We start from the raw sequence: 65,732 nt of genomic DNA on the forward strand, positions 1-65,732 counted from the left end.
TGTGTGGGGAAGGCGTTTCAGTGTGTGGGGATGTGTTTAACTGTGTGGGGAAGGGGTTTCAGTGTGTAGGGAAGGGGTTTCAGAGCGTGGGGAAGGGTTTCACTGTGTGCGGAAGGGGTTTCAGTCTGTGGGGAAGGGGTTTCAGTGTGTGGGGAAGGTTTTTCCGTGTGTGTTGAAGGGGTTTCAATGTGTGGGGAAGTTGTAGCAGTGTGTGGGGAAGGGGTTTCAGTGTGTGGGGAAGATGTTTCAGTGTGTGCGGAAGGGGTTTCAGTGTGTGCGGAAGGGGTTTCAGTGTGTGGGGAAGGGGTTTCAGTGTGTGGAGAATGGGTTTCAGAGTGTGGGGATGTGTTTCAGTGTGTGGGGAAGGGGTTTCATTGTGTGGGGTTTGGTTTCAGTGTGTGCGGAAGGGGATGCAGTGTGTAGGGAAGGGGTTTCAGTCTGTGGGGAAGGGGTTTCAGTGTGTGGGGAAGGTTTTTCCGTGTGTGTTGAAGGGGTTTCAATGTGTGGGGAAGGTGTAGCAGTGTGTGGGGAAGGGGTTTCAGTGTGTGGGGAAGATGTTTCAGTGTGTGCGGAAGGGGTTTCAGTGTGTGGGGAATGTGTTTGAATGTGTGCGGATGCGGTTTCAGTGTGTGGGGAAGGGGTTTCAGTGTGTGAGGATGTGTTTCAGTGTGTGGGGAAGGGGTTTCAGTGTGTGGGGAAGGGGTTTCACTGAATGCGGAAGGGGTTTCAGTGTGTGGAGAATGTGTTTCAGTGTGTGGGGATGTGTTTCAGTGTGTGGGGAATGGGTTTCAGTGTGTGGGGAAGGTGTTTCAGTATGTGCGGAAGGGGTTTCAGTGTGTGGGGAAGGGGCTTCTGTGTGTGGGGATGTGTTTCAGAGTGTGGGGAAGGGGTTTCAGTGTGTGGGGAAGGGTTTCACGGTATGCGGAAGGCGTTTCAGTTTGTGGCGAAGGTGTTTCAGTGTGTGGGGATGTGTTTCAGTGTGTGCGGAAGGGGTTTCAGTGTGTGGGGATGAGTTTCAGTGTGTGGGGAAGGGGATTCAGTGCGTGGGGATGTGTTTCAGTGTGTGGGGAAGAGGTTTCAGTGTGTGAGGAAGGGGTTTCAGTTTGTGGGAAAGGGGTTTCAGAGGGTGGGGAAGGGGTTTCAGTGTGTGGGGAAGGTGTTTCAGTGTGTGGGGAAGGTGCTTCAGTGTGTGTGGAAGGGGTTTCAGTGTGTGAGGAAGGGGTTTCAGTGTGAGTTGAAGGGGTTTCAGAGTGTTGGGAAGGTGTTTCAGTGTTTGCGGAAGGGGTTTCAGTGTGTGCGGAAGGTGTTTCAGTTTGTGGGAAAGGGGTTTCAGTGTTTGGGGAAGTTGTTTCATTGTGTGCGGAAGGGGTTTCAGTGTGTGGAGAAGTGGAGTCAGTGTGTGGGGAAGGTGTTTCATTGTCTGGGGAAGGTGTTTCATTGTGTGCGGAAGGGGATTCAATGTGTAGGGAAGGGGTTGCAGTTTGTGGGGAAGAGGTTTCAGTGTGTGGGGAATTGTTTAACGGTGTGCGGATGGGTTTTCAGTGTATGGGGAAGGGTTTCAGTGTGTGGGGAAGGTTTTCAGTTTGTGGGGAAGGGTTTCAGTGTGTGTGGAAGGGGTTTCAGTATGTGGGGAAGGGTTTCAGTGTGTGCAGAAGGAGTTTCAGTGTGTGGGGAAGGCGTTTCAGTTTGTGGGGAAGGGGTTTCAGTCTGTGGGGTAGTGTTTCAGTGTGTGGGGAAGGGTTACAGTGTGTGGGGACGTGGTTTCAGTGTGTCGGGAAGGGGATTAAGTGTGTGGGGAAGTTTTTTCAGTGTGTGTGGAAGGGGTTTCAGTGTGTGGGGAAGGTGTTTCAGTGTGTGGGGATGTGTTTCAGTGTGTGGGGATGTATTTCAGTATGTGGGGAAGGGTTTCAGTGTGTGGGGAAGGTGTTTCAGTGTATGGGGATGGGTTTCAGTTTGTGGGGATGTGTTTCAGTGTGTGGGGAACGGTTTCAGTGTGTGGGGAAGGTGTTTCAGTGTGTGGGGATGGATTTCCTTGTGTGGGGATGGGTTTCAGTGTGGGCAGAAGGGGTTTCCGTGTGTGGGGAAGGTGTTTCAGTGTGTGGGGATGTGTTTTAGTGAGTGGGAAGGGGTTTCAGTGCATGGGGAAGGAGTTTCAGTGTTTGGGGAAGGTGTTTTAGTGTGTGGGGAAGGTCTTTCTGTGTGTGGGGAACGGTTTCAGTGTGTGGGGAAGGTGTTTCAGTGTGTGGGGATGGGTTTCATTGTGTGGGGATGGGTTTCACTGTGTGCGGAAGGGGTTTCAGTGTGTGCGGAAGGGGTTTCAGTGTGTGGGGAAGGTGTTTCAGTGTGTGGGGATGTGTTTCAGTGAGTGGGAAGGGGTTTCAGTGCATGGGGAAGGAGTTTCTGTGTGTGGGGAAGGTGTTTTAGTGTGTGGGGAATGTGTTTCAGAGTGTGGGGATGGGTTTCAGTGTGTGGGGAAGGTGTTTCAGTGAGTGGGGAAGGGGTTTCAGAGTGTGGCGAAGTGTTTCACCGTCTGCGGAAGGTGTTTCAGTTTGTGGGGAAGGTTTTTCAGCGTGTGGGGATGTGTTTCAGTGTGTAGGGAAGGGGTTTCAGTGTGTGGGCGTGTGTATCATTGTGTGGGGAAGGGGTTTCAGTGTGTGGGGTTGTGATTCAGTGTGTGGGGAAGGTGTTTCAGTGTGTGGGGATGTGATTCAGTGTGTGGGGAAGTGGTTTCAGTGTGTGGGGAAAGTGTTTCAGTGTGTGCGGAAGGGGTTTCAGTGTGTGAGGAACGGGTTTCAGTGTGTGTTGAAGGGGTTTCAGTGTGTTTGGAAGGTGTTTCAGTGTTTGTGGAAGGGGTTTCAGTGTGTGCGGAAGGTGATTCAGTGCGTGGGGAAGGGGTTTCAGTGTTTGGGGAAAGTGTTTCAGTGTGTGCGGAAGGGGTTTCAGTGTGTGAGGAACGGGTTTCAGTGTGTGTTGAAGGGGTTTCAGTGTGTTTGGAAGGTGTTTCAGTGTTTGTGGAAGGGGTTTCAGTGTGTGCGGAAGGTGATTCAGTGCGTGGGGAAGGGGTTTCAGTGTTTGGGGAAGGTGTTTCATTGTGTGCGGAAGGGGTTTCAGTGTTTGGGGAAGGGGATTCAGTGTGTGGGGAAGGTGTTTCATTGTGTGGGGAAGGTGTTTCATTGTGAGCGGAAGGGGATTCAGTGTGTAGGGAAGGGGTTTCAGTGTGTGGGGAAGGGGTTTCAGTGTGTGGGGAATTGTTTAGCTGTGTGCGGATGGCGTTTCAGTGTGTGGGGAAGGTGTTTCAGTGTGTGGGGAAGGTGTTTCAGTGTGTGGGGAAGGGGTATCAGTGTGTGGGGAAGGGTTTCAGTGTGTGGGAAAGGGGTTTTAGTGTGTGGGGAAGGTGTTTCAGTGTGTGGGGATGTGATTCAATGTGTGGGGATGTGTTTCAGTGTGTGGGGAAGGGTTTCAGTGGGTGGGGAATGTGTTTCAGTGTTTTGGGATGGGTTTCAGTGTGTGGGGATGGTTTTCAGTGTGTGGGGATGGGTTTCAGTGTGTGTGGAAGGAGTTTCAGTGTGTGGGGAAGGTGTTTCAGTGTGTGGTGATGGGTTTCACTGTGTGTGGAAGGGGTTTCAGTGTGTGGGGAAGGGGTTTCAGTGTGTGGGGACGGGTTTCATTGTGTGGGGATGGGTTTCAGTATGTGGGGAAGGGGTTTCAGTGTGTGGGGAAGGTTTTTCCGTGTGTGCGGAAGGGGTTTCAATGTGTGGGGAAGGTGTAGTATTGTGTGGGGAAGGGGTTTCCGTGTGTGGGGAAGGTGTTTCAGTGTGTGCGGAAGGGGTTTCAGTGTAGCGGAAGGGGTTTCAGTGGGTGGGGAAGGGGTTTCAGTGTGTGGGGAAGGTGTTTCAGCATGTGCGGAAGGTGTTTCAGTGTGTGGGGAAGGGGTTTCAGAGTGTGGGGAAGGGGTTTCACTGAATGCAGAAGGGGTTTCAGTGGGTGGGGAAGGGGTTTCAGTGTGTGGGGAAGGTGTTTCAGCATGTGCGGAAGGTGTTTCAGTGTGTAGGGAAGGGGTTTCAGTCTGTGGGGAAGGGGTTTCAGTGTGTGGGGAAGGTTTTTCCGTGTGTGTTGAAGGGGTTTCAATGTGTGGGGAAGGTGTAGCAGTGTGTGGGGAAGGGGTTTCAGTGTGTGGGGAAGATGTTTCAGTGTGTGCGGAAGGGGTTTCAGTGTGTGGGGAATGTGTTTGAATGTGTGCGGATGCGGTTTCAGTGTGTGGGGATGGGGTTTCAGTGTGTGAGGATGTGTTTCAGTGTGTGGGGAAGGGGTTTCAGTGTGTGGGGAAGGGGTTTCACTGAATGCGGAAGGGGTTTCAGTGTGTGGAGAATGTGTTTCAGTGTGTGGGGATGTGTTTCAGTGTGTGGGGAATGGGTTTCAGTGTGTGGGGAAGGTGTTTCAGTATGTGCGGAAGGGGTTTCAGTGTGTGGGGAAGGGGCTTCTGTGTGTGGGGATGTGTTTCAGAGTGTGGGGAAGGGGTTTCAGTGTGTGGGGAAGGGTTTCACGGTATGCGGAAGGCGTTTCAGTTTGTGGCGAAGGTGTTTCAGTGTGTGGGGATGTGTTTCAGTGTGTGCGGAAGGGGTTTCAGTGTGTGGGGATGAGTTTCAGTGTGTGGGGAAGGGGATTCAGTGCGTGGGGATGTGTTTCAGTGTGTGGGGAAGAGGTTTCAGTGTGTGAGGAAGGGGTTTCAGTTTGTGGGAAAGGGGTTTCAGAGGGTGGGGAAGGGGTTTCAGTGTGTGGGGAAGGTGTTTCAGTGTGTGGGGAAGGTGCTTCAGTGTGTGTGGAAGGGGTTTCAGTGTGTGAGGAAGGGGTTTCAGTGTGAGTTGAAGGGGTTTCAGAGTGTTGGGAAGGTGTTTCAGTGTTTGCGGAAGGGGTTTCAGTGTGTGCGGAAGGTGTTTCAGTTTGTGGGAAAGGGGTTTCAGTGTTTGGGGAAGTTGTTTCATTGTGTGCGGAAGGGGTTTCAGTGTGTGGAGAAGTGGAGTCAGTGTGTGGGGAAGGTGTTTCATTGTCTGGGGAAGGTGTTTCATTGTGTGCGGAAGGGGATTCAATGTGTAGGGAAGGGGTTGCAGTTTGTGGGGAAGAGGTTTCAGTGTGTGGGGAATTGTTTAACGGTGTGCGGATGGGTTTTCAGTGTATGGGGAAGGGTTTCAGTGTGTGGGGAAGGTTTTCAGTTTGTGGGGAAGGGTTTCAGTGTGTGTGGAAGGGGTTTCAGTATGTGGGGAAGGGTTTCAGAGTGTGCAGAAGGAGTTTCAGTGTGTGGGGAAGGCGTTTCAGTTTGTGGGGAAGGGGTTTCAGTCTGTGGGGTAGTGTTTCAGTGTGTGGGGAAGGGTTACAGTGTGTGGGGACGTGGTTTCAGTGTGTCGGGAAGGGGTTTCAGTGTGTGGGGAAGTTTTTTCAGTGTGTGTGGAAGGGGTTTCAGTGTGTGGGGAAGGTGTTTCAGTGTGTGGGGATGTGTTTCAGTGTGTGGGGATGTATTTCAGTATGTGGGGAAGGGTTTCAGTGTGTGGGGAAGGTGTTTCAGTGTATGGGGATGGGTTTCAGTTTGTGGGGATGTGTTTCAGTGTGTGGGGAACGGTTTCAGTGTGTGGGGAAGGTGTTTCAGTGTGTGGGGATGGATTTCCTTGTGTGGGGATGGGTTTCAGTGTGGGCAGAAGGGGTTTCCGTGTGTGGGGAAGGTGTTTCAGTGTGTGGGGATGTGTTTTAGTGAGTGGGAAGGGGTTTCAGTGCATGGGGAAGGAGTTTCAGTGTTTGGGGAAGGTGTTTTAGTGTGTGGGGAAGGTCTTTCTGTGTGTGGGGAACGGTTTCAGTGTGTGGGGAAGGTGTTTCAGTGTGTGGGGATGGGTTTCATTGTGTGGGGATGGGTTTCACTGTGTGCGGAAGGGGTTTCAGTGTGTGCGGAAGGGGTTTCAGTGTGTGGGGAAGGTGTTTCAGTGTGTGGGGATGTGTTTCAGTGAGTGGGAAGGGGTTTCAGTGCATGGGGAAGGAGTTTCTGTGTGTGGGGAAGGTGTTTTAGTGTGTGGGGAATGTGTTTCAGAGTGTGGGGATGGGTTTCAGTGTGTGGGGAAGGTGTTTCAGTGAGTGGGGAAGGGGTTTCAGAGTGTGGCGAAGTGTTTCACCGTCTGCGGAAGGTGTTTCAGTTTGTGGGGAAGGCTTTTCAGCGTGTGGGGATGTGTTTCAGTGTGTAGGGAAGGGGTTTCAGTGTGTGGGCGTGTGTATCATTGTGTGGGGAAGGGGTTTCAGTGTGTGGGGTTGTGATTCAGTGTGTGGGGAAGGTGTTTCAGTGTGTGGGGATGTGATTCAGTGTGTGGGGAAGTGGTTTCAGTGTGTGGGGAAAGTGTTTCAGTGTGTGCGGAAGGGGTTTCAGTGTGTGAGGAACGGGTTTCAGTGTGTGTTGAAGGGGTTTCAGTGTGTTTGGAAGGTGTTTCAGTGTTTGTGGAAGGGGTTTCAGTGTGTGCGGAAGGTGATTCAGTGCGTGGGGAAGGGGTTTCAGTGTTTGGGGAAAGTGTTTCAGTGTGTGCGGAAGGGGTTTCAGTGTGTGAGGAACGGGTTTCAGTGTGTGTTGAAGGGGTTTCAGTGTGTTTGGAAGGTGTTTCAGTGTTTGTGGAAGGGGTTTCAGTGTGTGCGGAAGGTGATTCAGTGCGTGGGGAAGGGGTTTCAGTGTTTGGGGAAGGTGTTTCATTGTGTGCGGAAGGGGTTTCAGTGTTTGGGGAAGGGGATTCAGTGTGTGGGGAAGGTGTTTCATTGTGTGGGGAAGGTGTTTCATTGTGAGCGGAAGGGGATTCAGTGTGTAGGGAAGGGGTTTCAGTGTGTGGGGAAGGGGTTTCAGTGTGTGGGGAATTGTTTAGCTGTGTGCGGATGGCGTTTCAGTGTGTGGGGAAGGTGTTTCAGTGTGTGGGGAAGGTGTTTCAGTGTGTGGGGAAGGGGTATCAGTGTGTGGGGAAGGGTTTCAGTGTGTGGGAAAGGGGTTTTAGTGTGTGGGGAAGGTGTTTCAGTGTGTGGGGATGTGATTCAATGTGTGGGGATGTGTTTCAGTGTGTGGGGAAGGGTTTCAGTGGGTGGGGAATGTGTTTCAGTGTTTTGGGATGGGTTTCAGTGTGTGGGGATGGTTTTCAGTGTGTGGGGATGGGTTTCAGTGTGTGTGGAAGGAGTTTCAGTGTGTGGGGAAGGTGTTTCAGTGTGTGGTGATGGGTTTCACTGTGTGTGGAAGGGGTTTCAGTGTGTGGGGAAGGGGTTTCAGTGTGTGGGGACGGGTTTCATTGTGTGGGGATGGGTTTCAGTATGTGGGGAAGGGGTTTCAGTGTGTGGGGAAGGTTTTTCCGTGTGTGCGGAAGGGGTTTCAATGTGTGGGGAAGGTGTAGTATTGTGTGGGGAAGGGGTTTCCGTGTGTGGGGAAGGTGTTTCAGTGTGTGCGGAAGGGGTTTCAGTGTAGCGGAAGGGGTTTCAGTGGGTGGGGAAGGGGTTTCAGTGTGTGGGGAAGGTGTTTCAGCATGTGCGGAAGGTGTTTCAGTGTGTGGGGAAGGGGTTTCAGAGTGTGGGGATGTGTTTCAGTGTGTGGGGAAGGGGTTTCAGTGTGTGTTGAAGGTGTTTCAGTGTGTGAGGAAGGGGTTTCAGTGTTTGGGGAAGTGTTTCAGTGTGGGGGAATGGGTTTCAGTGTGTGGGGCAGGGGATTCAGTGTGTGGGGAAGGCGTTTCAGTGTGTGGGGATGTGTTTCACTGTGTGGGGAAGGGGTTTCAGTGTGTGGGGAAGGGGTTTCAGAGCGTGGGGAAGGGTTTCACTGTGTGCGGAAGGGGTTTCAGTATGTGGGGAAGGGGTTTCAGTGTGTGGGGAAGGTTTTTCCGTGTGTGTGGAAGTGGTTTCAATGTGTGGGGAAGGTGTAGCAGTGTGTGGGGAAGGGGTTTCAGTGGGTGGGGAAGGTGTTTCAGTGTTTGGGGATGGGTTTCAGTGTGTGGGGATGGTTTTCAGTGTGTGGGGATGGGTTTCAGTGTGTGTGGTAGGAGTTTCATTGTGTGGGGAAGGTGTTTCAGTGTGTGGGGATGGGTTTCACTGTGTGTGGAAGGGGTTTCAGTGTGTGGTGAAGGGGTTTCAGTGTGTGGGGACGGTTTTCATTGTGTGGGGATGGGTTTCAGTATGTGGGGAAGGGGTTTCAGTGTGCGGGGAAGGTTCTTCCGTGTGTGCGGAAGGGGTTTCAATGTGTGGGGAGTGTGTAACATTGTGTGGGGAAGGGGTTTCAGTGTGTGGGGAAGGTGTTTCAGTGTGTGCGGAAGGGGTTTTAGTGTAGCGGAAGGGGTTTCAGTGTGTGGGGAAGGGGTTTCAGTGTGTGGGGAAGGTGTTTCAGCATGTGCGGAAGGTGTTTCAGTGTGTGGGGAAGGGGTTTCAGAGTGTGGGGATGTGTTTCAGTGTGTGGGGAAGGGGTTTCAGTGTGTGTTGAAGGTGTTTCAGTGTGTGAGGAAGGGGTTTCAGAGTGTGTGGAAGAGTTTCAGTGTGGGGGAAGGGGTTTCAGTGTGTGGGGCAGGGGATTCAGTGTGTGGGGAAGGCGTTTCAGTGTGTGGGGATGTGTTTAACTGTGTGGGGAAGGGGTTTCAGTGTGTGGGGAAGGGGTTTCAGAGCATGGGGAAGGGTTTCACTGTGTGCGGAAGGGGTTTCAGTCTGTGGGGAAGGGGTTTCAGTGTGTGGGGAAGGTTTTTCCGTGTGTGTGGAAGGGGTTTCAATGTGTGGGGATGGTGTAGCAGTGTGTGGGGAAGGGGTTTCAGTGTGTGGGGAAGGTGTTTCAGTGTGTGCGGAAGGAGTTTCAGTGTGTGCGGAAGGGGTTTCTGTGTGTGGGGAAGGGGTTTCAGTGTGTGGAGAAGGGGTTTCAGAGTGTGGGGATGTGTTTCAGTGTGTGGGGAAGGGGTTTCAGTGTGTGGGGTTTGGTTTCAGTGTGTGCGGAAGGGGATGCAGTGTGTAGGGAAGGGGTTTCAGTGTGTGGGGAATGGGTTTCAGTGTGTGGGGAATTGTTTAATGTGTGTGGATGGGGTTTCAGTGTGTGGGGAATGTGTTTGAGTGTGTGCGGAAGCGGTTTCAGTGTGTGGGGAAGGGGTTTCAGAGTGTGGGGATGTGTTTCAGTGTGTGGGGAAGGGGTTTCAGTGTGTGGGGAAGGGGTTTCACTGAATGCAGAAGGGGTTTCAGTGTGTGGAGAAGGTGTTTCAATGTGTGGGGATGTGTTTCAGTGTGTGGGGAATGGGTTTCAGTGTGTGGGGAAGGTGTTTCAGTATGTGCGGAAGGGGTTTCAGTGTGTGGGGAAGGGGCTTCTGTGTGTGGGGATGTGTTTCAGAGTGTGGGGAAGGGGTTTCAGTGTGTGGGGAAGGGTTTCACGGTATGCGGAAGGCGTTTCAGTTTGTGGCGAAGGTGTTTCAGTGTGTGGGGATGTGTTTCAGTGTGTGGGGAAGGGGTTTCAGTGTGTGGGGATGAGTTTCAGTGTGTGGGGAAGGGGATTCAGTGCGTGGGGATGTGTTTCAGTGTGTGGGGAAGGGGTTTCAGTGTGGGAGGAAGGGGTTTCAGTTTGTGGGGAAGGGGTTTCAGAGGGTGGGGAAGGGGTTTCAGTGTGTGGGGAAGGTGTTTCAGTGTGTGGGGAAGGTGCTTCAGTGTGTGCGGAAGGGGTTTCAGTGTGTGAGGAAGGGGTTTCATTGTGAGTTGAAGGGGTTTCAGAGTGTTGGGAAGGTGTTTCAGTGTTTGCGGAAGGGGTTTCAGTGTGTGCGGAAGGTGTTTCAGTTTGTGGGAAAGGGGTTTCAGTGTTTGGGGAAGTTGTTTCATTGTGTGCGGAAGGGGTTTCAGTGTGTGGAGAAGTGGAGTCAGTGTGTGGGGAAGGTGTTTCATTGTCTGGGGAAGGTGTTTCATTGTGTGCGGAAGGGGATTCAATGTGTAGGGAAGGGGTTTCAGTTTGTGGGGAAGAGGTTTCAGTGTGTGGGGAATTGTTTAACGGTGTGCGGATGGGTTTTCAGTGTATGGGGAAGGGTTTCAGTGTGTGGGGAAGGTTTTCAGTTTGTGGGGAAGGGTTTCAGTGTGTGTGGAAGGGGTTTCAGTATGTGGGGAAGGGTTTCAGTGTGTGCAGAAGGAGTTTCAGTGTGTGGGGAAGGCGTTTCAGTTTGTGGGGAAGGGGTTTCAGTCTGTGGGGTAGTGTTTCAGTGTGTGGGGAAGGGTTACAGTGTGTGGGGACGTGGTTTCAGTGTGTGGGGAAGGGGTTTCAGTGTGTGGGGAAGTTTTTTCAGTGTGTGTGGAAGGGGTTTCAGTGAGTGGGGAAGGTGTTTCAGTGTGTGGGGATGTGTTTCAGTGTGTGGGGATGTATTTCAGTATGTGGGGAAGGGTTTCAGTGTGTGGGGAAGGTGTTTCAGTGTATGGGGAAGGTGTTTCTGTGTGTGGGGAACGGTTTCAGTGTGTGGGGAAGGTGTTTCAGTGTGTGGGGATGGGTTTCATTGTGTGGGGATGGGTTTCAGTGTGTGCGGAAGGGGTTTCAGTGTGTGCGGAAGGGGTTTCAGTGTGTGGGGAAGGTGTTTCAGTGTGTGGGGATGTGTTTCAGTGAGTGGGAAGGGGTTTTAGTGCATGGGGAAGGAGTTTAAGTGTGTGGGGAAGGTGTTTTAGTGTGTGGGGAATGTGTTTCAGAGTGTGGGGATGGGTTTCAGTGTGTGGGGAAGGTGTTTCAGTGAGTGGGGAAGGGGTTTCAGAGTGTGGCGAAGTGTTTCACCGTCTGCGGAAGGGGTTTCAGTTTGTGGGGAAGGTTTTTCAGCGTGTGGGGATGTGTTTCAGTGTGTGGGGAAGGGGTTTCAGTGTGTGGGCGTGTGTATCATTGTGTGGGGAAGGGGTTTCAGTGTGTGGGGATGTGATTCAGTGTGTGGGGAAGGGGTTTCAGTGTGTGGGGATGTGATTCAGTGTGTGGGGAAGTGGTTTCAGTGTGTGGGGAAGGTGTTTCAGTGTGTGTGGAAGGGGTTTCAGTGTGTGAGGAACGGGTTTCAGTGTGTGTTGAAGGGGTTTCATTGTGTTGGGAAGGTGTTTCAGTGTTTGTGGAAGGGGTTTCAGTGTGTGCGGAAGGTGATTCAGTGCGTGGGGAAGGGGTTTCAGTGTTTGGGGAAGGTGTTTCATTGCGTGCGGAAGGGGTTTCAGTGTTTGGGGAAGGGGATTCAGTGTGTGGGGAAGGTGTTTCATTGTGTGGGGAAGGTGTTTCATTGTGAGCGGAAGGGGATTCAGTGTGTAGGGAAGGGGTTTCAGTGTGTGGGGAAGGGGTTTCAGTGTGTGGGGAATTGTTTAGCTGTGTGCGGATGGCGTTTCAGTGTGTGGGGAAGGTGTTTCAGTGTGTGGGGAAGGTGTTTCAGTGTGTGGGGAAGGGGTATCAGTGTGTGGGGAAGGGTTTCAGTGTGTGCGGAAGGGGTTTCAGTGTGTGGGGAAGGTGTTTCAGTGTGTGGGGATGTGATTCAATGTGTGGGGATGTGTTTCAGTGTGTGGGGAAGGGTTTCAGTGGGTGGGGAAGGTGTTTCAGTGTTTGGGGATGGGTTTCAGTGTGTGGGGATGGTTTTCAGTGTGTGGGGATGGGTTTCAGTGTGTGTGGAAGGAGTTTCAGTGTGTGGGGAAGGTGTTTCAGTGTGTGGTGATGGGTTTCACTGTGTGTGGAAGGGGTTTCAGTGTGTGGGGAAGGGGTTTCAGTGTGTGGGGACGGGTTTCATTGTGTGGGGATGGGTTTCAGTATGTGGGGAAGGGGTTTCAGTGTGTGGGGAAGGTTTTTCCGTGTGTGCGGAAGGGGTTTCAATGTGTGGGGAAGGTGTAGTATTGTGTGGGGAAGGGGTTTCCGTGTGTGGGGAAGGTGTTTCAGTGTGTGCGGAAGGGGTTTCAGTGAAGCGGAAGGGGTTTCAGTGTGTGGGGAAGGGGTTTCAGTGTGTGGGGAAGGTGTTTCAGCATGTGCGGAAGGTGTTTCAGTGTGTGTGTTGAAGGGGTTTCAGAGTGTGGGGATGTGTTTCAGTGTGGGGGAAGGGGTTTCAGTGTGTGGGGCAGGGGATTCAGTGTGTGAGGAAGGCGTTTCAGTGTGTGGGGATGTGTTTCACTGTGTGGGGAAGGGGTTTCAGTGTGTGGGGAAGGGGTTTCAGAGCGTGGGGAAGGGTTTCACTGTGTGCGGAAGGTGTTTCAGTATGTGGGGAAGGTTTTTCCGTGTGTGTGGAAGTGGTTTCAATGTGTGGGGAAGGTGTAGCAGTGTGTGGGGAAGGGGTTTCAGTGTGTGGGGAAGGTGTTTCAGTGTGTGCGGAAGGGGTTTCAGTGAGTGCGGAAGGGCTTTCAGTGTGTGGGGAAGGGATTTCAGTGTGTGGAGAAGGGGTTTCAGAGTGTGGGGATGTGTTTCAGTGTGTGGGGAAGGGGTTTCAGTGTGTGGGGTTTGGTTTCAGTGTGTGCGGAAGTGGTTTCAGTGTGTGGGGAAGGTGTTTCAGTGTGTGGGGAAGTGGTTTCAGTGTGTGGGGAAGGGGTTTCAGTGTGTGGGGAAGGTGTTTCAGTGTGTGGGGAAGGGGTATCAGTGAGTGGGGAAGGTGTTTCATTGTGTGGGGAAGGTGTTTCATTGTGTGCGGAAGGGGATGCAGTGTGTAGGGAAGGGGTTTCAGTGTGTGGGGAATGGGTTTCAGTGTGTGGGGAATTGTTTAATGTGTGTGGATGGGATTTCAGTGTGTGGGGAAGGTGTTTCAGTGTGTGCGGAATCGGTTTCAGTGTGTGGGGAAGGGGTTTCAGTGTGTGGGGATGTGTTTCAGTTTGTGGGGAAGGGGTTTCAGTGTGTGGGGAAGGTGTTTCACTGAATTCGGAAGGGGTTTCAGTGTGTGGAGAAGGTGTTTCAGAGTGTGGGGATGTGTTTCAGTGTGTGGGGAATGGGTTTCAGTGTCTGGGGATGTGTTTCAGTGTTTTTGGAATGGGTTTCAGTGTGTGGGGAAGGGTTTCACTGTGTGCAGAATAGGTTTCAGTGTGTGGGGAAGGGGTTTCAGTGTGTGGGGACGGTGTTTCAGTGTGTGTGGAAGGGGTTTCAGTGTGTGGGGAAGGGATTTCAGTGTGTGGGGAAGTTGTTGCAGTGTGTGCGGAAGGGGTTTCAGTGTGTGCGGATGGTGTTTCAGTGTGTGGGGAAGGGGTTTCAGTGTGTGGGGAAGGTGTTTCATTGTGTGTGGAAGGGGTTTCAGTTTGTGGGGAAGGGGATTCAGTGAGTGGGGAAGGTGTTTCATTGTGTGGGGAAGGTGTTTCATTGTCTGCGGAAGGGTATACAGTGTTTGGGGAAGGGGTTTCAGTGTGTGGGGAGGGGATTTCAGTGTGTGGGGAAGGGTTTAACTGTGTGCGGAAGGGGTTTCAGTGTGTGGGGAAGGTGTTTCAGTGTGTGGGGATGTGTTTCAGTGAGTGGGAAGGGGTTTCAGTGCATGGTGAAGGAGTTTCAGTGTGTGTGGAAGGTGTTTTAGTGTGTGGGGAAGGTGTTTCAGTGTGTTTGGAACGGTTTCAGTGTGTGGGGAAGGTGTTTCAGTGTGTGGGGTTGGGTTTCATTGTGTGGGGATGGGTTTCAGTGTGTGCGGAAAGGGTTTCAGTATGTGGGGTAGGTGTTTCAGTGTGTGGGGATGTGTTTCAGTGAGTGGGAAGGGGTTTCAGTGCATGGGGAAGGAGTTTCAGTGTGTGGGGAAGGTGTTTTAGTGTGTGGGGAAAGTCTTTCATAGTGTGGGGACGGGTTTCAGTGTGTGGGGAAGGTGTTGCAGTGTGTGGGGAAGGGGTGACAGAGTGCGGGGAAGTGTTTCACGGTATGCAGAAGGATTTTCAGTTTGTGGGGAAGGTTTTTCAGCGTGTGGGGATGTGTTTCAGTGTGTGGGGAAGGGGTTTCAGTGTTTGTGGAAGGGGTTTCAGTGTGTGTGGAAGGTGTTTCGGTGCGTGGGGAAGGGGTTTCAGTGTGTGGGGAATTGTTTAATTTGTGTGGATGGGGTTTCAGTGTGTGGGGAATGTGTTTGAGTGTGTGCGGAAGCGGTTTCAGTGTGTGTGGAAGGGGTTTCAGTGTGTGGGGATGTGTTTCAGTGTGTGGGGAAGGGGTTTCAGTGTGTGGGGAAGGGGTTTCACTGAATGCAGAAGGGGTTTCAGTGTGTGGAGAAGGTGTTTCAGTGTGTGGGGATGTGTTTCAGTGTGTGGGGAAGGGTTTCACGGTATGCGGAAGGCGTTTCAGTTTGTGGCGAAGGTGTTTCAGTGTGTGGGGATGTGTTTCAGTGTGTGGGGAAGGGGTTTCAGTGTGTGGGGATGAGTTTCAGTGTGTGGGGAAGGGGATTCAGTGCGTGGGGATGTGTTTCAGTGTGTGGGGAAGGGGTTTCAGTGTGTGAGGAAGGGGTTTCAGTTTGTGGGAAAGGGGTTTCAGAGGGTGGGGAAGGGGTTTCAGTGTGTGGGGAAGGTGTTTCAGTGTGTGGGGAAGGTGCTTCAGTGTGTGCGGAAGGGGTTTCAGTGTGTGAGGAAGGGGTTTCAGTGTGAGTTGAAGGGGTTTCAGAGTGTTGGGAAGGTGTTTCAGTGTTTGCGGAAGGGGTTTCAGTGTGTGCGGAAGGTGTTTCAGATTGTGGGAAAGGGGTTTCAGTGTTTGGGGAAGTTGTTTCATTGTGTGCGGAAGGGGTTTCAGTGTGTGGAGAAGTGGAGTCAGTGTGTGGAGAAGGTAGTTCATTGTCTGGGGAAGGTGTTTCATTGTGTGTGGAAGGGGATTCAATGTGTAGGGAAGGGGTTGCAGTTTGTGGGGAAGAGGTTTCAGTGTGTGGGGAATTGTTTAACGGTGTGCGGATGGGTTTTCAGTGTATGGGGAAGGGTTTCAGTGTGTGGGGAAGGTTTTCAGTTTGTGGGGAAGGGTTTCAGTGTGTGTGGAAGGGGTTTCAGTATGTGGGGAAGGGTTTCTGTGTGTGCAGAAGGGGTTTCAGTGTGTGGGGAAGGCGTTTCAGTTTGTGGGGAAGGGGTTTCAGTGTGTTGGGTAGTGTTTCAGTGTGTGGGGAAGGGTTACAGTGTGTGGGGACGTGGTTTCAGTGTGTCGGGAAGGGGTTTCAGTGTGTGGGGAAGTTTTTTCAGTGTGTGTGGAAGGGGTTTCAGTGTGTGGGGAAGGTGTTTCAGTGTGTGGGGATGTGTTTCAGTGTGTGGGGATGTATTTCAGTATGTGGGGAAGGGTTTCAGTGTGTGGGGAAGGTGTTTCAGTGTATGGGGATGGGTTTCAGTTTGTGGGGATGTGTTTCAGTGTGTGGGGAACGGTTTCAGTGTGTGGGGAAGGTGTTTCAGTGTGTGGGGATGGGTTTCCTTGTGTGGGGATGGGTTTCAGTGTGGGCAGAAGGGATTTCCGTGTGTGGGAAGGTGTTTCAGTGTGTGGGGATGTGTTTTAGTGAGTGGGAATGGGTTTCAGTGCATGGGGAAGGAGTTTCAGTATGTGGGGAAGGTGTTTTAGTGTGTGGGGAAGGTGTTTCTGTGTGTGGGGAACGGTTTCAGTGTGTGGGGAAGGTGTTTCAGTGTGTGGGGATGGGTTTCATTGTGTGGGGATGGGTTTCAGTGTGTGCGGAAGGGGTTTCAGTGTGTGCGGAAGGGGTTTCAGTGTGTGGGGAAGGTGCTTCAGTGTGTGGGGATGTGTTTCAGTGAGTGGGAAGGGGTTTCAGTGCATGGGGAAGGAGTTTCAGTGTGTGGGGAAGGTGTTTTAGTGTGTGGGGAATGTGTTTCAGAGTGTGGGGATGGGTTTCACTGTGTGGGGAAGGTGTTTCAGTGAGTGGGGAAGGGGTTTCAGAGTGTGGCGAAGTGTTTCACCGTCTGCGGAAGGGGTTTCAGTTTGTGGGGAAGGTTTTTCAGCGTGTGGGGATGTGTTTCAGTGTGTGGGGAAGGGGTTTCAGTGTGAGGGTGTGTGTATCATTGTGTGGGAAAGGGGTTTCAGTGTGTGGGGATGTGATGCAGTGTGTGGGGAAGTGGTTTCAGTGTGTGGGGAAGGTGTTTCAGTGTGTGCGGAAGGGGTTTCAGTGTGTGAGGAACGGGTTTCAGTGTGTGTTGAAGGGGTTTCAGTGTGTTGGGAAGGGGTTTCAGTGTGTTGGGAAGGTGTTTCAGTGTTTGTGGAAGGGGTTTCAGTGTGTGCGGAAGGTGAATCAGTGCGTGGGGAAGGGGTTTCAGTGTTTGGGGAAGGTGTTTCACTGTGTGCGGAAGGGGATTCAGTGTGTAGGGAAGGGGTTTCAGTGTGTGGGGAAGGGGTTTCAGTGTGTTGGGAAGGGGTTTCAGTGTGTTGGGAAGGTGTTTCAGTGTTTGTGGAAGGGGTTTCAGTGTGTGCGGAAGGTGAATCAGTGCGTGGGGAAGGGGTTTCAGTGTTTGGGGAAGGTGTTTCATTGTGTGCGGAAGGGGATTCAGTGTGTAGGGAAGGGGTTTCAGTGTAGCGGAAGGGGTTTCAGTGTGTGGGGAAGGGGTTTCAGTGTGTGGGGAAGGTGTTTCAGCATGTGCGGAAGGTGTTTCAGTGTGTGGGGAAGGGGATTCAGTGTGTGTTTAAGGTGTTTCAGTGTGTGAGGAAGGGGTTTCAGAATGTGGGGAAGAGTTTCCGTGTGGGGGAAGGGGTTTCAGTGTGTGGGGCAGGGGATTCAGTGTGTGGGGAATGCGTTTCAGTGTGTGGGGATGTGTTTCACTGTGTGGGGAAGGGGTTTCAGTGTCTGGGGAAGGGGTTTCAGAGCGTGGGGAAGGGTTTCACTGTGTGCGGAAGGGGTTTCAGTCTGTGGGGAAGGGGTTTCAGTGTGTGGGGAAGGTTTTTCCGTGTGTGTGGAAGTGGTTTCATTGCGTGGGGAAGGTGTAGCAGTGTGTGGGGAAGGGGTTTCAGTGTGTGGGGAAGGTGTTTCAGTGTGTGCGGAAGGGGTTTCAGTGTGTGCGGAAGGGGTTTAAGTGTGTGGGGAAGGGACTTCAGTGTGTGGAGAAGGGGTTTCAGAGTGTGGGGATGTGTTTCAGTGTGTGGGGAAGGGGTTTCAGTGTGTGGGGTTTGGTTTCAGTGTGTGCGGAAGTGGTTTCAGTGTGTGGGGAAGGTGTTTCAGTGTGTGGGGAAGTGGTTTCAGTGTGTGGGGAAGGGGTTTCAGTGTGTGGGGAAGGGGTTTCAGAGTGTGGGGAAGGGGTTTCAGAGTGTGGGGAAGGGTTTCAGTGTGTGGGGAAGGTGTTTCAGTGTGTGGGGAAGGGGTATCAGTGAGTGGGGAAGGTGTTTCATTGTGTGGGGAAGGTGTTTCATTGTGTGCGGAAGGGGATGCAGTGTGTAGGGAAGGGGTTTCAGTGTGTGGGGAATGGGTTTCAGTGTGTGGGGAATTGTTTAATGTGTGTGGATGGGGTTTCAGTGTGTGGGGAAGGTGTTTCAGTGTATGCGGAAGCGGTTTCAGTGTGTGGGGAAGGGGTTTCAGTGTGTGGGGATGTGTTTCAGTTTGTGGGGAAGGGGTTTCAGTGTGTGGGGAAGGGGTTTCACTGAATTCGGAAGGGGTTTCAGTGTGTGTAGAAGGTGTTTCAGAGTGTGGGGATGTGTTTCAGTGTGTGGGGAAGGGGTTTCAGTGTGTGGGGAAGGGGTTTCACTGAATGCAGAAGGGGTTTCAGTGTGTGGAGAAGGTGGTTCAGTGTGTGGGGATGTGTTTCAGTGTGTGGGGAATGGGTTTCAGTGTGTGGGGAAGGTGTTTCAGTATGTGCGGAAGGGGTTTCAGTGTGTGGGGAAGGGGCTTCTGTGTGTGGGGATGTTTTTCAGAGTGTGGGGAAGGGGTTTCAGTGTGTGGGGAAGGGTTTCACGGTATGCGGAAGGCGTTTCAGTTTGTGGCGAAGGTGTTTCAGTGTGTGGGGATGTGTTTCAGTGTGTGGGGAAGGGGTTTCAGTGTGTGGGGATGAGTTTCAGTGTGTGGGGAAGGGGATTCAGTGCGTGGGGATGTGTTTCAGTGTGTGGGGAAGGGGTTTCAGTGTGTGAGGAAGGGGTTTCAGTTTGTGGGAAAGGGGTTTCAGAGGGCGGGGAAGGGGTTTCAGTGTGTGGGGAAGGTGTTTCAGTGTATGGGGATGGGTTTCAGTTTGTGGGGATGTGTTTCAGTGTGTGGGGAACGGTTTCAGTGTGTGGGGAAGGTGTTTCAGTGTGTGGGGATGGGTTTCCTTGTGTGGGGATGGGTTTCAGTGTGGGCAGAAGGGATTTCCGTGTGTGGGGAAGGTGTTTCAGTGTGTGGGGATGTGTTTTAGTGAGTGGGAATGGGTTTCAGTGCATGGGGAAGGAGTTTCAGTATGTGGGGAAGGTGTTTTAGTGTGTGGGGAAGGTGTTTCTGTGTGTGGGGAACGGTTTCAGTGTGTGGGGAAGCTGTTTCAGTGTGTGGGGATGGGTTTCATTGTGTGGGGATGGGTTTCAGTGTGTGCGGAAGGGGTTTCAGTGTGTGCGGAAGGGGTTTCAGTGTGTGGGGAAGGTGCTTCAGTGTGTGGGGATGTGTTTCAGTGAGTGGGAAGGGGTTTCAGTGCATGGGGAAGGAGTTTCAGTGTGTGGGGAAGGTGTTTTAGTGTGTGGGGAATGTGTTTCAGAGTGTGGGGATGGGTTTCACTGTGTGGGGAAGGTGTTTCAGTGAGTGGGGAAGGGGTTTCAGAGTGTGGCGAAGTGTTTCACCGTCTGCGGAAGGGGTTTCAGTTTGTGGGGAAGGTTTTTCAGCGTGTGGGGATGTGTTTCAGTGTGTGGGGAAGGGGTTTCAGTGTGTGGGTGTGTGTATCATTGTGTGGGAAAGGGGTTTCAGTGTGTGGGGATGTGATGCAGTGTGTGGGGAAGTGGTTTCAGTGTGTGGGGAAGGTGTTTCAGTGTGTGCGGAAGGGGTTTCAGTGTGTGAGGAACGGGTTTCAGTGTGTGTTGAAGGGGTTTCAGTGTGTTGGGAAGGGGTTTCGGTGTGTTGGGAAGGTGTTTCAGTGTTTGTGGAAGGGGTTTCAGTGTGTGCGGAAGGTGAATCAGTGCGTGGGGAAGGGGTTTCAGTGTTTGGGGAAGGTGTTTCACTGTGTGCGGAAGGGGATTCAGTGTGTAGGGAAGGGGTTTCAGTGTGTGGGGAAGGGGTTTCAGTGTGTTGGGAAGGGGTTTCAGTGTGTTGGGAAGGTGTTTCAGTGTTTGTGGAAGGGGTTTCAGTGTGTGCGGAAGGTGAATCAGTGCGTGGGGAAGGGGTTTCAGTGTTTGGGGAAGGTGTTTCATTGTGTGCGGAAGGGGATTCAGTGTGTAGGGAAGGGGTTTCAGTGTAGCGGAAGGGGTTTCAGTGTGTGGGGAAGGGGTTTCAGTGTGTGGGGAAGGTGTTTCAGCATGTGCGGAAGGTGTTTCAGTGTGTGGGGAAGGGGATTCAGTGTGTGTTTAAGGTGTTTCAGTGTGTGAGGAAGGGGTTTCAGAATGTGGGGAAGAGTTTCCGTGTGGGGGAAGGGGTTTCAGTGTGTGGGGCAGGGGATTCAGTGTGTGGGGAATGCGTTTCAGTGTGTGGGGATGTGTTTCACTGTGTGGGGAAGGGGTTTCAGTGTCTGGGGAAGGGGTTTCAGAGCGTGGGGAAGGGTTTCACTGTGTGCGGAAGGGGTTTCAGTCTGTGGGGAAGGGGTTTCAGTGTGTGGGGAAGGTTTTTCCGTGTGTGTGGAAGTGGTTTCATTGCGTGGGGAAGGTGTAGCAGTGTGTGGGGAAGGGGTTTCAGTGTGTGGGGAAGGTGTTTCAGTGTGTGCGGAAGGGGTTTCAGTGTGTGCGGAAGGGGTTTAAGTGTGTGGGGAAGGGACTTCAGTGTGTGGAGAAGGGGTTTCAGAGTGTGGGGATGTGTTTCAGTGTGTGGGGAAGGGGTTTCAGTGTGTGGGGTTTGGTTTCAGTGTGTGCGGAAGTGGTTTCAGTGTGTGGGGAAGGTGTTTCAGTGTGTGGGGAAGTGGTTTCAGTGTGTGGGGAAGGGGTTTCAGTGTGTGGGGAAGGGGTTTCAGAGTGTGGGGAAGGGTTTCAGTGTGTGGGGAAGGTGTTTCAGTGTGTGGGGAAGGGGTATCAGTGAGTGGGGAAGGTGTTTCATTGTGTGGGGAAGGTGTTTCATTGTGTGCAGAAGGGGATGCAGTGTGTAGGGAAGGGGTTTCAGTGTGTGGGGAATGGGTTTCAGTGTGTGGGGAATTGTTTAATGTGTGTGGATGGGGTTTCAGTGTGTGGGGAAGGTGTTTCAGTGTATGCGGAAGCGGTTTCAGTGTGTGGGGAAGGGGTTTCAGTGTGTGGGGATGTGTTTCAGTTTGTGGGGAAGGGGTTTCAGTGTGTGGGGAAGGGGTTTCACTGAATTCGGAAGGGGTTTCAGTGTGTGTAGAAGGTGTTTCAGAGTGTGGGGATGTGTTTCAGTGTGTGGGGAAGGGGTTTCAGTGTGTGGGGAAGGGGTTTCACTGAATGCAGAAGGGGTTTCAGTGTGTGGAGAAGGTGTTTCAGTGTGTGGGGATGTGTTTCAGTGTGTGGGGAATGGGTTTCAGTGTGTGGGGAAGGTGTTTCAGTATGTGCGGAAGGGGTTTCAGTGTGTGGGGAAGGGGCTTCTGTGTGTGGGGATGTTTTTCAGAGTGTGGGGAAGGGGTTTCAGTGTGTGGGGAAGGGTTTCACGGTATGCGGAAGGCGTTTCAGTTTGTGGCGAAGGTGTTTCAGTGTGTGGGGATGTGTTTCAGTGTGTGGGGAAGGGGTTTCAGTGTGTGGGGATGAGTTTCAGTGTGTGGGGAAGGGGATTCAGTGCGTGGGGATGTGTTTCAGTGTGTGGGGAAGGGGTTTCAGTGTGTGAGGAAGGGGTTTCAGTTTGTGGGAAAGGGGTTTCAGAGGGTGGGGAAGGGGTTTCAGTGTGTGGGGAAGGTGTTTCAGTGTGTGGGGAAGGTGCTTCAGTGTGTGGGGAAGGGGATTCAGTGCGTGGGGATGTGTTTCAGTGTGTGGGGAAGGGGTTTCAGTGTGTGAGGAAGGGGTTTCAGTTTGTGGGAAAGGGGTTTCAGAGGGTGGGGAAGGGGTTTCAGTGTGTGGGGAAGGTGTTTCAGTGTGTGGGGAAGGTGCTTCAGTGTGTGCGGAAGGGGTTTCAGTGTGTGAGGAAGGGGTTTCAGTGTGAGTTGAAGGGGGTTTCAGAGTGTTGGGAAGGTGTTTCAGTGTTTGCGGAAGGGGTTTCAGTGTGTGCAGAAGGTGTTTCAGATTGTGGGAAAGGGGTTTCAGTGTTTGGGGAAGTTGTTTCATTGTGTGCGGAAGGGGTTTCAGTGTGTGGAGAAGTGGAGTCAGTGTGTGGAGAAGGTGTTTCATTGTCTGGGGAAGGTGTTTCATTGTGTGTGGAAGGGGATTCAATGTGTAGGGAAGGGGTTGCAGTTTGTGGGGAAGAGGTTTCAGTGTGTGGGGAATTGTTTAACGGTGTGCGGATGGGTTTTCAGTGTATGGGGAAGGGTTTCAGTGTGTGGGGAAGGTTTTCAGTTTGTGGGGAAGGGTTTCAGTGTGTGTGGAAGGGGTTTCAGTATGTGGGGAAGGGGTTCTGTGTGTGCAGAAGGGGTTTCAGTGTGTGGGGAAGGCGTTTCAGTTTGTGGGGAAGGGGTTTCAGTGTGTTGGGTAGTGTTTCAGTGTGTGGGGAAGGGTTACAGTGTGTGGGGACGTGGTTTCAGTGTGTGGGGAAGGGGTTTCAGTGTGTGGGGAAGTTTTTTCAGTGTGTGTGGAAGGGGTTTCAGTGTGTGGGGAAGGTGTTTCAGTGTGTGGGGATGTGTTTCAGTGTGTGGGGATGTATTTCAGTATGTGGGGAAGGGTTTCAGTGTGTGGGGAAGGTGTTTCAGTGTATGGGGATGTATTTCAGTGTGTGGGGAAGGGGTTTCAGTGTGTGGGGATGAGTTTCAGTGTGTGGGGAAGGGGATTCAGTGCGTGGGGATGTGTTTCAGTGTGTGGGGAAGGGGTTTCAGTGTGTGAGGAAGGGGTTTCAGTTTGTGGGAAAGGGGTTTCAGAGGGTGGGGAAGGGGTTTCAGTGTGTGGGGAAGGTGTTTCAGTGTGTGGGGAAGGTGCTTCAGTGTGTGCGGAAGGGGTTTCAGTGTGTGAGGAAGGGGTTTCAGTGTGAGTTGAAGGGGTTTCAGAGTGTTGGGAAGGTGTTTCAGTGTTTGCGGAAGGGGTTTCAGTGTGTGCAGAAGGTGTTTCAGATTGTGGGAAAGGGTTTTCAGTGTTTGGGGAAGTTGTTTCATTGTGTGCGGAAGGGGTTTCAGTGTGTGGAGAAGTGGAGTCAGTGTGTGGAGAAGGTGTTTCATTGTCTGGGGAAGGTGTTTCATTGTGTGTGGAAGGGGATTCAATGTGTAGGGAAGGGGTTGCAGTTTGTGGGGAAGAGGTTTCAGTGTGTGGGGAATTGTTTAACGGTGTGCGGATGGGTTTTCAGTGTATGGGGAAGGGTTTCAGTGTGTGGGGAAGGTTTTCAGTTTGTGGGGAAGGGTTTCAGTGTGTGTGGAAGGGGTTTCAGTATGTGGGGAAGGGGTTGTGTGTGTGCAGAAGGGGTTTCAGTGTGTGGGGAAGGCGTTTCAGTTTGTGGGGAAGGGGTTTCAGTGTGTTGGGTAGTGTTTCAGTGTGTGGGGAAGGGTTACAGTGTGTGGGGACGTGGTTTCAGTGTGTGGGGAAGGGGTTTCAGTGTGTGGGGAAGTTTTTTCAGTGTGTGTGGAAGGGGTTTCAGTGTGTGGGGAAGGTGTTTCAGTGTGTGGGGATGTGTTTCAGTGTGTGGGGATGTATTTCAGTATGCGGGGAAGGGTTTCAGTGTGTGGGGAAGGTGTTTCAGTGTTTGGGGATGGGTTTCAGTTTGTGGGGATGTGTTTCAGTGTGTGGGGAACGGTTTCAGTGTGTGGGGAAGGTGTTTCAGTGTGTGGGGATGGGTTTCCTTGTGTGGGGATGGGTTTCAGTGTGGGCAGAAGGGATTTCCGTGTGTGGGGAAGGTGTTTCAGTGTGTGGGGATGTGTTTTAGTGAGTGGGAATGGGTTTCAGTGCATGGGGAAGGAGTTTCAGTATGTGGGGAAGGTGTTTTAGTGTGTGGGGAAGGTGTTTCTGTGTGTGGGGAACGGTTTCAGTGTGTGGGGAAGGTGTTTCAGTGTGTGGGGATGGGTTTCATTGTGTGGGGATGGGTTTCAGTGTGTGCGGAAGGGGTTTCAGTGTGTGCGGAAGTGGTTTCAGTGTGTGGGGAAGGTGCTTCAGTGTGTGGGGATGTGTTTCAGTGAGTGGGAAGGGGTTTCAGTGCATGGGGAAGGAGTTTCAGTGTGTGGGGAAGGTGTTTTAGTGTGTGGGGAATGTGTTTCAGAGTGTGGGGATGTGTTTCACTGTGTGGGGAAGGTGTTTCAGTGAGTGGGGAAGGGGTTTCAGAGTGTGGCGAAGTGTTTCACCGTCTACGGAAGGGGTTTCAGTTTGTGGGGAAGGTTTTTCAGCGTGTGGGGATGTGTTTCAGTGTGTGGGGAAGGGGTTTCAGTGTGTGGGCGTGTGTATCATTGTGTGGGGAAGGGGTTTCAGTGTGTGGGGATGTGATGCAGTGTGTGGGGAAGGGGTTTCAGTGTGTGGGGATGTGATTCAGTGTGTGGGGAAGTGGTTTCAGTGTGTGGGGAAGGTGTTTCAGTGTGTGCGGAAGGGGTTTCAGTGTGTGAGGAACGGGTTTCAGTGTGTGTTGAAGGGGTTTCAGTGTTTGTGGAAGGGGTTTCAGTGTGTGCGGAAGGTGAATCAGTGCGTGGGGAAGGGGTTTCAGTGTTTGGGGAAGGTGTTTCATTGTGTGCGGAAGGGGATTCAGTGTGTAGGGAAGGGGTTTCAGTGTGTGGGGAAGGGGTTTCAGTGTGTTGGGAAGGGGTTTCAGTGTGTTGGGAAGGTGTTTCAGTGTTTGTGGAAGGGGTTTCAGTGTGTGCGGAAGGTGAATCAGTGCGTGGGGAAGGGGTTTCAGTGTTTGGGGAACGTGTTTCATTGTGTGCGGAAGGGGATTCAGTGTGTAGGGAAGGGGTTTCAGTGTAGCAGAAGGGGTTTCAGTGTGTGGGGAAGGTGTTTCAGCATGTGCGGAAGGTGTTTCAGTGTGTGGGGAAGGGGATTCAGTGTGTGTTTAAGGTGTTTCAGTGTGTGAGGAAGGGGTTTCAGAATGTGGGGAAGAGTTTCAGTGTGGGGGAAGGGGTTTCAGTGTGTGGGGCAGGGGATTCAGTGTGTGGGGAATGCGTTTCAGTGTGTGGGGATGTGTTTCACTGTGTGGGGAAGGGGTTTCAGTGTCTGGGGAAGGGGTTTCAGAGCGTGGGGAAGGGTTTCACTGTGTGCGGAAGGGGTTTCAGTCTGTGGGGAAGGGGTTTCAGTGTGTGGGGAAGGTTTTTCCGTGTGTGTGGAAGTGGTTTCATTGCGTGGGGAAGGTGTAGCAGTGTGTGGGGAAGGGGTTTCAGTGTGTGGGGAAGGTGTTTCAGTGTGTGCGGAAGGGGTTTCAGTGTGTGCGGAAGGGGTTTCAGTGTGTGGGGAAGGGGTTCTGTGTGTGCAGAAGGGGTTTCAGTGTGTGGGGAAGGCGTTTCAGTTTGTGGGGAAGGGGTTTCAGTGTGTTGGGTAGTGTTTCAGTGTGTGGGGAAGGGTTACAGTGTGTGGGGACGTGGTTTCAGTGTGTGGGGAAGGGGTTTCAGTGTGTGGGGAAGTTTTTTCAGTGTGTGTGGAAGGGGTTTCAGTGTGTGGGGAAGGTGTTTCAGTGTGTGGGGATGTGTTTCAGTGTGTGGGGATGTATTTCAGTATGTGGGGAAGGGTTTCAGTGTGTGGGGAAGGTGTTTCAGTGTATGGGGATGGGTTTCAGTTTGTGGGGATGTGTTTCAGTGTGTGGGGAACGGTTTCAGTGTGTGGGGAAGGTGTTTCAGTGTGTGGGGATGGGTTTCCTTGTGTGGGGATGGGTTTCAGTGTGGGCAGAAGGGATTTCCGTGTGTGGGGAAGGTGTTTCAGTGTGTGGGGATGTGTTTTAGTGAGTGGGAATGGGTTTCAGTGCATGGGGAAGGAGTTTCAGTATGTGGGGAAGGTGTTTTAGTGTGTGGGGAAGGTGTTTCTGTGTGTGGGGAACGGTTTCAGTGTGTGGGGAAGGTGTTTCAGTGTGTGGGGATGGGTTTCATTGTGTGGGGATGGGTTTCAGTGTGTGCGGAAGGGGTTTCAGTGTGTGCGGAAGTGGTTTCAGTGTGTGGGGAAGGTGCTTCAGTGTGTGGGGATGTGTTTCAGTGAGTGGGAAGGGGTTTCAGTGCATGGGGAAGGAGTTTCAGTGTGTGGGGAAGGTGTTTTAGTGTGTGGGGAATGTGTTTCAGAGTGTGGGGATGGGTTTCACTGTGTGGGGAAGGTGTTTCAGTGAGTGGGGAAGGGGTTTCAGAGTGTGGCGAAGTGTTTCACCGTCTGCGGAAGGGGTTTCAGTTTGTGGGGAAGGTTTTTCAGCGTGTGGGGATGTGTTTCAGTGTGTGGGGAAGGGGTTTCAGTGTGTGGGCGTGTGTATCATTGTGTGGGGAAGGGGTTTCAGTGTGTGGGGATGTGATGCAGTGTGTGGGGAAGGGGTTTCAGTGTGTGGGGATGTGATTCAGTGTGTGGGGAAGTGGTTTCAGTGTGTGGGGAAGGTGTTTCAGTGTGTGCGGAAGGGGTTTCAGTGTGTGAGGAACGGGTTTCAGTGTGTGTTGAAGGGGTTTCAGTGTTTGTGGAAGGGGTTTCAGTGTGTGCGGAAGGTGAATCAGTGCGTGGGGAAGGGGTTTCAGTGTTTGGGGAAGGTGTTTCATTGTGTGCGGAAGGGGATTCAGTGTGTAGGGAAGGGGTTTCAGTGTGTGGGGAAGGGGTTTCAGTGTGTTGGGAAGGGGTTTCAGTGTGTTGGGAAGGTGTTTCAGTGTTTGTGGAAGGGGTTTCAGTGTGTGCGGAAGGTGAATCAGTGCGTGGGGAAGGGGTTTCAGTGTTTGGGGAACGTGTTTCATTGTGTGCGGAAGGGGATTCAGTGTGTAGGGAAGGGGTTTCAGTGTAGCAGAAGGGGTTTCAGTGTGTGGGGAAGGTGTTTCAGCATGTGCGGAAGGTGTTTCAGTGTGTGGGGAAGGGGATTCAGTGTGTGTTTAAGGTGTTTCAGTGTGTGAGGAAGGGGTTTCAGAATGTGGGGAAGAGTTTCAGTGTGGGGGAAGGGGTTTCAGTGTGTGGGGCAGGGGATTCAGTGTGTGGGGAATGCGTTTCAGTGTGTGGGGATGTGTTTCACTGTGTGGGGAAGGGGTTTCAGTGTCTGGGGAAGGGGTTTCAGAGCGTGGGGAAGGGTTTCACTGTGTGCGGAAGGGGTTTCAGTCTGTGGGGAAGGGGTTTCAGTGTGTGGGGAAGGTTTTTCCGTGTGTGTGGAAGTGGTTTCATTGCGTGGGGAAGGTGTAGCAGTGTGTGGGGAAGGGGTTTCAGTGTGTGGGGAAGGTGTTTCAGTGTGTGCGGAAGGGGTTTCAGTGTGTGCGGAAGGGGTTTCAGTGTGTGGGGAAGGGACTTCAGTGTGTGGAGAAGGGGTTTCAGAGTGTGGGGATGTGTTTCAGTGTGTGGGGAAGGGGTTTCAGTGTGTGGGGTTTGGTTTCAGTGTGTGCGGAAGTGGTTTCAGTGTGTGGGGAAGGTGTTTCAGTGTGTGGGGAAGTGGTTTCAGTGTGTGGGGAAGGGGTTTCAGTGTGTGGGGAAGGGGTTTCAGAGTGTGGGGAAGGGTTTCAGTGTGTGGGGAAGGTGTTTCAGTGTGTGGGGAAGGGGTATCAGTGAGTGGGGAAGGTGTTTCATTGTGTGGGGAAGGTGTTTCATTGTGTGCGGAAGGGGATGCAGTGTGTAGGGAAGGCGTTTCAGTGTGTGGGGAATGGGTTTCAGTGTGTGGGGAATTGTTTAATGTGTGTGGATGGGGTTTCAGTGTGTGGGGAAGGTGTTTCAGTGTATGCGGAAGCGGTTTCAGTGTGTGGGGAAGGGGTTTCAGTGTGTGGGGATGTGTTTCAGTTTGTGGGGAAGGGGTTTCAGTGTGTGGGGAAGGGGTTTCACTGAATTCGGAAGGGGTTTCAGTGTGTGTAGAAGGTGTTTCAGAGTGTGGGGATGTGTTTCAGTGTGTGGGGAATGGGTTTCAGTGTGTGGGGATGTGTTTCAGTGTTTTGGGAATGGGTTTCAGTGTGTGGGGAAGGGTTTCACTGTGTGCAGAATAGGTTTCAGTGTGTGGGGAAGGGGTTTCAGTGTGTGGGGACGGTGTTTCAGTGTGTGTGGAAGGGGTTTCAGTGTGTGGGGAAGGGATTTCAGTGTGTGGGGAAGTTGTTGCAGTGTGTGCGGAAGGGGTTTCAGTGTGTGCGGAAGGTGTTTCAGTGTGTGGGGAAGGGGTTTCAGTGTGTGGGGAAGGTGTTTCATTGTGTGTGGAAGGGGTTTCAGTTTGTGGGGAAGGGGATTCAGTGAGTGGGGAAGGTGTTTCATTGTATGGGGAAGGTGTTTCATTGTCTGCGGAAGGGTATACAGTGTTTGGGGAAGGGGTTTCAGTGTGTGGGGAGGGGATTTCAGTGTGTGGGGAAGGGTTTAACTGTGTGCGGAAGGGGTTTCAGTGTGTGGGGAAGGTGTTTCAGTGTGTGGGGATGTGTTTCAGTGAGTGGGAAGGGGTTTCAGTGCATGGTGAAGGAGTTTCAGTGTGTGTGGAAGGTGTTTTAGTGTGTGGGGAAGGTGTTTCAGTGTGTTTGGAACGGTTTCAGTGTGTGGGGAAGGTGTTTCAGTGTGTGGGGATGGGTTTCATTGTGTGGGGATGGGTTTCAGTGTGTGCGGAAAGGGTTTCAGTGTGTGGGGAAGGTGTTTCAGTGTGTGGGGATGTGTTTCAGTGAGTGGGAAGGGGTTTCAGTGCATGGGGAAGGAGTTTCAGTGTGTGGGGAAGGTGTTTTAGTGTGTGGGGAATGTGTTTCATAGTGTGGGGACGGGTTTCAGTGTGTGGGGAAGGTGTTGCAGTGTGTGGGGAAGGGGTGACAGAGTGCGGGGAAGTGTTTCACGGTATGCAGAAGGATTTTCAGTTTGTGGGGAAGGTTTTTCAGCGTGTGGGGATGTGTTTCAGTGTGTGGGGAAGGGGTTTCAGTGTGTGGGCGTGTGTATCATTGTGTGGGGAAGGGGTTTCAGTGTGTGGGGAAGGGGTTTCAGTGTGTGGGGATGGGTTTCACTGTGTGCAGAAGGGGTTACAGTGTGTGGGGAAGTGGTTTCAGTGTGTGGGGAAGGTGTTTCAGTGTGTGCGGAAGGGGTTTCAGTGTGTGAGGAAGAGGTTTCAGTGTGTGTTGAAGGGGTTTCAGTGTGTTGGGAAGGTGTTTCAGTGTTTGTGGAAGGGGTTTCAGTGTGTGCGGAAGGTGTTTCAGTGCGTGCGGAAGGGGTTTCAGTGTTTGGGGAAGGTGTTTCAGAGTGTGCAGAAGGGGTTTCAGTGTTTGGGGAAGGGGATTCAGTGTGTGGGGAAGGTGTTTCATTGTGTAGGGAAGGTGTTTCATTGTGTGCGGAAGGGGATTCAGTGTTTAGGGAAGGGGTTTCAGTGTGTGGGGATGGGGTTTCAGTGTGTGGGGAATTGTTTGGCTGTGTGCGGATGGCGTTTCAGTGTGTGGGGAAGGTGTTTCAGTGTGTGGGGAAGGTGTTTCAGTGTGTGCGGAAGGGGTATCAGTGTGTGGGGAAGGGTTTCAGTGTGTGGGGAAGGTGTTTCAGTGTGTGGGGAAGTGGTTTCAGTGTGTGGGGAAGGGGTGTCAGTGTGTGGGGAAGGGGTTTCAGAGTGTGGGAAAGGGTTTCAGTGTGTGGGGAAGGTGTTTCAGTGTGTGGGGAAGGGGTATCAGTGAGTGGGGAAGGTGTTTCATTGTGTGGGGAAGGTGTTTCATTGTGTGCGGAAGGGGATGCAGTGTGTAGGGAAGGGGTTTCAGTGTGTGGGGAATGGGTTTCAGTGTGTGGGGAATTGTTTAATGTGTGTGGATGGGGTTTCAGTGTGTGGGGAAGGTGTGTCAGTGTATGCGGAAGCGGTTTCAGTGTGTGGGGAAGGGGTTTCAGTGTGTGGGGATGTGTTTCAGTTTGTGGGGAAGGGGTTTCAGTGTGTGGGGAAGGGGTTTCACTGAATTCGGAAGGGGTTTCTGTGTGTGTAGAAGGTGTTTCAGAGTGTGGGGATGTGTTTCAGTGTGTGGGGAATGGGTTTCAGTGTGTGGGGAAGGGTTTTACTGTGTGCAGAATAGGTTTCAGTGTGTGGGGAAGGGGTTTCAGTGTGTGGGGACGGTGTTTCAGTGTGTGTGGAAGGGGTTTCAGTGTGTGGGGAAGGGATTTCAGTGTGTGGGGAAGGTGTTGCAGTGTGTGCGGAAGGGGTTTCAGTGTGTGTGGAAGGTGTTTCAGTGTGTGGGGAAGGGGTTTCAGTGTGTGGGGAAGGTGTTTCATTGTGTGTGGAAGGGGTTTCAGTTTGTGGGGAAGGGGATTCAGTGAGTGGGGAAGGTGTTTCATTGTATGGGGAAGGTGTTTCATTGTCTGCGGAAGGGTATACAGTGTTTGGGGAAGGGGTTTCAGTGTGTGGGGAGGGGATTTCAGTGTGTGGGGAAGGGTTTAACTGTGTGCGGAAGGGGTTTCAGTGTGTGGGGAAGGTGTTTCAGTGTGTGGGGATGTGTTTCAGTGAGTGGGAAGGGGTTTCAGTGCATGGTGAAGGAGTTTCAGTGTGTGTGGAAGGTGTTTTAGTGTGTGGGGAAGGTGTTTCAGTGTGTTTGGAACGGTTTCAGTGTGTGGGGAAGGTGTTTCAGTGTGTGGGGATGGGTTTCATTGTGTGGGGATGGGTTTCAGTGTGTGCGGAAAGGGTTTCAGTGTGTGGGGAAGGTGTTTCAGTGTGTGGGGATGTGTTTCAGTGAGTGGGAAGGGGTTTCAGTGCATGGGGAAGGAGTTTCAGTGTGTGGGGAAGGTGTTTTAGTGTGTGGTGAATGTGTTTCATAGTGTGGGGACGGGTTTCAGTGTGTGGGGAAGGTGTTGCAGTGTGTGGGGAAGGGGTGACAGAGTGCGGGGAAGTGTTTCACGGTATGCAGAAGGATTTTCAGTTTGTGGGGAAGGTTTTTCAGCGTGTGGGGATGTGTTTCAGTGTGTGGGGAAGGGGTTTCAGTGTGTGGGCGTGTGTATCATTGTGTGGGGAAGGGGTTTCAGTGTGTGGGGAAGGGGTTTCAGTGTGTGGGGATGGGTTTCACTGTGTGCAGAAGGGGTTACAGTGTGTGGGGAAGTGGTTTCAGTGTGTGGGGAAGGTGTTTCAGTGTGTGCGGAAGGGGTTTCAGTGTGTGAGGAACGGGTTTCAGTGTGTGTTGAAGGGGTTTCAGTGTGTTGGGAAGGTGTTTCAGTGTTTGTGGAAGGGGTTTCAGTGTGTGCGGAAGGTGTTTCAGTGCGTGGGGAAGGGGTTTCAGTGTTTGGGGAAGGTGTTTCAGAGTGTGCAGAAGGGGTTTCAGTGTTTGGGGAAGGGGATTCAGTGTGTGGGGAAGGTGTTTCATTGTGTAGGGAAGGTATTTCGTTGTGTGCGGAAGGGGATTCAGTGTTTAGGGAAGGGGTTTCAGTGTGTGGGGATGGGGTTTCAGTGTGTGGGGAATTGTTTGGCTGTGTGCGGATGGCGTTTCAGTGTGTGGGGAAGGTGTTTCAGTGTGTGGGGAAGGTGTTTCAGTGTGTGGGGAATGGGTATCAGTGTGTGGGGAAGGGTTTCAGTGTGTGGGGAAGGGGTTACAGTGTGTGGGGAAGGTGTTTCAGTGTGTGCGGATGTGATTCAATGTGTGGGGATGTGTTTCAATGTGTGGGGAAGGGTTTCCGTGTGTGGGGAAGGTGTTTCAGTGTTTGGGGATGGGTTTCAGTGTGTGGGGATGGGTTTCACTGTGTGTGGAAGGGGTTTCAGTGTGTGGGGAAGGGGTTTCAGTGTGTGGGGACGGGTTTCATTGTGTGGGGATGGGTTTCATTGTGCGGGGAAGGGGTTTCAGAGTGTGGGGAAGGATTTCACTGTGTGGGGATGTGTTTCACTGTGTGGGGAAGGGGTTTCAGAGTGTGGGGAAGGGTTTCACTGTGTGCGGAAGGGGTTTCAGTATGTGGGGAAGGGGTTTCAGTGTGTGGGGAAGGTTTTTCCCTCTGTGCGGAAGGGGTTTCAATGTGTGGGGAAGGGGTAGCAGTGTGTGCGGAAGGGGTTTCAGTGAGTGGGGAAGGGGTTTCAGTGTGTGGGGAAGGTGTTTCAGCGTGTGCGGAAGGGGTTTCAGTGTGTGGGGAAGGGGTTTCAGAGTGTGGGGATGTGTTTCAGTGTGTGGGGAAGGGGTTTCAGTGTGTGGGAATGGGTTTCAGTGTGTGCGGAAGAGGTTTCAGTGTGTGGGGAAGGTGTTTCAGTGTGTGGGGAAGTGGTTTCACTGTGTGGGGAAGGGGTTTCAGTGTGTTGGGAACGCGTTTCAGAGTGTGGGGAAGGGTTTCAGTGTGTGGGGAAGGTGTTTCAGTGTGTGGGGAAGGGGTGACAGTGAGTGGGGAAGGTGTTTCATTGTGTGGGGAAGGTGTTTCATTGTGTGCGGAAGGGGATGCAGTGTGTAGGGAAGGGGTTTCAGTGTGTGGGGAATGTGTTTCAGTGTGTGGGGAATTGTTTAACTGTGTGTGGATGGGGTTTCAGTGTGTGGGGAAGGTGTTTCAGTGTGTGGGGAAGGTGTTTCAGTGTGTGGGGAAGGGGTTTCAGTGTGTGGGGAAGGGTTTCACTGTATGCGGAAGTGGTTTCAGTGTATGGGGAAGGTGTTTCAGTTTGTGGGGATGTGTTTCAGTGTGTGGGGAAGGGGTTTCAGTGTGTGGGGATGGGTTTCAGTTTGTGGGGAATTGGTTTCAGTGTGTGGGGATGTGTTGCATTGTGTGGGGATGGGTTTTCAATGTGTGGGGAAGGTGTTTCAATGTGTGGGGAAGGGGTTTCAGCGTGTGGGGAAGGGTTTCCAGTGTGTGGGGTAGGTGTTTCAGTGTGCGGGGAAGTGTTTCAGTTTGTGGGGAAGCTGTTTCAGTGTGTGGGGAAGGGTTTCATTGTGTCGGGAAGGTGTTTCGGTGTGTGGGGAAGCTGTTTCAGTGTGTGGGGAAGGGTTTCATTGTGTCGGGAAGGTGTTTCAGAGTGTGCAGAAGGGGTTTCAGTGTTTGGGGAAGGGGATTCAGTGTGTGGGGAAGGTGTTTCATTGTGTGAGGAAGGTGTTTCATTGTTTGCGGAAGGGGATTCAGTGTGTAGGGAAGGGGTTTCAGTGTGTGGGGATGGGTTTTCAGTGTGTGGGGAATTGTTTGGCTGTGTGCGGATGGCGTTTCAGTGTGAGGGGAAGGTGTTTCAGTGTGTGGGGAAGGTGTTTCAGTGTGTGGGGAAGGGGTATCAGTGTGTGGGGAAGGGTTTCAGTGTGTGGGGAAGGGGTTACAGTGTGTGGGGAAGGGGTTTCAGTGTGTGGGGATGGGTTTTCAGCGTGTGGGGAATTGTTTGGCTGTGTGCGGATGGCGTTTCAGTGTGAGGGGAAGGTGTTTCAGTGTGTGGGGAAGGTGTTTCAGTGTGTGGGGAAGGGGTATCAGTGTGTGGGGAAGGGTTTCAGTGTGTGGGGAAGGGGTTTCAGTGTGTGGGGAAGGGTTTCCGTGTGTGGGGAAGGTGTTTCAGTGTTTGGGCATGGGTTTCAGTGTGTGGGGATGGGTTTCACTGTGTGTGGAAGGGGTTTCAGTGTGTGGGGAAGGGGTTTCAGTGTGTGGGGACGGGTTTCATTGTTTGGGGATGGGTTTCATTGCGCGGGGATGGTTTTCAGTGTGCGCGGAAGGGGTTTCAGTGTGTGGGGAAGGTGTTTCAGAGAGTGGGGAAGGGGTTTCAGTGTGTGTTGAAGGCGTTTCAGTGTGTGAGGAAGGGGTTTCAGAGTGTGGGGAAGAGTTTCAGTGTGGGTGAAGGGGTTTCAGTGTGTGGGAAGGGGATTCAGTGTGTGGGGAAGGCGTTTCAGTGTGTGGGGATGTGTTTCACTGTGTGGGGAAGGGGTTTCAGAGTGTGGGGAAGGGTTTCACTGTGTGCGGAAGGGGTTTCAGTATGTGGGGAAGGGGTTTCAGTGTGTGGGGAAGGTTTTTCCGTGTGTGCGGAAGGGGTTTCAATGTGTGGGGAAGGGGTAGCAGTGTGTGCGGAAGGGGTTTCAGTGTGTGGGGAAGGGGTTTCAGTGTTCGGGGAAGGTGTTTCAGCGTGTGTGGAAGGGGTTTCAGTGTGTGGGGAAGGGGTTTCAGAGTGTGGGGATGTATTTCAGTGTGTGAGGAAGGGGTTTCAGTGTGTGGGGATGGGTTTCAGTGTGTGCGGAAGAGGTTTCAGTGTGTGGGGAAGGTGTTTCAGTGTGTGGGGAAGTGGTTTCACTGTGTGGGGAAGGGGTTTCAGTGTGTGGGGAACGGGTTTCAGAGTGTGGGGAAGGGTTTCAGTGTGTGGGGAAGGTGTTTCAGTGTGTGGGGAAGGGGGATCAGTGAGTGGGGAAGGTGTTTCATTGTGTGGGGAAGGTGTTTCATTGTGTGCGGAAGGGGATGCAGTGTGTAGGGAAGGGGTTTCAGTGTGTGGGGAATGTGTTTCAGTGTGTGGGGAATTGTTTAACTGTGTGTGGATGGGGTTTCAGTGTGTGGGGAAGGTGTTTCAGTGTGTGCAGAAGGGGTTTCAGTGTGTGGGGAAGGGGTTTCAGTGTGTGGGGAAGGGTTTCACTGTATGCGGAAGTGGTTTCAGTGTATGAGGAAGGTGTTTCAGTTTGTGGGGATGTGTTTCAGTGTGTGGGGAAGGGGTTTCAGTGTGTGGGGATGGGTTTCAGTGTGTGGGGAATGGGTTTCAGTGTGTGGGGATGTGTTGCATTGTGTGGGGATGGGTTTTCAGTGTGTGGGGAAGGTGTTTCAATGTGTGGGGAAGGGGTTTCAGTGTGTTGGGAAGGGTTTCCAGTGTGTGGGGTAGGTGTTTCAGTGTGTGGGGAAGTGTTTCAGTGTGTAGGGAAGCTGTTTCAGTGTGTGGGGAAGGGTTTCATTGTGTCGGGAATTTGTTTCAGTGTGTGCGGAAGGGGTTTCAGTGTGTGGGGAAGGTGCTTCGGTGTGTGGGGAAGGGTTTTCATTGTGTGGGGAAGCTGTTTCAGTGTGTGGGGAAGGGTTTCATTGTGTCGGGAAGGTGTTTCAGTGTGTGCGGAAGGGGTTTCAGTGTGTGGGGAAGTGGTTTCAGTGTGTGGGGAAGCGGTTTCAGTATTTGGGGAAGGTATTTCGGTGTGTGTGGAATGGGTTTCAGTGTTGGGGGAATGTGTTTCAGTGTGTGGGGCAGGGGTTTCAGTGTGTGGGGAAGGGGTTACAGTGTGTGGGGAAGGTGTTTCAGTGTGTGGGGAAGGGGTTTCAGTGTTTGGGGAAGGTGTTTCAGTGTGTGCCATAGGGTTCCAGTGTGTGGGGAAGTGGTTTCAGTGTGTGGGAAAGGTGTTTCAGTGTGTGGGGATGGTATTTCAGTGTGTGGGGAAGGTGTTTCAGTGTGCGGGGATGGGTTTCAGTGTGTGGCGATGGGTTTCAGTATGTGGGGATGAGTTGCATTACATGCGGAAGGGGTTTCGGTGTGTGGGGAAGGTGTGTCAGTGTGTGGGGAAGGGGTTTCAGATTGTGTGGAAGGTGTTTCAGTGCATGGGGATTGTGATTCTGTGTGTTTGGAAGGTTTTCAGTGTTTGGGGAATGTGTTTCAGTGTGTGGTGAATGGGCTTCAGTGTTTGGGGAAGGGTTTCAGTGTGTGGGGAAGGGGTTTCAATGTGTGGGGAAGGATTTTCAGTGTGTGGGGATGTGTTGCAGCTTGTGCGATGGGGTTTCAGTGTGTGGGGAAGGTGTTTTAGAGTGTGGGGAAGGGGCTTCAGTGTGTGGGGAAGGGTTTCCAGTGTCTGCGGAAGGAGTTTCAGTGTGTGTGGAAGTGTTTCAGTGTGTGGGGAAGGTGTTTCAGTGTGTGGGGTAAGGTTTCGGTGTGTGGGGAAGGTGTTTCAGTGTGTGCGGAAGGGATTTCAGTGTGTGGGGAAGGTGTTTCAGTGTATGGGGAAGGTGTTTCAGTGTGTGGGGAATGGGTTTCAGTGTGTGGGGAACGGGTTTCAGTGTGTGGGGAAGGTGTTTCAGTGTGTGGGGAAGGGGTTTCAGTTTGCGGGGAATGGTTTCCAGTGTGTGGGTAAGGTATTTCAGTGTGTGGGGAAGTGTTTCAGTGTGTGGGGAAGCTGTTTCAGTGTGCGGGGAAGGGTTTCATTGTGTGGGGAAGGTGTTTCGGTGTGTGGGGAAGGTGGTTCTGTGTTTGGGAAGGGGTTTCAGTGTGTGGGGAAGGTGTTTCAGTGCGTGGGGCAGGTGTGTCAGTGTGTGGGAAGGGCTTTCAGTGTGTAGGGATGGGTTTCAGTGAGTGGGGAAGGGGTTTCAGTGTGTGGGGATGTGTTTTCGTGAGTGGGAAGGGGTTTCAGTGCATGGGGAAGGAGTTTCAGTGTGTGGGGAAGGTGTTTTAGTGTGTGGGGAACGTGTTTCAGTGTGTGGGGAACGGTTTCAGTGTGTGGGGAAGGTGTTTCAGTGTTTGGGGATGGGTTTCATTGTGTGGGGATGGGTTTCAGTGTGTGCGGAAGGGGTTTCAGTGTGAGGGGAAGGTGTTTCAGTGTGTGGGGATGTGTTTCAGTGAGTGGGAAGGGGTTTCAGTGCATGGGAAAGGAGTCTCAGTGTGTGGGGAAGTTGTTTTTGTGTGTGGGGAAGGTGTTTCAGAGTGTGGGGATGGGTTTCAGTGTGTGTGGAAGGTGTTTCAGTGAGTGGGGAAGGGGTTTCAGAGTGAGGCGAAGTGTCTCACGGTCTGCGGAAGGGGTTTCAGTTTGTGGGGAAGGTTTTTCAGCGTGTGGGGATGTGTTTCAGTGTGTGGGGAAGGGGTTTCAGTGTGTGGGCGTGTGTATCATTGTGTGGGGAAGGGGTTTCAGTGTGTGGGGATGTGATTCAGTGTGTGGGGAAGGGGTTTCAGTGTGTGGGGAAGGGGTTTCAGTGTGTGTTGAAGGGGTTTCAGTGTGTTGGGAAGGTGTTTCAGTGTTTGAGGAAGGGGTTTCAGCGTGTGCTGAAGGTGATTCAGTGCGTGGGGAAGGGGTTTCAGTGTTTGGGGAAGGTGTTTCATTGTGTGCGGAAGGGGTTTCAGTGTTTGGGGAAGGGGATTCAGTGTGTGGGGAAGGTGTTTCATTGTGTGGGGAAGGTGTATCATTGTGTGCGGAAGGGGATTCAGAGTGTAGGGAAGGGGTTTCAGTGGGTGGGGAAGGGGTTTCAGTGTGTGGGGAATTGTTTAGCTGTGTGCGGAAGGCATTTCCGTGTGTGGGGAAGGTGTTTCAGTGAGTGGGGAAGGTGTTTCAGTGTGTGGGGAAGGGGTATCAGTTTGTGGGGAAGGTGTTACAGTGTGTGGGGATGTGATTCAATGTGTGGGGATGTGTTTCAGTGTGTGGGGAAGGGTTTCAGTATGTGGGGATGGTTTTCAGTGTGTGGGGATGGGTTTCAGTGTGTGTGGAAGGAGTTTCAGTGTGTGGGGAAGGTGTTTCAGTGTGTGGGGATGGGTTTCACTGTGTGTGGAAGGGGTTTCAGTGTGTGGGGATGTGATTCAGTGTGTGCGGACGTGTTTCATTGTGTGGGGATGGGTTTCAGTATGTGGGGAAGGGGTTTCAGTCTGTGGGGAAGGGGTTTCAGTGTGTGGGGAAGGTTTTTCCGTGTGTGCGGAAGGGGTTTCAATGTGTGGGGAAGGTGTAGCAGTGTGTGGGGAAGGGGTTTCAGTGTGTGGGGAAGGTGTTTCAGTGTGTGCGGAAGGGGCTTCAGTGTAGCGGAAGGGGTTTCAGTGTGTGGGGAAGGGGTTTCAGTGTGTGGGGAAGCTGTTTCAGCATGTGCAGAAGGTGTTTCAGTGTGTGGGGAAGGGGTTTCAGAGTGTGGGGATGTGTTTCAGTGTGTGGGGAAGGGGTATCAGTGTGTGGGGAAGGGTTTCAGTGTGTGGGGAAGGGGTTTCAGAGTGTGGGGTAAAGTTTCAGTGTGGGGGAAGGGGTTTCAGTGTGTGGGGCAGGGGATTCAGTGTGTGGGGAAGGCGTTTCAGTGTGTGGGGATGTGTTTCACTGTGTGGGGAAGGGGTTTCAGTGTGTGGGGAAGGGGTTTCAGAGCGTGGGGAAGGGTTTCACTGTGTGCGCAAGGGGTTTCAGTATGTGGGGAAGGGGTTTCAGTGTGTGGGGAAGGTTTTTCCGTGTGTGTGGAAGTGGTTTCAATGTGTGGGGAAGATGTAGCAGTGTGTGGGGAAGGGGTTTCAGTGTGTGGGGAAGGTGTTTCAGTGTGTGCGGAAGGGGTTTCAGTGTGTGCGGATGTGGTTTCAGTGTGTGGGGAAGGGGTTTCAGTGTGTGGGGAAGGGGTTTCAGAGTGTGGGGATGTGTTTCAGTGTGTGGGGAAGGGGTTTCATTGTGTGGGGAAGGTGTTTCAGTGTGTGGGGAAGTGGTGTCAGTGCGTGGGGAAGGGGTTTCAGAGTGTGGGGAAGGGTTTCAGAGTGTGGGGAAGGTGTTTCAGTGTGTGGGGAAGGCGTATCAGTGAGTGGGGTAGGTGTTTCATTGTGTGGGGAAGGTGTTTCATTGTGTGCGGAAGGGCATGCAGTGTGTAGGGAAGGGGTTTCAGTGTGTGGGGAATGGGTTTCAGTGTGTGTGGAATTGTTTAATGTGTGTGGATGGGGTTTCAGTGTGTGGGGAAGGTGTTTCAGTGTGTGCAGAAGGGGTTTCAGTGAGTGGGGAAGGGGTTTCAGTGTGTGCGGAAGGGGTTTCAGTGAGTGGGGAAGGGGTTTCAGTGTCTGGGGATGTGTTTCAGTGAGTGGGGAAGGGGTTTCAGTGTGTGGGGATGGGTTTCAGTGTGTGGGGAAGGGATTTCAGTGTGTGGGGACGGTGTTTCAGTGTGTGTGGAAGGGGTTTCAGTGTGTGGGGAAGGGGTTTTAGTGTGTGGGGAAGGTGTTTCAGTGTGTGCGGAAGGGGTTTCAGTGTGTGCGGAAGGTGTTTCAGTGTGTGGGGAAGGGGTTTCAGTGTGTGGGGAAGGTATTTCATTGTGTGCGGAAGGGGTTTCAGTTTGTGCGGAAGGGGATTCAGTGAGTGGGGAAGGTGTTTCATTGTGTGGGGAAGCTGTTTCATTGTCTGCGGAAGGGTACTCAGTGTTTGTGGAAGGGGTTTCAGTGTGTGGGGAGGGGATTTCAGTGTGTGGGGAAGGGTTTAACTGTGAGCGGAAGGGGTTTCAGTGTGTGGGGAAGGTGTTTCAGTGTGTGGGGATGTGTTTCAGTGAGTGGGCAGGGGTTTCAGTGCATGGTGAAGGTGTTTCAGTGTGTGTGGAAGGTGTTTTAGTGTGTGGGGAAGGTGTTTCAGTGTGTGGGGAACGGTTTCAGTGTGTGGGGAAGGTGTTTCAGTGTGTGGGGATGGGTTTCATTGTGTGGGGATGGGTTTCAGTGTGTGCGGAAAGGGTTTCAGTGTGTGGGGAAGTTGTTTCAGTGTTTGGGGATGTGTTTCAGTGAGTGGGAAGGGGTTTCAGTGCATGGGGAAGGAGTTTCAGTGTGTGGGGAAGGCGTTTTAGTGTGCGGGGAAGGACTTTCATAGTGTGGGAACGGGCTTCAGTTTGTGGGGAAGGTGTTTCAGTGAGTGGGGAAGGGGTGTCAGAGTGCGGGGAAGTGTTTCACTGTATGCAGAAGGAGTTTCAGTTTGTGGGGAAGGTTTTTCAGCGTGTGGGGAAGGGGTTTCAGTGTGTGGGGAAGGGTTTCACTGTGTGCGGAAGGGGTTACAGTGTGTGGGGAAGTGGTTTCAGTGTGTGGCGAAGGTGTTTCAGTGTGTGAGGAAGGGGTTTCAGTGTGTGTTGAAGGGGTTTCAGTGTGTTGGGAAGCTGTTTCAGTGTGTGGGGAAGGGTTTCCAGTGTGTGGGGTAGGTGTTTCAGTGTGTGGGGAAGTGTTTCAGTGTGTGGGGAAGCTGTTTCAGTGTGTGGGGAAGGGTTTCATTGTGTCGGGAAGGTGTTTCAGTGTGTGCGGAAGGGGTTTCACTGTGTGGGGAAGGTGTTTCGGTGTGTGGGGAAGGTGTTTCAGTGTGTGGGGAACGGTTTCAGTGTGTGGGGAAGGTGTTTCAGTGTGTGGGGATGGGTTTCATTGTGTGGGGATGGGTTTCAGTGTGTGCGGAAAGGGTTTCAGTGTGTGGGGAAGTTGTTTCAGTGTTTGGGGATGTGTTTCAGTGAGTGGGAAGGGGTTTCAGTGCATGGGGAAGGAGTTTCAGTTTGTGGGGAAGGCGTTTTAGTGTGCGGGGAAGGTCTTTCATAGTGTGGGGACGGGTTTCAGTTTGTGGGGAAGGTGTTTCAGTGAGTGGGGAAGGGGTGTCAGAGTGCGGGAAGTGTTTCACGGTATGCAGAAGGAGTTTCAGTTTGTGGGGAAGGTTTTTCAGCGTGTGGGGAAGGGGTTTCAGTGTGTGGGGAAGGGTTTCACTGTGTGCGGAAGGGGTTACAGTGTGTGGGGAAGTGGTTTCAGTGTGTGGCGAAGGTGTTTCAGTGTGTGAGGAAGGGGTTTCAGTGTGTGTTGAAGGGGTTTCAGTGTGTTGGGAAGGTGTTTCAGTGTGTGGGGAAGGGTTTCCAGTGTGTGGGGCAGGTGTTTCAGTGTGTGGGGAAGTGTTTCAGTGTGTGGGGAAGCTGTTTCAGTGTGTGGGGAAGGGTTTCATTGTGTCGGGAAGGTGTTTCAGTGTGTGCGGAAGGGGTTTCAGTGTGTGGGGAAGGTGTTTCGGTGTGTGGGGAAGGTGTTTCAGTGTGTGGGGAAGGGGTTTCAGTGTGTGGGGAAGCTGTTTCAGTGTGTGGGGAAGGGTTTCATTGTGTCGGGAAGGTGTTTCAGTGTGTGCGGAAGGGGTTTCAGTGTGTGGGGAAGGGGTTTCAGTATTTGGGGAAGGTGTTTCGGTGTGTGTGGAATGGGTTTCAGTGTTGGGGGAATGTCTTTCAGTGTGTGGGGAAGGGGTTTCAGTGTGTGGGGAAGGGGTTTCAGTGTGTGGGGAAGGGGTTTCAGTGTTTGGGGAAGGTGTTTCAGTGTGTGGGGAAGGGTTTGCAGTGTGTGGGGTAGGTGTTTCAGTGTGTGGGGAAGTGTTTCAGTGTGTGGGGAAGCTGTTTCAGTGTGTGGGGAAGGGTTTCATTGTTTCGGGAAGGTGTTTCAGTGTGTGCAGAAGGGGTTTCAGTGTGTGGGGAAGGTGTTTCGGTGTGTGGGGAAGGTGTTTCAGTGTGTGGGGAAGGGGTTTCAGTGTGTGGGGAAGCTGTTTCAGTGTGTGGGGAAGGGTTTCATTGTGCCGGGAAGGTGTTTCAGTGCGTGCGGAAGGGGTTTCAGTGTGTGGGGAAGGGGTTTCAGTGTGTGGGGAAGGGGTTTCAGTATTTGGGGAAGGTGTTTCGGTGTGTGTGGAATGGGTTTCAGTGTTGGGGGAATGTGTTTCAGTGTGTGGGGAAGGGGTTTCAGTGTGTGGGGAAGGGGTTACAGTGTGTGGGGAAGGTGTTTCAGTGTGTGGGGAAGGGGTTTCACTGTTTGGGGAAGGTGTTTCAGTGTGTGCCATAGGGTTCCAGTGTGTGGGGAAGTGGTTTCAGTGTGTGGGAAAGGTGTTTCAGTGTGTGGGGATGGTATTTCAGTGTGTGGGGAAGGTGTTTCAGTGTGTGGGGAAGTTGTTTTAGTGTGTGGGGAAGGGTTTCAGTATGTGGGGAAGGTGTTTCAGTGTGTGGGTATGTGTTTCAGTGTGTGGAGATGTGTTTCAGTGTGTGGGGATGGGTTTCAGTGTGTGGCGATGGGTTTCAGTTTGTGGGGATGAGTTGCATTCCATGCGGAAGGGGTTTCGGTGTGTGGGGAAGGTGTGTCTGTGTGTGGGGAAGGGGTTTCAGTTTGTGCGGAAGGGGTTTCAGTGCATGGGGATTGTGATTCTGTGTGTTTGGAAGGGTTTCAGTGTTTGGGGAATGTGTTTCAGTGTGTGGTGAATGGGTTTCAGTGTTTGGGGAAGGGTTTCAGTGTGTGGGGAAGATGTTTTAGAGTGTGGGGAAGGGGCTTCAGTGTGTGGGGAAGGGTTTCCAGTGTCTGCGGAAGGAGTTTCAGTGTGTGTGGAAGTGTTTCAGTTTGTGGGGAAGGTGTTTCAGTGTGTGGGGTAAGGTTTCGGTGTGTGGGGAAGGTGTTTCAGTGTGTGCGGAAGGGGTTTCAGAGTGTGGGGAAGGTGTTTCAGTGTATGGGGAAGGTGTTTCAGTGTGTGGGGAAAGTGTTTCAGTGTGCGGGGAACGGGTTTCAGTGTGTGGGGAATGTGTTTCAGTGTGTGGGGAAGTGGTTTCAGTTTGCGGGGAAGGGTTTCCAGTGTGTGGGTAAGGTATTTCAGTGTGTGGGGAAGTGTTTCAGTGTGTGGGGAAGCTGTTTCAGTGTGCGGGGAAGGGTTTCATTGTGTGGGGAAGGTGTTTCGGTGTGTGGGGAAGGTGGTTCTGTGTTTGGGAAGGGGTTTCAGTGTGTAGGGAAGGTGTTTCAGTGCGTGGGGCAGGTGTGTCAGTGAGTGGGAAGGGCTTTCAGTGTGTAGGGAAGGGTTTCAGTGAGTGGGGAAGGGGTTTCAGTGTGTGGGGATGTGTTTTAGTGAGTGGGAAGGGGTTTCAGTGCATGGGGAAGGAGTTTCAGTGTGTGGGGAAGGTGTTTTAGTGTGTGGGGAAGGTGTTTCAGTGTGTGGGGAACGGTTTCAGTGTGTGGGGAAGGTGTTTCAGTGTGTGGGGATGGGTTTCATTGTGTGGGGATGGGTTTCAGTGTGTGCGGAAGGGGTTTCAGTGTGTGGGGAAGGTGTTTCAGTGTGTGGGGATGTGTTTCAGTGAGTGGGAAGGGGTTTCAGTGCATGGGAAAGGAGTTTCAGTGTGTGGGGAAGGTGTTTTAGTGTGTGGGGAAGGTGTTTCAGAGTGTGGGGATGGGTTTCAGTGTGTGGGGAAGATGTTTCAGTGAGTGGGGAAGGGGTTTCAGAGTGAGGCGAAGTGTCTCACGGTCTGCGGAAGGGGTTTCAGTTTGTGGGGAAGGTTTCTCAGCGTGTGGGGATGTGTTTCAGTGTGTGGGGAAGGGGTTTCAGTGTGTGGGCGTGTGTATCATTGTGTGGGGAAGGGTTTTCAGTGTGTGGGGATGTGATTCAGTGTGTGGGGAAGGGGTTTCAGTGTGTGGGGATGTGATTCAGTGTGTGGGGAAGTGGTTTCAGTGTATGGGGAAGTTGTTTCAGTGTGTGCGGAAGGGGTTTCAGTGTGTGCTGAAGGTGATTCAGTGCGTGGGGAAGGGATTTCAGTGTTTGGGGAAGGTGTTTCATTGTGTGCGGAAGGGGTTTCAGTGTTTGGGGAAGGGGATTCAGTGTGTGGGGAAGGTGTTTCATTGTGTGGGGAAGGTGTTTCATTGTGTGCGGAAGGGGATTCAGAGTGTAGGGAAGGGGTTTCAGTGGGTGGGGAAGGGGTTTCAGTGTGTGGGGAATTGTTTAGCTGTGTGCAGATGGCATTTCCGTGTGTGGGGAAGGTGTTTCAGTGTGTGGGGAAGGTGTTTCAGTGTGTGGGGGAGGTGTTTCAGTGTCTGGGGAAGGTGTTTCAGTGCGTGGGGATGTGATTCAATGTGTGGGGATGTGTTTCAGTGTGTGGGGAATGGTTTCAGTGTGTGGGGAAGGTGTTTCAGTGTTTGGGGATGGGTTTCAGTGTGTGGGGATGGTTTTCAGTGTGTGGAGATGGGGTTCAGTGTGTGTGGAAGGAGTTTCAGTGTGTGGGGAAGGTGTTTCAGTGTGTGGGGATGGGTTTCACTGTGTGTGGAAGGGGTTTCAGTGTGTGGGGATGTGATTCAGTGTGTGCGGATGTTTTTCATTGTGTGGGGATGGGTTTCAGTATGTGGGGAAGGGGTTTCAGTGTGTGGGGAAGGTTTTTCCGTGTGTGCGGAAGGGGTTTCAATGTGTGGGGAAGGTGTAGCAGTGTGTGGGGAAGGGGTTTCAGTGTGTGGGGAAGGTGTTTCAGTGTGTGCGGAAGGGGTTTCAGTGTAGCGGAAGGGGTTTCAGTGCGTGGGGAAGGGGTTTCAGTGTGTGGGGAAGGTGTTTCAGCATGTGCGGAAGGTGTTTCAGTGTGTGGGGAAGGGGTTTCAGAGTGTGGGGATGTGTTTCAGTGTGTGAGGAAGGGGTATCAGTGTGTGGGGAAGGGTTTCAGTGTGTGGGGAAGGGGTTTCAGAGTCTGGGGAAGAGTTTCAGTGTGGGGGAAGGGGTTTCAGTGTGTGGGGCAGGGGATTCAGTGTGTGGGGAAGGCGTTTCAGTGTGTGGGGAAGGGGTTTCAGAGCGTGGGGAAGGGTTTCACTGTGTGCGGAAGGGGATTCAGTATGTGGGGAAGGGGTTTCAGTGTGTGGGGAAGGTTTTCCCGTGTGTGTGGAAGTGATTTCAATGTGTGGGGAAGATGTAGCAGTGTGTGGGGAAGGGGTTTCAGTGTGTGGGGAAGGTGTTTCAGTGTGTGCGGAAGGGGTTTCAGTGTGTGGGGAAGGGGTTTCAGTGTGTGGGGAAGGGGTTTCATTGTGTGGGGAAGGTGTTTCAGTGTGTGGGGAAGTGGTTTCAGTGTGTGGGGAAGGGGTTTCAGAGTGTGGGGAAGGGTTTCAGAGTGTGGAGAAGGTGTTTCAGTGTGTGGGGAAGGGGTATCAGTGAGTGGGGAAGGTGTTTCATTGTGTGGGGAAGGTGTTTCATTGTGTGCGGAAGGGGATGCAGTATGCAGGGAAGGGGTTTCAGTGTGTGGGGAATGGGTTTCAGTGTGTGTGGAAATGTTTAATGTGTGTGGATGGGGTTTCAGTGTGTGGGGAAGTTTTTTCAGTGTGTGCGGAAGGGGTTTCAGTGAGTGGGGAAGGGGTTTCAGTGTGTGCGGAAGGGGTTTCAGTGAGTGGGGAAGGGGTTTCAGTGTGTGGGGATGTGTTTCAGTGTGTGGGGAAGGGGTTTCAGTGTGTGGGGAAGGGGTTTCACTGAATGCAGAAGGGGTTTCAGTGTGTGGAGAAGGTGTTTCAGTGTGTGGGATGTGTTTCAGTGTGTGGGGAAGGGGTTTCAGTGTGTGGGGATCGGTTTCAGTGTGTGGGGAATGGGTTTCAGTGTGTGGGGATGTGTTTCAGTGTTTTGGGAATGGGTTTCAGTGTGTGGGGAAGGGTTTCACTGTGTGCGGAAGGGGTTTCAGTGTGTGGGGAAGGGGTTTCAGTGTGTGGGGAAGGTGTTTCAGTGTGTGTGGAAGGGGTTTCAGTGTGTGGGGAAGGTGTTTCAGTGTGTGCGGAAGGGGTTTCAGTGTGTGCGGAAGGTATTTCAGTGTGTGGGGAAGGGTTTCAGTTTGTGGGGAAGGTATTTCATTGTGTGCGGAAGGGGTTTCAGTTTGTGGGGAAGGGGATTCAGTGAGTGGGGAAGGTGTTTCATTGTGTGGGGAAGGTGTTTCAATGTCTGCGGAAGGGTATTCAGTGTTTGTGGAAGGGGTTTCAGTGTGTGGGGAGCGGATTTCAGTGTGTGGGGAAGGGTTTAACTGTGAGCGGAAGGGGTTTCAGGGTGTGGGGAAGGTGTTTCAGTGTGTGGGGATGTGTTTCAGAGAGTGGGCAGGGGTTTCAGTGCATGGTGAAGGAGTTTCAGTGTGTGTGGAAGGTGTTTTAGTGTGTGGGGAAGGTGTTTCAGTGAGTGGGGAAGGTGTTTCAGTGTGTGGGGATGGGTTTCATTGTGTGGGGATGGGTTTCAGTGTGTACGGAAAGTGTTTCAGTGTGTGGGGAAGGTGTTTCAGTGTTTGGGGATGTGTTACAGTGAGTGGGAAGGGGTTTCAGTGCATGGGGAAGGAGTTTCAGTGTGTGGGGAAGGTCTTTCATAGTGTGGGGACGGGATTCAGTTTGTGGGGAAGGTGTGTCAGTGTGTGGGGAAGGGGTGTCAGAGTGCGGGGAAGTGTTTCACGGTATGCAGAAGGAGTTTCAGTTTGTGGGGAAGGTTTTTCAGCGTGTGGGGAAGGGGTTTCAGTGTGTGGGGAAGGGTTTCACTGTGTACGGAAGGGGTTACAGTGTGTGGGGAAGGGGTTTCACTGAATGCGGAAGGGGTTTCAGTGTGTGGAGAAGGTGTTTCAGTGTGTGTGATGTGTTTCAGTGTGTGGGGAAGGGGTTTCAGTGTGTGGGGATCGGTTTCAGTGTGTGGGGAATGGGTTTCAGTGTGTGGGGATGTGTTTCAGTGTTTTGGGAATGGGTTTCAGTGTGTGGGGAAGGGTTTCACTGTGTGCGGAAGGGGTTTCAGTGTGTGGGGAAGGGGTTTCAGTGTGTGTGGAAGGGGTTTCAGTGTGTGGGGAAGGTGTTTCAGTGTGTGCGGAAGGGGTTTCAGTGTGTGCGGAAGGTATTTCAGTGTGTGGGGAAGGGGTTTCAGTGTGTGGGGAAGGTATTTCATTGTGTGCGGAAGGGGTTTCAGTTTGTGGGGAAGGGGATTCAGTGAGTGGGGAAGGTGTTTCATTGTGTGGGGAAGGTGTTTCAATGTCTGCGGAAGGTTATTCAGTGTTTGTGGAAGGGGTTTCAGTGTGTGGGGAGGGGATTTCAGTGTGTGGGGAAGGGTTTAACTGTGAGCGGAAGGGGTTTCAGTGTGTGGGGAAGGTGTTTCAGTGTGCGGGGATGTGTTTCAGAGAGTGGGCAGGGGTTTCAGTGCATGGTGAAGGAGTTTCAGTGTGTGTGGAAGGTGTTTTAGTGTGTGGGGAAGGTGTTTCTGTGTGTGGGGAACGGTTTCAGTGTGTGGGGAAGGTGTTTCAGTGTGTGGGGATGGGTTTCATTGTGTGGGGATGGGTTTCAGTGTGTGCGGAAAGTGTTTCAGTGTGTGGGGAAGGTGTTTCAGTGTTTGGGGATGTGTTACAGTGAGTGGGAAGGGGTTTCAGTGCATGGGGAAGGAGTTTCAGTGTGTGGGGAAGGTGTTTCAGTGTGTGGGGAAGGTCTTTCATAGTGTGGGGATGGGATTCAGTTTGTGGGGAAGGTGTTTCAGTGTGTGCGGAAGGGGATGCAGTGTGCAGGGAAGGGGTTTCAGTGTGTGGGGAATGGGTTTCAGTGTGTGTGGAATTGTTTAATGTGTGTGGATGGGGTTTCAGTGTGTGGGGAAGTTGTTTCAGTGTGTGCGGAAGGGGTTTCAGTGAGTGGGGAAGGGGTTTCAGTGTGTGTGGAAGGGGTTTCAGTGAGTGGGGAAGGGGTTTCAGTGTGTGGGGATGTGTTTCAGTGTGTGGGGAAGGGGTTTCAGTGTGTGGGGAAGGGGTTTCACTGAATGCGGAAGGGGTTTCAGTATGTGGAGAAGGTGTTTCAGTGTGTGGGATGTGTTTCAGTGTGTGGGGAAGGGGTTTCAGTGTGTGGGGATCGGTTTCAGTGTGTGGGGAATGGGTTTCAGTGTGTGGGGATGTGTTTCAGTGTTTTGGGAATGGGTTTCAGTGTGTGGGGAAGGGTTTCACTGTGTGCGGAAGGGGTTTCAGTGTGTGGAGAAGGGGTTTCAGTGTGTGGGGACGGTGTTTCAGTGTGTGTGGAAGGGGTTTCAGTGTGTGGGGAAGGTGTTTCAGTGTGTGCGGAAGGGGTTTCAGTGTGTGCGGAAGGTATTTCAGTGTGTGGGGAAGGGTTTCAGTGTGTGGGGAAGGTATTTCATTGTGTGCGGAAGGGGTTTCAGTTTGTGGGGAAGGGGATTCAGTGAGTGGGGAAGGTGTTTCATTGTGTGGGGTAGGTGTTTCAATGTCTGCGGAAGGGTATTCAGTGTTTGTGGAAGGGGTTTCAGTGTGTGGGGAGGGGATTTCAGTGTGTGGGGAAGGGTTTAACTGTGAGCGGAAGGGGTTTCAGTGTGTGGGGAAGGTGTTTCAGTGTGTGGGGATGTGTTTCCGAGAGTGGGCAGGGGTTTCAGTGCATGGTGAAGGAGTTTCAGTGTGTGTGGAAGGTGTTTTAGTGTGTGGGGAAGGTGTTTCAGTGTGTGGGGAACGGTTTCAGTGTGTGGGGAAGGTGTTTCAGTGTGTGGGGATGGGTTTCATTGTGTGGGGATGGGTTTCAGTGTGTGCGGAAAGTGTTTCAGTGTGTGGGGAAGGTGTTTCAGTGTTTGGGGATGTGTTACAGTGAGTGGGAAGGGGTTTCAGTGCATGGGGAAGGAGTTTCAGTGTGTGGGGAAGGTGATTTAGTGTGTGGGGAAGGTCTTTAATAGTGTGGGGACGGGATTCAGTTTGTGGGGAAGGTGTTTCAGTGTGTGGGGAAGGGGTGTCTGAGTGCGGGGAAGTGTTTCACGGTATGCAGAATGAGTTTCAGTTTGTGGGGAAGGTTTTTCAGCGTGTGGGGAAGGGGTTTCAGTGTGTGGGGAAGGGTTTCACTGTTTGCGGAAGGGGTTAAAGTGTGTGGGGAAGGGGTTTCACTGAATGCGGAAGGGGTTTCAGTGTGTGGAGAAGGTGTTTCAGTGTGTGGGATGTGTTTCAGTATGTGGGGAAGGGGTTTCAGTGTGTGGGGATCGGTTTCAGTGTGTGGGGAATGGGTTTCAGTGTGTGGGGATGTATTTCAGTGTTTTGGGAATGGGTTTCAGTGTGTGGGGAAGGGTTTCACTGTGTGCGGAAGGGGTTTCAGTGTGTGGGGAAGGGGTTTCAGTGTGTGGGGACGGTGTTTCAGTGTGTGTGGAAGGGGTTTCAGTGTGTGGGGAAGGTGTTTCAGTGTGTGCGGAAGGGGTTTCAGTGTGTGCGGAAGGTATTTCAGTGTGTGGGGAAGTGGTTTCAGTGTGTGGCGAAGGTGTTCAGTGTGTGAGGAAGGGGTTTCAGTGTGTGTTGAAGGGGTTTCAGTGAGTTGGGAAGGTGTTTCAGTGTTTGTGTAAGGGGTTTCAGTGTGTGCGGAAGGTGTTTCAGTGCGTGGGGAAGGGGTTCCAGTGTTTGGGGAAGGTGTTTCACTGTGTGTGGAAGGGGTTTCAGTGTTTGGGAAGGGGATTCAGTGTGTGGGGAAGGTGTTTCATTGTGTGGTGAAGGTGTTTCATTGTATGCGGAAGGGGATTCAGTGTGTTGGGAAGGGGTTTCAGTGTGTGGGGATGGGGTTTCAGTATATGGGGAATTGTTTGGCTGTGTGCGGATGGCGTTTCAGTGTGTGGGGAAGGTGTTTCAGTGTGTGGGGAAGGTGTTTCAGTGTGTGGGGAAGGGGTATCAGTGTGTGGGGAAGGGTTTCACTGTGTGGGGAAGGGGTTACAGTGTGTGGGGAAGGTGTTTCAGTGTGTGGGGATGTGATTCAATGTGTGGGGATGTGTTTCAGTGTGTGGGGAAGGGTTTCAGTGTGTGGGGAAGGTGTTTCAGTGTTTCGGGATGGGTTTCAGTGTGTGGGGATGGGTTTCAGTGAATGGGGATGGGAATCAGTGTGTGTGGAAGGAGTTTCAGTGTGTGGGGACGGTGTTTCAGTGTGTGGGGATGGGTTTCACTGTGTGTGGAAGGGGTTTCAGTGTGTGGGGAAGGGGTTTCAGTGTGTGGGGACGGGTTTCATTGTGTTGGGATGGGTTTCATTGTGCGGGGATGGTTTTCAGTGTGCGCGGAAGGGGTTTCAGTGTGTGGGGAAGGTGTTTCAGAATGTGGGGAAGGGGTTTCAGTGTGTGTTGAAGGTGTTTCAGTGTGTGAGGAAGGGGTTTCAGAGTGTGGGGAAGAGTTTCAGTGTGGGTGAAGGGGTTTCAGTGTGTGGGGAAGGGGATTCAGTGTGTGGCGAAGGCGTTTCAGTGTATGGGGATGAGTTGCACTGATGAGGAAGGGGTTTCACAGTGTGTGGAAGGGTTTCACTGTGTGCGGAAGGGGTTTCCGTATGTGGGGAAGGGGTTTCAGTGTGTGGGGAAGGTTTTTCCGTGTGTGCGGAAGGGGTTTCAATGTGTGGGGAAGGGGTAGCAGTGTGTGCGGAAGGGGTTTCAGTGTGTGGGGAAGGGGTTTCAGTGTGTGGGGAAGGTGTTTCAGCATGTGCGGAAGGGGTTTCAGTGTGTGGGGAAGGGGTTTCAGAGTGTGGGGATGTGTTTCAGTGTGTGGGGAAGGGGTTTCAGTGTGTGTGGATGGGTTTCAGTGTGTGCGGAAGGGGTTTCAGTGTTTGGGGAAGGTGTTTCAGTGTGTGGGGAAGTGGTTTCACTGTGTGGGGAAGGGGTTTCAGTGTGTGGGGAAAGGGTTTCAGAGTGTGGGGAAGGGTTTCAGTGTGTGGGGAAGGTGTTTCAGTGTGTGGGGAAGGGGTATCAGTGAGTGGGGAAGGTGTTTCATTGTGTGGGGAAGGGCTTTCATTGTGTGCGGAAGGGGATGCAGTGTGTAGGGAAGGGGTTTCAGTGTGTGGGGAATGTGTTTCAGTGTGTGGGGAATTGTTTATCTGTGTGTGGATGGGGTTTCAGTGTGTGGGGAAGGTGTTTCAGTGTGTGCAGAAGGGGTTTCAGTGTGTGGGGAAGGGGTTTCAGTGTGTGGGGATGTGTTTCAGTGTATGTGGAAGGGGTTTCAGTGTGTGGGGAAGGTGTTTCAGTTTGTGGGGATGTGTTTCAGTGTGTGGGGAAGGGGTTTCAGTGTGTGGGGATGGGTTTCAGTGTGTGGGGATGGGTTATCAGTGTGTGGGGAAGGCGTTTCGGTGTGTAGGGAAGGTGTTTCAGTGTGTGGGGAACGGGTTTCAGTGTGTGGGGAAGCTGTTTCAGTGTGTGGGGAAGGGATTCATTGTGTCGGGAAGGTGCTTCAGTGTGTGCGGATGGGGTTTCAGTGTGTGGGGAAGGGGTTTCCGTGTTTGGGGAAGGGGTTTCAGTGTTTGGGGAAGCTGTTTCGGTGTGTGTGGAATGGGTTTCAGTGTTGGGGGAATGTGTTTCAGTGTGTGGGGAAGGGGTTACAGTGTGTGGGGAAGCTGTTTCAGTGTGTGGGGAAGGGGTTTCAGTGTTTGGGGAAGGTGTTTCAGTGTTTGCCGTATGGTTCCAGTGTGTGGGGAAGGGGTTTCAGTGTGTGGGAAAGGTGTTTCAGTGTGTGGGGATGGTATTTCAGTGTGTGGGGAAGGTGTTTCAGTGTGTGGGGAAGGTGTTTTAGTGTGTGGGGAAGGGTTTCAGTATGTGGGGAAGGTGTTTCAGTGTGTGGGGATGTGTTTCAGTGTGTGGAGATGTGTTTCAGTGTGTGGGGATGGGTTTCAGTGTGTGGCGATGGGTTTCAGTGTGTGGGGATGAGTTGAATTGCATGCGGAAGGGGTTTCGGTGTGTAGGGAAGGTGTTTCAGTGTGTGGGGAAGGGGTTTCAGTTTGTGGGGAAGGGGTTTCAGTGTGCGGGGAAGTGTTTCACGGTATGCAGAAGGAGTTTCAGTTTGTGGGGAAGGTTTTTCAGCGTGTGGGGAAGGGGTTTCAGTGTGTGGGGAAGGGTTTCACTGTGTGCGGAAGGGGTTACAGTGTGTGGGGAAGTGGTTTCAGTGTGTGGCGAAGGTGTTCAGTGTGTGAAGAAGGGGTTTCAGTGTGTGTTGAAGGGGTTTCAGTGAGTTGGGAAGGTGTTTCAGTGTTTGTGGAAGGGGTTTCAGTGTGTGCGGAAGGTGTTTCAGTGCGTGGGGAAGGGGTTCCAGTGTTTGGGGAAGGTGTTTCACTGTGTGTGGAAGGGGTTTCAGTGTTTGGGAAGGGGATTCAGTGTGTGGGGAAGGTGTTTCATTGTGTGGTGAAGGTGTTTCATTGTATGCGGAAGGGGATTCAGTGTGTTGGGAAGGGGTTTCAGTGTGTGGGGATGGGGTTTCAGTATATGGGGAATTGTTTGGCTGTGTGCGGATGGCGTTTCAGTGTGTGGGGAAGGTGTTTCAGTGTGTGGGGAAGGTGTTTCAGTGTGTGGGGAAGGGGTATCAGTGCGTGGGGAAGGGTTTCACTGTGTGGGGAAGGGGTTACAGTGTGTGGGGAAGGTGTTTCAGTGTGTGGGGATGTGATTCAATGTGTGGGGATGTGTTTCAGTGTGTGGGGAAGGGTTTAAGTGTGTGGGGAAGGTGTTTCAGTGTTTCGGGATGGGTTTCAGTGTGTGGGGATGGGTTTCAGTGAATGGGGATGGGTATCAGTGTGTGTGGAAGGAGTTTCAGTGTGTGGGGACGGTGTTTCAGTGTGTGGGGATGGGTTTCACTGTGTGTGGAAGGGGTTTCAGTGTGTGGGGAAGGGGTTTCAGTGTGTGGGGACGGGTTTCATTGTGTTGGGATGGGTTTCATTGTGCGGGGATGGTTTTCAGTGTGCGCGGAAGGGGTTTCAGTGTGTGGGGAAGGTGTTTCAGAATGTGGGGAAGGGGTTTCAGTGTGTGTTGAAGGTGTTTCAGTGTGTGAGGAAGGGGTTTCAGAGTGTGGGGAAGAGTTTCAGTGTGGGTGAAGGGGTTTCAGTGTGTGGGGAAGGGGATTCAGTGTGTGGCGAAGGCGTTTCAGTGTATGGGGATGAGTTGCACTGATGAGGAAGGGGTTTCACAGTGTGGGGAAGGGTTTCACTGTGTGCGGAAGGGGTTTCCGTATGTGGGGAAGGGGTTTCAGTGTGTGGGGAAGGTTTTTCCGTGTGTGCGGAAGGGGTTTAAATGTGTGGGGAAGGGGTAGCAGTGTGTGCGGAAGGGGTTTCAGTGTGTGGGGAAGGTGTTTCAGCATGTGCGGAAGGGGTTTCAGTGTGTGGGGAAGGGGTTTCAGAGTATGGGGATGTGTTTCAGTGTGTGGGGAAGGGGTTTCAGTGTGTGTGGATGGGTTTCAGTGTGTGCGGAAGGGGTTTCAGTGTTTGGGGAAGGTGTTTCAGTGTGTGGGGAAGTGGTTTCACTGTGTGGGGAAGGGGTTTCAGTGTGTGGGGAAAGGGTTTCAGAGTGTGGGGAAGGGTTTCAGTGTGTGGGGAAGGTGTTTCAGTGTGTGGGGAAGGGGTATCAGTGAGTGGGGAAGGTGTTTCATTGTGTGGGGAAGGGGTTTCATTGTGTGCGGTAGGGGATGCAGTGTGTAGGGAAGGGGTTTCAGTGTGTGGGGAATGTGTTTCATTGTGTGGGGAATTGTTTATCTGTGTGTGGATGGGGTTTCAGTGTGTGGGGAAGGTGTTTCAGTGTGTGCAGAAGGGGTTTCAGTGTGTGGGGAAGGGGTTTCAGTGTGTGGGGATGTGTTTCAGTGTATGTGGAAGGGGTTTCAGTGTGTGGGGAAGGTGTTTCAGTTTGTGGGGATGTGTTTCAGTGTGTGGGGAAGGGGATTCAGTGTGTGGGGATGGGTTTCAGTGTGTGGGGATGGGTTATCAGTGTGTGGGGAAGGCGTTTCGGTGTGTAGGGAAGGTGTTTCAGTGTGTGGGGAACGGGTTTCAGTGTGTGGGGAAGCTGTTTCAGTGTGTGGGGAAGGGATTCATTGTGTCGGGAAGGTGCTTCAGTGTGTGCGGATGGGGTTTCAGTGTGTGGGGAAGGGGTTTCCGTGTGTGGGGAAGGGTTTTTAGTGTTTGGGGAAGCTGTTTCGGTGTGTGTGGAATGGGTTTCAGTGTTGGGGGAATGTGTTTCAGTGTGTGGGAAGGGGTTTCAGTGTGTGGGGAAGGGGTTACAGTGTGTGGGGAAGCTGTTTCAGTGTGTGGGGAAGGGGTTTCAGTGTTTGGGGAAGGTGTTTCAGTGTTTGCCGTATGGTTCCAGTGTGTGGGGAAGGGGTTTCAGTGTGTGGGAAAGGTGTTTCAGTGTGTGGGGATGGTATTTCAGTGTGTGGGGAAGGTGTTTCAGTGTGTGGGGAAGGTGTTTTAGTGTGTGGGGAAGGGTTTCAGTATGTGGGGAAGGTGTTTCAGTGTGTGGGGATGTGTTTCAGTGTGTGGAGATGTGTTTCAGTGTGTGGGGATGGGTTTCAGTGTGTGGCGATGGGTTTCAGTGTGTGGGGATGAGTTGAATTGCATGCGGAAGGGGTTTCGGTGTGTAGGGAAGGTGTTTCAGTGTGTGGGGAAGGGGTTTCAGTTTGTGGGGAAGGGGTTTCAGTTGATGGGGATTGTGATTCTGTGTGTTTGGAAGGGTTTCAGCGTTTGGGGAATGTGTTTCAGTGTGTGGTGAATGGGATTCAGTGTTTGGGGAAGGGTTTCAGTATGTGGGGAAGGGGTTTCAGTGTGTGGGGAAGGTGTTTCAGTGTGTGGGGATGTGTTGCAGTTTGTGGGGATGGGGTTTCAGTGTGTGTGGAAGGTGTTTCAGTGTGTGGGGAAGGGGCTTCAGTGTGTGGGGAAGGGTCTCCAGTGTCTGCGGAAGGAGTTTCAGTGTGTGGGGAAGGTGTGTCAGTGTGTGGGGTAAGGTTTTGGTGTGTGGGGAAGGTGTTTCAGTGTGTGCGGAAGGGGTTTCAGTGTGTGGGGAAGGTGTTTCAGTGTTTGGGAAAGGTGCTTCAGGGTGTGGGGAATGGGTTTCAGTGTGTGGGGAACGTGTTTCAGTGTGTGGGGAAAGTGTTTCAGTGTGTGAGGAAGGGGTTTCAGTGTGTGGGGTAGGGTTTCCAGTGTGTGGGTAAGGTAAATCAGTGTGTGGGGAAGAGTTTCAGTGTGTGGGGAAGCTGTTTCAGTGTGCGGGGAAGGGTTTCATTGGGTGGGGAAGGTGTTTCGGTGTGTGGGGAAGGTGTTTCAGTGTGTGGGGAAGGGGTTTCAGTGTGTGGGGAAGGTGTTTCAGTGTGTGGGGCAGGTGTGTCAGTGTGTGGGAAGGGCTTTCTGTGTGAAGGGAAGGGTTTCAGTGTGTGGGGAAGGGGTTTCAGTGTGTGGGGAATGTGTTTCAGTGTGTGGGGTAGTGTTCCAGTGTGTGGGGAAGGGGTTTCAGTGTGTGGGAAAGGTGTTTCCGAGTGTGGGGATGGTATTTCAGCGTGTGGGGAAGGTGTTTCAGTGTGTGGGGAAGGTGTTTTAGTGTGTGGGGAAGGGTTTCAGTATGTGGGGAAGGTGTTACAGTGTGTGGGGATGTGTTTCAGTGTGTGGAGAAGTTGTTTCAGTGTGTGGGGATGGGTTTCAGTGTGTGGCGATGGGTTTCAGTGAGTGGGGATGAGTTGCATTGCATGCGGAAGGGGTTTCGGTGTGTGGGGAAGGTGTTTCAGTGTGTGGGGAAGGGGTTTCAGTGTGTGGGGAAGGGGTGTCTGCGTGTGGGGATTGTGATTCAGTGTGTTTGGAAGGGTTTCAGTGTGTGGGGAATGTGTTTCAGTGTGTGGTGAATGGGTTTCAGTGTTTGGGGAAGGGTTTCAGTGTGTGGGGAAGGGGTTTCAGTGTGTGGGGAAGTTGTTTCAGTGTGCGGGGATGTGTTGCAATCTGTGGGGATGGGGATTCTGTGTGTGGGGAAGGTGTATCAGAGTGTGGGGAAGGGGTTTCAGTGTGTGGGGAAGGGTTTCCAGTGTCTGGGGAAGGAGTTTCAGGGAGTGGGGATGTGTTTCAGTGTGTGGGGAAGGTGTTTCAGTGTGCGGGGAAGGGTTTCGGTGTGTGGGGAAGGTGTTTCAGTGTGTGCAGAAGGGGTTTCAGTGTGAGGTGAAGGTGTTTCGGTGTGTGGGGAAGGTGTTTCAGTGTGTGGGGAAGGGGTTTCAGTGTGTGGGGAAGGTGTTTCAGTGTGTGGGGCAGGTGTGTCAGTGTGTGGCAAGGGCTTTCAGTGTGTAGGGAAGGGTTTCAGTGTGTGGGGAAGGGGTTTCAGTGTGTGGGTAAGTGTTTCAGTGTTTGGGGAAGCTGTTTCAGTGTGTGGGGAAGGGGTTTCAGTGTGTGGGGAACGGGTTTCAGAGTGTGGGGAAGGGTTTCAGTGTGTGGGGAAGGTGTTTCAGTGTGTGGGGAACGGGTATCAGTGAGTGGGGAAGGTGTTTCATTGTGTGGGGAAGGTGTTTCATTGTGTGCGGAAGGGGATGCCGTGTGTAGGGAAGGTGTTTCAGTGTGTGGGGAATGGGTTTCAGTGTGTGGGGAATTGTTGAACTGTGTGTGGATGGGGTTTCAGTGTGTGGGGAAGGTGTTTCAGTGTGTGCAGAAGGGGTTTCAGTGTGTGGGGAAGGGGTTTCAGTGTGTGGGGAAGGTGTTTCAGTGTGTGGGGATGTGTTGCAGTTTGTGGGGATGGGGTTTCAGTGTGTGGGGAAGGTGTTTCAGAGTGTGGGGAAGGGGCCTCAGTGTGTGGGGAAGGGTCTCCAGTGTCTGCGGAAGGAGTTTCAGTGTGTGGGGAAGTGTTTCAGTGTGTGGGGAAGGTGTTTCAGTGTGTGGGGTAAGGTTTCGGTGTGTGGGGAAGGTGTTTCCGTGTGTGCGGAAGGTGTTTCAGAGTGTGGGGAAGGGGCTTCAGTGTGTGGGGAAGGGTCTCCAGTTTCTGCGGAAGGAGTTTCAGTGTGTGGGGAAGTGTTTCAGTGTGTGGGGAAGGTGTTTCAGTGTGTGGGGTAAGGTTTCGGTGTGTAGGGAAGGTGTTTCAGTGTGTGCGGAAGGGGTTTCAGTGTGTGAGGAAGTTGTTTCAGTGTATGGGGAAGGTGCTTCAGCGTGTGGGGAAGGGGTTTCAGAGTGTGGGGAAGGGGTTTCAGTGTGTGGGGAAGGTGTTTCAGTGTGTGGGGAAGGGGTTTCAGTGTTTGGGGAAGGGTTTCCAGTGTGTGGGTAAGGTATTTCAGTGTGTGGGGAAGAGTTTCAGTGTGTGGGGAAGCTGTTTCAGTGTGCGGGGAAGGGTTTCATTGTGTGGGGAAGGTGTTTCGGAGTGTGGGGAAGGTGTTTCAGTGTGTGGGGAAGGGGTTTCAGTGTGTAGGGAAGGTGTTTCAGTGTGTGGGGCAGGTGTGTCAGTGTGTGGGAAGGACTTTCTGTGTGAAGGGAAGGGTTTCAGTGTGTGGGGAAGGGGTTTCAGTGTGTGGGGAAGGGTTTCAGTGTTTGGGGAAGCTGTTTCAGTGAGTGTGGAAGGGGTTTCAGTGTGTGGGGAAGGTGTTTCAGTGTGTGGGGCAGGTGTTTCAGTGTGTGGGGAAGGGGTTACAGTGTGTGGGAAAGCTGTTTCAGTGTGTGGTGAAGGGGTTTCAGTGTTTGGGGAATGTGTTTCAGTGTGTGGGGTAGTGTTCCAGTGTGTGGGGAAGGGGTTTCAGTGTGTGGGAAAGGTTTTTTAGTGTGTGGGGATGGTATTTCAGTGTGTGGGGAAGGTGTTTCAGTGTGTGGGGAAGGTGTTTTAGTGTGTGGGGAAGTGTTTCACTATGTGGGGAAGGTGTTTCAGTGTGTGGGGATGTGTTTCAGTGTGTGGGGAAGTTGTTTCAGTGTGTGGGGATGGGTTTCAGTGTGTGGCGATGGGTTTCAGTGAGTGGGGTGAGTTGCATTGCATGCGGAAGGGGTTTCGGTGTGTGGGGAAGGTGTTTCAGTGGGTGGGGAAGGGGTTTCAGTGTGTGGGGAAGGGGTTTCAGTGTAATGGGAATTGTGATTCTGTGTGTTTGGAAGGGTTTCAGTGTGTGGGGAATGTGTTTCAGTGTGTGGTGAATGGGTTTCAGTGTTTGGGGAAGGGTTTCAGTGTGTGGGGAAGGGGTTTCAGTGTGTGGGGAAGGTGTTTCAGTGTGTGCGGATGTGTTGCAATTTGTGGGGATGGGGATTCAGTGTGTGGGGAAGGTGTTTCAGAGTGTGGGGAAGGGGTTTCAGTGTGTGGGGAAGGGTTTCCAGTGTCTGGGGAAGGAGTTTCAGGGTGTGGGGATGTGTTTCAGTGTGTGGGGAAGGTGTTTCAGTGTGTGGGGAAGGGTTTCGGTGTGTGGGGAAGGTGTTTCAGTGTGTGCAGAAGGGGTTTCGGTGTGAGGTGAAGGTGTTTCGGTGTGTGGGGAAGGTGTTTCAGTGTGTGGGGAAGGGGTTTCAGTGTGTGGGGAAGGTGTTTCAGCGTGTGGGGCAGGTGTGTCAGTGTGTGGCAAGGGCTTTCAGTGAGTAGGGAAGGGATTCAGTGTGTGGGGAAGGGGTTTCAGTGTTTGGGGAAGCTGTTTTCAGTGTGTTGGGAAGGGGTTTCAGTGTGTAGGGAACGGGTTTCATAGTGTGGGGAAGGGTTTCAGTGTGTGGGGAAGGTGTTTCAGTGTGTGGGGAACGGGTTTCATAGTGTGGGGAAGGGTTTCAGTGTGTGGGGAAGGTGTTTCAGTGTGTGGGGAAGGGGTATCAGTGAGTGGGGAAGGTGTTTCATTGTGTGGGGAAGGTGTTTCGGTGTGTGGGGAAGGTGTTTCAGTGTGTGCAGAAGGGGTTTCAGTGTGTGCGGAAGGGGTTTCAGTGTGTGGGGATGTGTTTCAGTGTCTGGGGAAGGGGTTTCAGTGTGGGGGGATGGGTTTCACTGTATGCGGAAGGGGTTTCAGTGTGTGTGGAAGGTGTTTCAGTTTGTGGGGATGTGTTTCAGTGTGTGGGGAATGGGTTTCAGTGAGTGTGGAAGGGGTTTCAGTGTGTGGGGAAGGTGTTTCAGTGTGTGGGGAAGGTGTTCCAGTGTGTGGGGAAGGGGTTTCAGTGTGTGGGGAAGCTGTTTCACAGTGTGGTGAAGCGGTTTCAGTGTTTGGGGAAGGTGTTTCAGTGTGTGGGGTAGGGTTCCATTGCGTGGGGTAGGGTTCCAGTGTGTGGGAAAGGTGTTGCAGTGTGTGGGGATGGTATTTCAGTGTGTGGGGAAGTTGTTTCAGTGTGTGGGGAAGGTGTTTTAGTGTGTGAGGAAGGGTTTCAGTATGTGGGGAAGGTGTTTCAGTGTGTAGGGATGTGTTTCAGTGTGTGGGGAATTTGTTTCAGTGTGTGGGGATGGGTTTCAGTGTGTGGCGATGGGTTTCAGTGAGTGGGGATGATTTGCATTGTATGCGGAAGGGGTTTTGGTGTGTGGGGAAGGTGTGTCAGTGTGTGGGGAAGGGGTTTCAGTGTGTGGGGAAGGGGTTTCAGTGTGTGGGGATTGTGATTCTGTGTGTTTGCAAGGGTTTCAGTGTGTGGGGAATGTGTTTCAGTGTGTCGTGAATGGGTTTCAGTGTTTGGGGAAGGGTTTCAGTGTGTGGGGAAGGGGTTTCAGTGTGTGGGGAAGGAGTTTCAGTGTGTGGGGATGTGTTGCAATTTGTGGGGATGGGGATTCAGTGTGTGGGGAAGGTGTTTCAGAGTGTGGGGAAGGGGTTTCAGTGTGTTGGGAAGGGTTTCCAGTGTCTGGGTAAGGAGTTTCAGTGTGTGGGGATGTGTTTCAGTATGTGGGGAAGGTGTTTCAGTGTGTGGGGAAGGGTTTCGGTGTGTGGGGAAGGTGTTTCAGTGTGTGCGGAAGGGGTTTCAGTGTGAGGGAAAGGTGTTTTGGTGTGTGGGGAAGGTGTTTCAGTGTGTGGGGAAGGGGCTTCAGTGTGTGGGGAAGGTGTTTCAGTGTGTGGGGCAGGTGTGTCAGTGCGTGGGAAGGGCTTTCAGTGTGTAGGGAAGGGTTTCAGTGTGTGGGGAAGGGGTTTCAGTGTTGGGGAAGGGTTTCAGTGTTTGGGGAAGCTGTTTCAGTGTGTGGGGAAGGGTTTTCAGTGTGTGGGGAACGGGTTTCAGAGTGTGGGGAAGGGTTTCAGTGTGTGGGGAAGGTGTTTCAGTGCGTGGGGAAGGGGTATCAGTGAGTGGGCAAGGTGTTTCATTGTGTGGGGAATGTGTTTCATTGTGTGCGGAAGGGGATGCAGTGTGTAGGGATGGGGTTTCAGTGTGTGGGGAAGGGGTTTCAGTGTGTGGGGAAGGGTTTCAGTGTTTGGGGAAGCTGTTTCAGTGAGTGTGGAAGGGGTTTCAGTGTGTGGGGAAGGTGTTTCAGTGTGTGGGGCAGGTGTTTCAGTGTGTGGGGAAGGGGTTACAGTGTGTGGGAAAGCTGTTTCAGTGTGTGGTGAAGGGGTTTCAGTGTTTGGGGAATGTGTTTCAGTGTGTGGGGTAGTGTTCCAGTGTGTGGGGAAGGGGTTTCAGTGTGTGGGAAAGGTTTTTTAGTGTGTGGGGATGGTATTTCAGTGTGTGGGGAAGGTGTTTCAGTGTGTGGGGAAGGTGTTTTAGTGTGTGGGGAAGTGTTTCACTATGTGGGGAAGGTGTTTCAGTGTGTGGGGATGTGTTTCAGTGTGTGGGGAAGTTGTTTCAGTGTGTGGGGATGGGTTTCAGTGTGTGGCGATGGGTTTCAGTGAGTGGGGTGAGTTGCATTGCATGCGGAAGGGGTTTCGGTGTGTGGGGAAGGTGTTTCAGTGGGTGGGGAAGGGGTTTCAGTGTGTGGGGAAGGGGTTTCAGTGTAATGGGAATTGTGATTCTGTGTGTTTGGAAGGGTTTCAGTGTGTGGGGAATGTGTTTCAGTGTGTGGTGAATGGGTTTCAGTGTGTGGGGAAGGTGTTTCAGTGTGTGCGGATGTGTTGCAATTTGTGGGGATGGGGATTCAGTGTGTGGGGAAGGTGTTTCAGAGTGTGGGGAAGGGGTTTCAGTGTGTGGGGAAGGGTTTCCAGTGTCTGGGGAAGGAGTTTCAGGGTGTGGGGATGTGTTTCAGTGTGTGGGGAAGGTGTTTCAGTGTGTGGGGAAGGGTTTCGGTGTGTGGGGAAGGTGTTTCAGTGTGTGCAGAAGGGGTTTCGGTGTGAGGTGAAGGTGTTTCGGTGTGTGGGGAAGGTGTTTCAGTGTGTGGGGAAGGGGTTTCAGTGTGTGGGGAAGGTGTTTCAGCGCGTGGGGCAGGTGTGTCAGTGTGTGGCAAGGGCTTTCAGTGAGTAGGGAAGGGATTCAGTGTCTGGGGAAGGGGTTTCAGTGTTTGGGGAAGCTGTTTTCAGTGTGTTGGGAAGGGGTTTCAGTGTGTAGGGAACGGGTTTCATAGTGTGGGGAAGGGTTTCAGTGTGTGGGGAAGGTGTTTCAGTGTGTGGGGAACGGGTTTCATAGTGTGGGGAAGGGTTTCAGTGTGTGGGGAAGGTGTTTCAGTGTGTGGGGAAGGGGTATCAGTGAGTGGGGAAGGTGTTTCATTGTGTGGGGAAGGTGTTTCGGTGTGTGGGGAAGGTGTTTCAGTGTGTGCAGAAGGGGTTTCAGTGTGTGCGGAAGGGGTTTCAGTGTGTGGGGATGTGTTTCAGTGTCTGGGGAAGGGGTTTCAGTGTGGGGGGATGGGTTTCACTGTATGCGGAAGGGGTTTCAGTGTGTGTGGAAGGTGTTTCAGTTTGTGGGGATGTGTTTCAGTGTGTGGGGAATGGGTTTCAGTGAGTGTGGAAGGGGTTTCAGTGTGTGGGGAAGGTGTTTCAGTGTGTGGGGAAGGTGTTCCAGTGTGTGGGGAAGGGGTTTCAGTGTGTGGGGAAGCTGTTTCACAGTGTGGTGAAGCGGTTTCAGTGTTTGGGGAAGGTGTTTCAGTGTGTGGGGTAGGGTTCCATTGCGTGGGGTAGGGTTCCAGTGTGTGGGAAAGGTGTTGCAGTGTGTGGGGATGGTATTTCAGTGTGTGGGGAAGTTGTTTCAGTGTGTGGGGAAGGTGTTTTAGTGTGTGAGGAAGGGTTTCAGTATGTGGGGAAGGTGTTTCAGTGTGTAGGGATGTGTTTCAGTGTGTGGGGAATTTGTTTCAGTGTGTGGGGATGGGTTTCAGTGTGTGGCGATGGGTTTCAGTGAGTGGGGATGATTTGCATTGTATGCGGAAGGGGTTTCGGTGTGTGGGGAAGGTGTGTCAGTGTGTGGGGAAGGGGTTTCAGTGTGTGGGGAAGGGGTTTCAGTGTGTGGGGATTGTGATTCTGTGTGTTTGCAAGGGTTTCAGTGTGTGGGGAATGTGTTTCAGTGTGTCGTGAATGGGTTTCAGTGTTTGGGGAAGGGTTTCAGTGTGTGGGGAAGAGGTTTCAGTGTGTGGGGAAGGAGTTTCAGTGTGTGGGGATGTGTTGCAATTTGTGGGGATGGGGATTCAGTGTGTGGAGAAGGTGTTTCAGAGTGTGGGGAAGGGGTTTCAGTGTGTTGGGAAGGGTTTCCAGTGTCTGGGTAAGGAGTTTCAGTGTGTGGGGATGTGTTTCAGTATGTGGGGAAGGTGTTTCAGTGTGTGGGGAAGGGTTTCGGTGTGTGGGGAAGGTGTTTCAGTGTGTGCGGAAGGGGTTTCAGTGTGAGGGAAAGGTGTTTTGGTGAGTGGGGAAGGTGTTTCAGTGTGTGGGGAAGGGGTTTCAGTGTGTGGGGAAGGTGTTTCAGTGTGTGGGGCAGGTGTGTCAGTGCGTGGGAAGGGCTTTCAGTGTGTAGGGAAGGGTTTCAGTGTGTGGGGAAGGGGTTTCAGTGTTGGGGAAGGGTTTCAGTGTTTGGGGAAGCTGTTTCAGTGTGTGGGGAAGGGTTTTCAGTGTGTGGGGAACGGGTTTCAGAGTGTGGGGAAGGGTTTCAGTGTGTGGGGAAGGTGTTTCAGTGCGTGGGGAAGGGGTATCAGTGAGTGGGCAAGGTGTTTCATTGTGTGGGGAATGTGTTTCATTGTGTGCGGAAGGGGATGCAGTGTGTAGGGATGGGGTTTCAGTGTGTGGGGAATGGGTTTCAGTGTGTGGGGAATTGTTTAACTGTGTGTGGATGGGGTTTCAGTGTGTGGGGAAGGTGTTTCAGTGTGTGCAGAAGGGGTTTCAGTGTGTGCGGAAGGGGTTTCAGTGTGTGGGGATGTGTTTCAGTGTGTCGGGAAGGTGTTTCAATGTGTGCAGAAGGGGTTTTAGTGTGTGGGGAAGGTGTTTCGGTGTGTGGGGAAGGTGTTTCAGTGTGTTGGGAAGGGGTTTCAGTGTGTGGGGAAGGTGTTTCAGTGTGTGGGGCAGGTGTTCCAGTGTGTGGGAAGGGCTTTCAGTGTGTAGGGAAGGGTTTCAGTGTGTGGGGACGGTGTTTCAGTGTGTGGGGAAGGGTTTTAGTATTTGGGGAAGGTGTTTCGGAGTGTGTGGAATGGGTTTCAGTGTTGGGGGAATGTGTTTCAGTGTGTGGGGAAGGGGTTCTAGTGTGTGGGGCAGGTGTGTCAGTGTGTGGGAAGGGCTTTCAGAGTGTAGGGAAGGGTTTCAATGTGTGGGGAACGGGTTTCAGAGTGTGGGGAAGGGTTTCAGTGTGTGGGGAAGGTGTTCCAGTGTGTGGGGAAGGGGTATCAGTGAGTGGGGAAGGTGTTTCATTGTGTGGGGAAGGTGTTTCATTGTGTGTGGAAGGGGATGCAGTGTTTTGGGAAGGGGTTTCAGTGTGTGCAGAAGGGGTTTCAGTGTGTGGGGAAGGGGTTTCAGTGTGTGGGGATGTGTTTCAGTGTGTGGGGAAGGGGTTTCAGTGTGTGGGGAAGGGTTTCACTGTATGCGGAAGGGGTTTCAGTGTGTGTGGAAGGTGTTTCAGTTTGTGGGGATGTGTTTCAGTGTGTGGGGAAGGGGTTTCAGTGTGTGGGGATGGGTTTCAGAGTGTGGGGAATGGGTTTCAGTGTGTGGGGATGCGCTGCATTGTGTGGTGATGGGTTTTCAGTGTGTGGGGAAGGAGATTCAATGTGTGGGGAAGGGGTTTCAGTGTGTGGGGAAGGGTTTCCAGTGTGTGGGGAAGGTGTTTCAGTGTGTGGGGAAGTGTTTCAGTGCGTGGGGAAGCTGTTTCAGTGTGTGGGGAAGGGTTTCATTGTGTCGGGAAGGTGTTTCAGTGTGTGCGGAAGGGGTTTTAGTGTGTGGGGAAGGTGTTTCGGTGTGTGGGGAAGGTGTTTCAGTGTGTTTGGAAGGGGTTTCAGTGAGTGGGGAAGGGTTTCGGTGTGTTGGGAAGGTGTTTCAGTGTGTGCGGAAGGGGTTTCAGTGTGAGGGAAAGGTGTTTCGGTGTGTGGGGAAGGTGTTTCAGTGTGTGGGGAAGGGGTTTCAGTGTGTGGGGAAGGTGTTTCAGTGTGTGGGGCAGGTGTGTCAGTGCGTGGGAAGGGCTTTCAGTGTGTAGGGAAGGGTTTCAGTGTGTGGGGAAGGGGTTTCAGTGTTGGGGAAGGGTTTCAGTGTTTGGAGAAGCTGTTTCAGTGTGTGGGGAAGGGGTTTCAGTGTGTGGGGAACGGGTTTCAGAGTGTGGGGAAGGGTTTCAGTGTGTGGGGAAGGCGTTTCAGTGTGTGGGGAAGGGGTATCAGTGAGTGGGCAAGGTGTTTCATTGTGTGGGGAAGGTGTTTCATTGTGTGCGGAAGGGGATGCAGTGTGTAGGGATGGGGTTTCAGTGTGTGGGAAATGGGTTTCAGTGTGTGGGGAATTGTTTAACTGTGTGTGGATGGGGTTTCAGTGTGTGGGGAAGGTGTTTCAGTTTGTGCAGAAGGGGTTTCAGTGTGTGCGGAAGGGGTTTCAGTGTGTGGGGATGGGGTATCAGTGAGTGGGGAAGGTGTTTCATTGTGTGGGGAAGGTGTTTCATTGTGTGTGGAAGGGGATGCAGTGTGTAGGGAAGGGGTTTCAGTGTGTGCAGAAGGGGTTTCAGTGTGTGTGGAAGGTGTTTCAGTTTGTGGGGATGTGTTTCAGTGTGTGGGGAAGGGGTTTCAGTGTGTGGGGATGGGTTTCAGAGTGTGGGGAAGGGGTTTCAGTGTGTGGGGATGTGATTCAGTGTGTGGGGAAGGGCTTTCAGTGTGTAGGGAAGGGTTTCAGTGTTTGGGGAAGGGGTTTCAGTGTGTGGGGAAGGGTTTCAGTATTTGGGGAAGGTGTTTCGGTGAGTGTGGAATGGGTTTCTGTGTTGGGGGAATGTGTTTCAGTGTGTGGGGAAGGGGTTACAGTGTGTGGGGAAGCTGTCTCAGTGTGTGGGGAAGGGGTTTCAGTGTTTGGGGAACGTGGTTCAGTGTGTGCCGTAGGGTTCCAGTGTGTGGGGAAGGGGTTTCAGTGTATGGGAAAGGTGTTTCAGTGTGCGGGGATGGTATTCCAGTGTGTGGGGAAGGAGTTTCAGTGTGTGGGGAAGGTGTTTTAGTGTGTGGGGAAGGGTTTCAGTATGTGCGGAAGGTGTTTCAGTGTGTGGGCATGTGTTTCAGTGTGTGGAGATGTGTTTCAGTGTGTGGGGATGGGTTTCAGTGTGTGGCGATGTGTTTCAGTGTGTGGGGATGAGTTGCATTGCATGCGGAAGGGGTTTTGGTGTGTCGGGAAGGTGTTTCAGTGTGTGGGGAAGGGGTTTCAGTTTGTGGGCAAGGGGTTTCAGTGCATGGGAAGTGTGATTCTGTGTGTTTGGAAGGGTTTCAGTGTGTGGGGAATGTGTTTCAGTGTGTGGTGAATGGATTTCAGTGTTTGGGGAAGGGTTTCAGTGTGTGGGGAAGGGGTTTCAGTGTGTGGGGAAGTTGTTTCAGTGTGTGGGGATGTGTTGCAGTTTGTGGGGAAGGGGTTTCAGTGTGTGGGGAAGGGTTTCACTGTATGCGGAAGGGGTTTCAGTGTGTGTGGAAGGTGTTTCAGTTTGTGGGGATGTGTTTCAGTGTGTGGGGAAGGGGTTTCAGTGTGTGGGGATGGGTTTCAGAGTGTGGGGAATGGGTTTCAGTGTGTGGGGATGTGCTGCATTGTGTGGTGATGGGTTTTCTGTGTGTGGGGAAGGTGATTCAATGTGTGGGGAAGGGGTTTCAGTGTGTGGGGAAGGGTTTCCAGTGTGTGGGGAAGGTGTTTCAGTGTGTGGGGAAGTGTTTCAGTGCGTGGGGAAGCTGTTTCAGTGTGTGGGGAAGGGTTTCATTGTGTCGGGAAGGTGTTTCAGTGTGTGCGGAAGGGGTTTTAGTGTGTGGGGAAGGTGTTTCGGTGTGTGGGGAAGGTGTTTCAGTGTGTTTGGAAGGGGTTTCAGTGAGTGGGGAAGGGTTTCGGTGTGTTGGGAAGGTGTTTCAGTGTGTGCGGAAGGGGTTTCAGTGTGAGGGAAAGGTGTTTCGGTGTGTGGGGAAGGTGTTTCAGTGTGTGGGGAAGGGGTTTCAGTGTGTGGGGAAGGTGTTTCAGTGTGTGGGGCAGGTGTGTCAGTGCGTGGGAAGGGCTTTCAGTGTGTAGGGAAGGGTTTCAGTGTGTGGGGAAGGGGTTTCAGTGTTGGGGAAGGGTTTCAGTGTTTGGGGAAGCTGTTTCAGTGTGTGGGGAAGGGGTTTCAGTGTGTGGGGAACGGGTTTCAGAGTGTGGGGAAGGGTTTCAGTGTGTGGGGAAGGCGTTTCAGTGTGTGGGGAAGGGGTATCAGTGAGTGGGCAAGGTGTTTCATTGTGTGGGGAAGGTGTTTCATTGTGTGCGGAAGGGGATGCAGTGTGTAGGGATGGGGTTTCAGTGTGTGGGGAATGGGTTTCAGTGTGTGGGGAATTGTTTAACTGTGTGTGGATGGGGTTTCAGTGTGTGGGGAAGGTGTTTCAGTTTGTGCAGAAGGGGTTTCAGTGTGTGCGGAAGGGGTTTCAGTGTGTGGGGATGGGGTATCAGTGAGTGGGGAAGGTGTTTCATTGTGTGGGGAAGGTGTTTCATTGTGTGTGGAAGGGGATGCAGTGTGTAGGGAAGGGGTTTCAGCGTGTGCAGAAGGGGTTTCAGTGTGTGTGGAAGGTGTTTCAGTTTGTGGGGATGTGTTTCAGTGTGTGGGGAAGGGGTTTCAGTGTGTGGGGATGGGTTTCAGAGTGTGGGGAAGGGGTTTCAGTGTGTGGGGATGTGATTCAGTGTGTGGGGAAGGGCTTTCAGTGTGTAGGGAAGGTTTTCAGTGTTTGGGGAAGGGGTTTCAGTGTGTGGGGAAGGGTTTCAGTATTTGGGGAAGGTGTTTCGGTGAGTGTGGAATGGGTTTCTGTGTTGGGGGAATGTGTTTCAGTGTGTGGGGAAGGGGTTACAGTGTGTGGGGAAGCTGTCTCAGTGTGTGGGGAAGGGGTTTCAGTGTTTGGGGAACGTGGTTCAGTGTGTGCCGTAGGGTTCCAGTGTGTGGGGAAGGGGTTTCAGTGTATGGGAAAGGTGTTTCAGTGTGCGGGGATGGTATTCCAGTGTGTGGGGAAGGAGTTTCAGTGTGTGGGGAAGGTGTTTTAGTGTGTGGGGAAGGGTTTCAGTATGTGCGGAAGGTGTTTCAGTGTGTGGGGATGTGTTTCAGTGTGTGGAGATGTGTTTCAGTGTGTGGGGATGGGTTTCAGTGTGTGGCGATGTGTTTCAGTGTGTGGGGATGAGTTGCATTGCATGCGGAAGGGGTTTTGGTGTGTCGGGAAGGTGTTTCAGTGTGTGGGGAAGGGGT

Source organism: Heterodontus francisci, chromosome 18 (assembly GCF_036365525.1).
Source record: "Heterodontus francisci isolate sHetFra1 chromosome 18, sHetFra1.hap1, whole genome shotgun sequence".
NCBI classification, from domain to species: domain Eukaryota; kingdom Metazoa; phylum Chordata; class Chondrichthyes; order Heterodontiformes; family Heterodontidae; genus Heterodontus; species Heterodontus francisci.